Source organism: Arvicanthis niloticus, chromosome 3, assembly GCF_011762505.2.
Source record: "Arvicanthis niloticus isolate mArvNil1 chromosome 3, mArvNil1.pat.X, whole genome shotgun sequence".
NCBI classification, from domain to species: Eukaryota; Metazoa; Chordata; class Mammalia; order Rodentia; family Muridae; genus Arvicanthis; species Arvicanthis niloticus.
This window is the reverse complement of record NC_047660.1, coordinates 37,573,963-37,646,051: the sequence shown is the minus strand read 5'-3', so window position 1 is coordinate 37,646,051 and position 72,089 is coordinate 37,573,963. Positions and strand designations below refer to the sequence as shown.

At 35.4% G+C, this 72,089-nt stretch overlaps 2 pseudogenes; both read left to right on the top strand.

Annotated features, from left to right (window-relative positions):
* The first annotated feature begins 26,275 nt into the window (after positions 1-26,275).
* LOC117705186 (DNA polymerase lambda-like) lies at positions 26,276-28,352 on the top strand (annotated as a pseudogene).
* Positions 28,353-36,864: 8,512 nt separating this feature from the next.
* On the top strand, positions 36,865-68,340 carry LOC117705185 (TNF receptor-associated factor 4 pseudogene; annotated as a pseudogene).
* Positions 68,341-72,089: the final 3,749 nt, after the last annotated feature.

Here is a 72,089-nt window from a genome sequence, read left to right as displayed (position 1 = left end):
TTAACCTCTCTTTATAATCCAATATTCAGCTGAGTTGGTTGCTTGATTGTTTGTTCTTAATGAAGGAAAGGGTTTACTTGGCATAGATATCATGGGATTTTTTTTGTAAACTGTTTAATTTAAAATATTATCCAATGTACAAAAATAGTCTTTCTATATACTTGGAGAAAACATACTGGAAGAGTACAAGAAAACTCTACTATGCACAGTAGCCTCAAATACATAAAATATCTAGATGGAAGTGACTTCACCAACTATGTGAAGGAATTATAAGGAAGCTTTAAATATCTCATGCAAGATATTGAGAAAGAAACTATAAGATGAAAAGATCTACAAGGCTCATAGACTTTTAAAATTAATATTGTGAAAATGGCCATCGTATTACAGATTTTTAGAGAAAAAGCCACTGTTACCACTTTCTCAAACTATTATAATTCTTAACTGCATACCAAATTCTTACCCTTATATCTACAGATAAGTATAGTTTTCATTCATCATGAAAGAAGCTTCTCTTGTTTCAGATGGAAATAATCATAGAGATGTTTAACTCATCAAAATCTGGATAGGAAGTGATAGAGAGACACCCACATGCATTTTGGACATCCGCAGCTCAACAAGTATAGTAAAGGCTTAGGGAACATCACAAAAGAAATAAGACTGTAAATACCAGATGTCTAGAACTTGCTGCAAGATATATCTTTTAAATATTACAGAGAAGCTGAAACCAGGATATTGCAACTTTATGATCTCTAATATAAGACCTACACAATAAAAAAATTAGGTGCCAACATACATGGAAGGAATTTTATAAGGTCTCACTCATATCTACATGAAGAGCTGCAGCAATCAATGGATGTAAAAGAATCAGAATCACATATATACAACACTAATCTACATAGGATCTCTGTGTGTGTGTGTGTATGTGTGTGCGTGTTTGTGTGTGTATATATATATATATATATATATAATTTATATATATTACTAAATATGTGTGTAATAAAAAATATGTCATGAATATAAGAGAGTGTTCTACTGGGGAAAAGGCAAACAAACAAATGAAAAAAAACAACAAGAGTTTCAGGTGAAAAAGAGATAACTGAAATGATATATAAATACAGGACTTGGGTATGAAATTATAAAAAATTCAAATTTTAATTATAGAAATGTGTGGGACCATGAATGGGTAGCTTGATTTCTGGTGGAGCACTGGCTAGACATGACTGGAGATCCTGCAAGGGATGACATACATTTTGTCACACTCACAGACTCCAGGCTCCTGACAAGCAGCCAAAGATCTCCATTGATCAGCACCTTTCAGTCACTTAGAGCAGTGCCCCTTCTAGCCCCTCCACAGTTAGAGGGAATGACTACAAGCCTCAACCTCAAGAGATTTCAATCTTAATGAGATACCTAAAGGCCAAAGGGTGTAGCCAATTAAGCATTTCTTCCAAGACCTTCCTTTCTCCTCACTCCCTATTTAACTCAGGTTTGCCCTGAGGTGTGTGGGGTGGGCGGGGGGCGGGGGGCGGGGGACGGGGGGCGGGAGGCGGGAGGCGGGAGGCGGGAGGCGGGAGGCGGGAGGGAGTACAGCCACATCTACTTTTCCCCATGACAATAAACCTTTTAAAACCATGGACTTCCTCATGTATTTTGGGCCTTTGACTACCAAGCTACTGATTAATCTCCTGCTAGAAGACTTCTCTAAGTTCCAGCTTCGGAGGCCTGCCAACTCAAGCAAGCTAGCCAACCCAGCCAAGCGAGTGCAAGTAACCAAGTCTCTCACCCCTGTGGACTCTGCCAGAACTTCTCCCACTCATCTCTCTTGGCTGCAGGCCATTCCAGTCTATATGTCCACTCTGTCTTGGTTCTTCCCTGGCTCCTAGCTGCATCTGGGAGCCCAAGGACAGAGACCACCGGTCTCCTGGTCAGCCACCTCAGCACGGAGACCCCCACTCAGGAGCTCTGCCTACACAGGACTTCAGGCTGAGACTTCTCCATGTCCGGGTGGAACCCCACAGTTTCTCATAGCCCAGCATTCATCTGGTACCATGTGAAGGGAACTCAGTCAAATTCCCACACTTCTGCCTCCCTGAGCCATAGGAACCACAAAAAAGCCCAACAGGACCCACGCCCATGCGTGATCTACAGCCCCGTAGAAATAAAAGAATGTGTAACATTTCCAATACTATAGGAATTCACTGGGAACCAACTACAAAACAGAAAACTCCTTCCTCACTGTGGATATTAGCCTGTGGTTTGTATAAAGAGATTTTTAGCCTCGTTTGTATGTTAATTTCATTCAAATATTTTGTACTATTCATCCTTTCATTTTAAGAAAACTTCCATAATAGTAGGCTTCAGTTAGGTTTTTAAAATATTAAATTTAAATATTAAATATTTAAATTTTCAAAGGCTGAATATTACTCCAATTTATAAATATATGGCATTTTCAAATCCACTACCTAATGGGCCTCTAAGTTGTTTTGACTCCCTATTTATTATGACTAGAGCATCAATAGACATGGATGAATAGACACCTTTCCTGAGTCCTTGGATATGTACCCAAGAATGGTATATTTTGTAAGATTATTGCAATGCCCTATAATATTTTATAATATAATATATAATATATTATATATTAATGTATATAATATACTATATATTAATGTATATAATATATATATAATATAATTATTGCAATACCCTATTACTCAAAAGGAAAACCTTATCTCTGAAGACATTGTGTACTTTGGATCATGATGCAGAAAATTGCTGTGCATAATAGCAGAGAAGAAAAGACTCATCAGTCATAACAAACTGTGAATCCAGGGTGCAAGAATAATGACCAGTCTATTGAAGGCATGTCCAGTAATGTAATAATGGCTTGAATGTCACATAGAAATAATCAACAATTTTCTGGTTCAATTTAAACCTGACTCTTCAAGATGAGCCACTTATATGCAACCAGAAGCTGTGACTATGCATGTCACATATACTCAAGAACATCTTAGTATTATTTTGTTAAATGGACACAGTATTCAAATGATTGATAAGAATTTATGCTTAAACAAATAAATTAGTATTATCTTTTTGTAGAGGAATTTTAATCCAGTAACATGGCAACTCTGACTGGAATACAGACAAGCCCTTAATATCCAACTTTGATCCCAAACAATGAAGGTAAAGTTAGTTTGTAGACTGTAGCAGCCATATTTGTAAGTGATATCTAATTGAGGACAGACAAACTGACTAATCAGAGAAAGACTTGACAAAATGAGTCAGAGGTTGGATATGAGCAACTCTCATGAGAACAGCACAGGAAAGAGACTCTTCCTCAGAAAACAGACAAGAAAGAGGTCGTCCTAAGGAAGCAGTGCAGAGAGGGGAGAGGGGGAGAGAGGTAGCAATTATAATAGGAGAGAGAGAGAGAGAGAGAGAGAGAGAGAGAGAGAGAGAGAGAGAGAGAGAGAGAGAGAGGGAAGAGGAGGCAGAGGAGGAAGAGGGAGGGAGGGAGAGAAAGAGGGAGGGGAGGAGGGAGAGGCAGCAATTTTAATGGGACAGAAAGAGATAGAAAGAGAGTCAGTTTATTCCACAGTAAGTTCCAGAAGCTGAAATATTCAAAGATTATATTAGAAATTCGTGGTTAGAAGCCTTCAAGGTTTAGGTTTGCAGAAGATTAGATTGTACTAAGGCTAGAAGTTTACAGGCCTAGGCTTAGGGATAGTTAGTACAAAGAAGGAAGTATTCTGGGATCAAACACATATACACAGTTTACATACAGTTCTCATCCTACCACCTCATCTGAGGAAATAAAAACATTTATCTTTGCATCTTTTAATACTTATCACTTGATTTTCTTTATGAAGTAGACAACAATTACCATGGGGATCCACAATTGATTAATATCTAAAAAAATAAGAGACTGTGTGGGGAAGTAGAAATTTGCCAGATTCTCGATGGCCTGATTTTCAGATATATATATATATATATATATATATATATATATATATATATATATATATATATATATATTAAACAAATACCAGTAGAAGTTTTACTAGCAGAGCTGTCCAAAAGAAAGAAATCATGAAGAATTTGTGAAGCTGGTGCAAATTATACAGAAAGCTCCAAGGATATAGTATTCATCATTCCTCACCTGTGCTAGAGTTGAATTCTCAATGATGGAGCTATTTCTTACTAATCCTTGCACTCTAACTAGCCCAGATATAACCTCACTTATTCATCAGACTGGGCTTTGGCAGATTCTTTCCATTGTTCTGTCATAGGATCCCTTTGTGAGATGAGCAGGCCTGTGTTGTTACTATACAACCAAGGGCTCTCACACAACAGTTTCCATATAAAACTTAGAATGTATTTCTCTGGCTATCACAAATTCCATTGGTATTTTGAAATAAAACACTTTGGATTTGGGATTCACTAAAAAAAGGACATAGACATTTTAATACAATAGACCCAAGTTATGATCGTAGATGTCATTCCACTTTAAATGTTCTCTGCACTTTTTCAGTTCCTTTAGGAATGATGAGATAAGGAATATTCTCCACAAGTATTTCCCTGGATTCCTAGAAAATGATCAAACTCAGGTCCCCAGGTGTTTACCTTTTGAAGTTTGGAACAATCTCTCTGAACATCTTTATGTTTCTTCTGCTAATGACACAAGCAGTTTATATAAGATGTTTATGATACTATGACAATTCAGCATGTATTTCTATCCTCAACAGTTATTAAAAAAAAAAACTGATATTTTCTTTTTGTTCATCTTGTGTCTCTCAATTTGAAGACTCAAAAATTTATGAAACTAGTAAAATCATAAAAGGAACAAAACCAGAAAATGATTCAAAAACTAAAAATTGAAAAGGAGTTGCACTTTATTAAGCCAAAAGAAACTAAAGGAACCAAAAACAAATGAGTGTCTTTTAAATAAAAATCATCTGCACAGTAAATGGAAACCTCAAACATTAATAAACTATTGGCAAGATGAGAGAAATATTTGAAAATTACATTTAACCATAAGTGAATTTTCAGTACATGCAATGAATTTCTCACAAATTAACATTTCCAAACATAATCTAAATATAAAATAAGCATGAGATTAAATAAATATGCTTTAAAACAAACTGTTGATGACCTTTTAATGAAAAGATAAATCATTAATACAATGAGGGAAATGTTAATCAAACCTACTATTAGGCATATTGCTTTAGAGAGAATATTATATTAATCATCTCCAAGTTAAAGTTAGTAAATAGTGGCTAAACTTTGGAGTGTAAGAGCATTTATCATTTATGGTAGCATGTAAGACTATAGTACTCATAGAAAAGAGAATGGAACTTCAGAGTACATTTTCTAGAATGGTATTGTTAAAATTCATCTGCTGTTACATTATAGAGTGGTGGCACTCATGACACTCAAATAATTACCATGCTCCCTGACTGATAAATACATTTTAAATATAAACAAATAAATAAAATTATGTGGAGCAGAGACTGAAGGTAAGACTATCCAGAGACTATATCCCACAGGAATCATCTTATATACAGCCATCAAATGCAGACACTATTGCTGATGCCAAGAAGTACATGCTGACAGGAGCCTGATATAGCTGTCTTCAGAGAGGCTATTCTAGAGCCTGACAAATACAGAGGCAGATGCTCACAGCTAACCATTGCACTGAGCACAGTGTCCCCCAATTGAGGAGTTAGAGAAAGGACTGAAGGGGTTTGCAACCCCATAGGAAGTACAACATCAAGCAACCAGAACCCCCAGGGATCCCAGGGACTAAACCACCAACCAAAGAGTACACATGGAGGGACCCATGGCTCCAGCTGTATATGTAGCAGAGGATGGCCTTGTAGGGCATCAGTGAGAGGAGAGGCCCTTGTTCCTATGAAGGTTTGATACCCCAGTTTAGGGTAATTCCAGGGCAGAGAGGCAAGAGTCGGTGGGTTGGTGGGGAAACACCCTGATAGAAGCAAGGCGAATAGGGGGTTTGGGGGAGCAACTGGGAAAGGGGATAACATTTGAAATGTAAATAAAAATAATCCAATAAAAAGATTGTATGGGATGTGGAACAGTCAGGGGGTGGACCAGGAGGGGAATAAAATTTGGAGTTTAAAAAAAAATTAGAATCAAAACAAAAGAAAAACAGATTATGTTTATGTGGTATCTAAAAATGTTGATATCATAGAAATTAAGTGTAACATACAAACCTGAGTAACTCAATGAAACACAGAGATGAGCAAACATTGGTTACTGGGCACTAAGATACTACAGCAATAAAAGAGGTTTTGGTGTTCCATTAGTTAATGTGAAGGTACTGAATGTTTTAAAAGAATAAGACAACCTGATATCTATTATCATCATCAAAAAGAAGTGATGGATGTTTCATTAGATATCATGTACATTTCTTGGTTCTAATACTACATGACAGGAGGGTATACCTGTGTACATGTGTCTATCTAGAAATAGATGATAATGATAATTTCTTGTTACAAAACTACACTTCTAAGCTTCCTTGCAGCCATGCAAGACAACATCAGAAGGGAAAGACTACAGGAGGAATCATAAGCTACACTCTGCAGCTACTTCGGCCTTTTAAAGTTGTGCAGCCATCTTTTTCCACTGGCAGATGGCTCAACTTTCCACAGGTTAGATGCTTCAATAAACATAGGCCTGGACATCGAATGTAAGAATGTCAGACATTGTTCTTTGTCTGCTTTCTCTCTCTTTATGGTGCCTCAGACATCTAGAAGACAGATAAATCAATAGGTAGATGATTGATAAATAGTTGAAGATAAATAGGTGATAAGTAGATGATAGATGATAAATTAATAGATACACCTAGAATATGTAAATGAGGTGACAGTTGGATCAAAGTAATTCTATAAAACTTACAATTTGTTTATGTCAAATAAACAGAAAAATTCTGAGAGAATTTAAAAATCTTAAATGGAAATTATATGCAAGTCATTTTTTCACACAGATCTCAAAATAAAAATAGAAGTAGTATTGTTTTATAACGGAAAATATGCATACACTGTAAAATGTAAAACTATTTGTGGTATTGTCAATTAACAATAGAGTAACACATTATAAAAGTAACTAAACAAATAAAATATAATTGTTGACAGTAAAATCCTGAACTAGACGTCTGAGTTTGGGTTTCATTGCTATGATGAGACACCATGACTATGGCAATTGCAATCATATTACAGTTTCTGAGGTTTAGTCCATTATCATCATGGTCAAAAGCATGGAAGCACACATGATGCTAGAGACAGAGATAAGAGTTCTACATCTTGATCCACAGGTAGCAAAGAAAGAACACGTATCAAACTGACTATAGCTTGAGCATATATAAGACAGCAAAGCCTACTTCCACAGTGACATACTTCCTTGTGTAGTGTCTACTGCACTGTGGCTGGAGGCCACAGGAGATCAACTCCTCCTCCTGGGAAGGGAAACTCCTTGGCAGCTCTGGCCTGGCCAGAGCCTGCAGATCTCCACAGACAGTTTCCTGTACACACAGACTGGCATATATGTATTCATATTCATATATAAAGAGTCATATATGTATGTAGCAAAAATTAATGAAAAATAAGCCATTAGGTTTAAAAAAAAAAAACAGAAAGGGAATTTGGAAGCTGTTGGAGGAAAGAAGAGGAAGGTAAATTCCTGCTGAATTTAGGTTCTTTCCTCATCAGGGAAGTGCCCTCAGTGAATATTATATAGTGAATGACTAAAAAGTAGAGTAAGGAAGAGAAAGGAGAAAAGTAATGCTGGTGAAAGAAGCATGAAGGTTTGGGGTTGTCCTTGTAGCTCTGAGTGCCAGACCTGGGAGGAAGGCACCTTTTGACTGCACACCAAAGCAACCATTAAGGTTTTGTTACTGATCAAACCTGAATTGACTGCCAGGTGGAATCTCCAGTCTTATTATTTGGGATGTTCAAAGAGGAAAATTACAAGATTGAGGTCAGCCTAGACTTTATCAATCAGACTTTCAGAGTCACAATAATTAAATAGATAAATAGATAAATAAATGTGAAATAGACTTATAGTGACAAAATCATGTGTACAAACTTTTATGATTTTTAAATATTAAAAAATAAATTAATATTTTTCTTTTTCCAAATATATTTCAGAATCTATATATTCTTACATAATTTGTTCTGTACTATTTTTGGATAAAAGAAGACTAATATAGCCTGATTTTATCTCCATAAAAATAATGATGAACATATCATAAAATTTTGCTTATAAAGTTTGCAAACTTTCTAAATATATGAACAAAGAAATACTTATTTTATTCAGGTCAAAGATCATATAAAAAAAGTATCTATCAAACGTCAGTTTCCTTAATAAAATTAATGTTGGCCTTCCTGTTCTCACTTCCTGTCTGGTCTAGTTTATTCTAATTATAAAATCTGTCTTTTTAGAAATGCTTTGGAGTATGTAAGTGTCTATGTGCGTATGTGTGAATTTGTGTGTGTGTGTGTGTGTGTGTGTATGTGTGTGAATGGCAGTTGTGAAAACAGAAACTCATCCTTAGGAATAAGTTTGTCTAGAAGTCACAGTTATGTTTAGATAATAAGTTAGAATTTAATTTATTTATTTATTTATTTATTTATTTATTTATTTATTTATTTATTTGGTTTTTTGAGACAGGGTTTCTCTGTGTAGCCCTGGCTGTACTGGAACTCACTCTGTAGACCAGGCTGGCCTCAAACTCAGAAATCTGCCTGCCTCTGCCTCCCAAGTGCTGGGATTAAAACGTGGGCCACCACTGCCCAGGTAGAATTTTTTTAAATTAATGAATTATCTATTATTTTGTTCTTATCATGCTGAGTAAGATAAAGTATATTGCAACAAGCCCTTTCACTAAATATAAGAATGGATAAAGCTGATAAATAATATTTTTCCCTAAAAACCATATTACAATAGATTTCTTTTTTACCTTTTTGCTTATACAGAGTAATATTATTATTGCTTTTCTGAGCTAAATTCAAATGAAATTAAAAATTATTATAAGAAATCACAAAAAAAGGTACACTTTTGGGCTTAAGGATTGTGGGGGTTTGAATACGCTTGGCTCAAAGAGTGACACCATAGGAGGTGTGTCCTTTTTGGAGTAGGAATGGCCTTGTTTCAGGAAATGTGTCACTGTGGGGATGGGCTTGGAGACCCTCTTTCTAGCTGCCTGAGAGCAGTGTCATTCTCTTTGCATTTGAAACAAGATGGAGAACTCTCAGTTTCTACAGTGCTATGCCTGCCTAGATGCTGCCATGTTTTGTTTTGTTTTTTTTTCTTGATGATTATAGACTGAACCTATGAACTTGTAAGCCAGCCCGGAGTTATTGTCCTTTATAAGAGTTGCTTTGGTTATGGTGTCTCTTCACAGAAATTAGGACCCTAACTAATAAAGAAGTTGGTACCAGGGACTGTGGTATTGCTGTGCTAAGCCTGACCATGCATTTGTTTGGAGGAATCTGGGTTTGGAAAGCAGTGGAATGCTTTAAGTGGGGCTTAATGGGCCATCCTAGTAGGAATATGGAAGACATTTGTGCTGAGTGTGATTTGAACTGTACAGAACTGGCCAAAGAAATTTCACTGGAAAAGAAAATTTTAGTATGTGGCTTAAAGAGTATTTTTGTCGTATTTTGTTGAAGAGTGTGGCTGCATTTTGCCATTGTAAAAAGCATCTGCCTGAGGTTAAGGTGAAGAGATTTAGATTAATTGTTTTGACAAAGGAAGTCTCAAAAGAGCCTGGCATAAATTCTGTTGGGTGGTTTTATGAAGACCTTTTTAATGAAACTTAGCAAACTTTAAAAGGAAAAAAAAACATCAAAATGAATGGTTCAAAGAGTAAAAGGGCACTGAGAAGTGCAATGGTAAATCCTGTGTTCAAGGAGATAAACAGAATAAGTGAGTAGTGACTTTGGGGCAAGATCCACCGAGCTAAGTTTAGGTCAAGACATGTTGCAGGACAAGAGATAAAGGAAAGCAGATCTCTGAAATTAAAGGCCATCCTGTACAGAGCAAACTCCAGGTAATGAAAGCTTAAGTCTAGGCTTGGAGGTATACTCCTTTAATCCCAGCATTCAGGAGATGGAGTCATGCAGATCTCAAACTTCAAGGTCAGTTTAAAGAGCAAATTCCAGGATAGCCAAGCTTAGGCAGTAAAGGAAACAATTGAAAAACAGAAAATTAGTGGTAATTAGTGTAATATAACAAGGGGGAGGGCATTTTCCAGACCCACAAAGCAGCAGAACTTGGCAGCTTTGGCCATTTGCCTCTGGCTTAATAGTCAAGAGGAAAAGGAGACTACTGGGACAATTAATCATGGTTATCTGAACTAAGAAATTAATGGTAATTAAGAAGAGACCAGTATCACTGAGGTGAAATCATTTGGGAAGTATTTTATGACAGCATAAAGAAACTGCTTTCCAGAGATAGCCCAGATTGTACCTTGTTCTGCAGCTGTAATTGGTAAGGACTCACCCAGGTGGTACTGGTAGTGAAAGAATGAAGGGGTCATGAAGAGCAGCTGAGGTTTGGCTCTGTGAAAGGGCATCAAAGGCCATTTGGTTAAGGTACAGCCTAAATTGCAGTTGAAGGTCCAGAACTCAAGGGGTAATGAAAAGAAGTTGAGGCTTGGCACCATGAAGAGAGCCTGTGAGAGGCTATTCATGATACCTAGTAGTAGCAAAAGACACCAGTGTATCGAAGATGCCAATATCATGGGATGATCACCAAGAACAGTAACAGCAGTGGAATGGAGTCAACCAGAGCCTACAGTGCTACAGAAGGCAGAGCTGGAGAAGTGACCCAAACCCTTTTGAGAGGCTCAAAAGATTGCCTGTGAATCCCAAACACTGGAACAAAAGGCTATAATATTGAAGTTGCCTTGGAAAATCCAGGATGTTTAAGATGCCAGACCCGTTGTCCTTTATAACAGTGTCTTTGGCCATTGTGCCTGTTCACAGCAGTAAAACCCAAACTAAGACAGTATCCCATTTCAAAACAGACTCAACTTGACTGTTGTATTTATGAAACTTATTGAAAATGAAGTTGACTTTTTTCCAGTTTTCAGATGACTCTGAAATATTATCACTTTAAGGCAAAATAAATGTTGCTTAAAAATAATTATGCTCTATGACATGCTTTGACATGTAGGCACCTTCTGTTGACCAACAGTTAACTACAGGAAGAAACTTAGCAAATGAGGCATTTTGGATAAAAGAGTTTTTAATAAATTTTATATTTAGACTAAAATGAAGAATATTATCAGCTCTGCTCTGAGGAGTGAATATAATACTCTGGAAATGACTGAGATTATAAAATAATTTGCAATACAAGGCTCTTGGGATTGTAAAGATGCAGTTTTCTAAGTAATAGCAGATAAAATTTCAATCCATCTAGATCACTGTGGAAAGGAGAGGGGAAGAACAGAAAAGGCATATGCATCATAGACATGTTATGCTGATGTGATTTGGAAAGTAGGAGAAAAATCATGGTGCTGACTGGATAATAGTAGTAGATACCCAGGAGGCCTCGGCAATCAGTTTGATCAGTTCAATGCAGGGAAAATGTAAGTCAATTTACAGGCATTTACAGATTCACAGCATCATCAGTGTGATGGGCTGGCATGATGAACTTGGACTTTTTATTTTTTTTAGAGGTGCAAAGCTCAAAGATGGAGAATTAATGAGTGAATTGTGCTGAGTTCATGCAGAGATTGCTTTGGTATCACTTGGTTAAGAGTGCTAGAACCCGGTTCACATCATGGTACTTGTAGAAGGTATAGAGATGCAAATATGTGCTACTTGTATACAAACTATCACAGATACATAAGTTATTACATCCTTTTCATGGCCATAATGTTATGACAGGCAGCCCTTAAATTCTATTTTAAAGAAAAAAAGGTAGAGAGAATGTAGGAGAAGCTAAGGTGAGAGGAGTAAGGAGAGGAAGAGGAAGATCGAGGAGAGAAAAAGGAGGAGCTAGGGATGAGGGACAAGAGAGAGGGGAACATGGAAGCAGACGTGTTTATGTCTCTAGCAGTCAAAGGTAGTTGGTATATCTAGGTTGTGTATTGAGTTACACCTCTGATTGTATAGGCATCTTACTATTGAGCATTACCAAACATATAAAGCCCTTGATTAATATTTAAGCATTAGTGTCTCATTTTGCTACTGGGCCCGTGTGGATGGCAGGATGGTCTGGGCAATGCCCAGCCTTACAGAAACAGTGTGGAAGACTGGCAGAGCCATCTCCCATGCTGGTGTCTATTGGGTGGCAGGGCTGGTGTCTCTCACCACCTGAGCGGATGGCCAAGCTGAGCAGAGGTGGTACAGCTGCAGCCTCTTCTGGCCACAGGCCTACGCTAGTCGGGAACATGGCAGCTGATTAAGAAAAGCCAGATTGAATGCTGCCATTTTAAATATCTCTCGAAATAAGAAAAGACTGATGAAATAATGCAGATTCATTAATAATCACATTAAGGCATAAACTACGTGACAAGGAAAACTGCAGATTATATACTGTTAATCCCACTGGGCAAGAATACAACTACTACCACAATTAGAGCCAAATTTGAAGGAAACATGATTTTATTTTAGTGTACCCAAGAGCTTGCCAGAGATTGCATCCTAAATCAGGCTAAAGAAAGCAGCCTAGAATTCACATATTTAGTCCATATTAAGGTGTAAAACCAAGAGTAGTTGCAAAGCAAATTAATAGAATAGAGACAACAGAGAAATAAGAAAATACATAAAAATCTCAAAAAAATAAAAAAATAAAAACCATGTTTTCACCAGGTGATTAGGAATAATGATTAGAAACAGTAAAGGGGGTCAAGAAGGATAAGGATATTCTCAAGAACAAGTCAAGGTCATGGCTTTGGACAGACATAGGAAATAGACATAAAAACAGCAACTCAGCTTTTGAGGTAAATGGAAACTTAATTTTAACAATACAGCATAATGGCTCCTGCCTTCAAAATGGACTAGACAGGTTCTTCAGTACCTATCACTAGCTATTTACCATCATACAGAACAGGTGTGAAACCGTATTTGTATGCTTACAAGCTCAGATGCATAATAAAAGAGTGATTGTTTTAAAATTGTTCACTGTTGAGGTAGAGACAGCAAACAGGAGAAGGAAAAAAAAAAACAAAAAAACACCCAAAACAAACAAAAAACAAACAAAAAAACCTCCAAATGTAATCTGAATATGTTTGCTTAAACCCTCTAGCTTTCTTTATGAGAACAGCTGACTGTGAGGAGACTGGTAGGAAATGGTATAAGGATATCAAGCATATATAGCTAAGGATATCAAGGACACATGTCCAAAGCAGATGGAATGACAATCATACTTTGAATCATCTTCTGTCACTGTGCTGAAACATATGGATTTGTTTTTTTCTAAATTTATTTACATAATAAATAAATTAACATAGGTGAGCTAACTTTCGCTGTATAACTGAAAAAGGGGCTTTCCCGATGCCGTAGGTCCTTGGCTGTTATGAAGGAGAATTTCTGGAAACCAGAGACTGATTCACTGATTTGAACAGACATGCTGAAGAGAGATTGGAACAGGTCCAAAGTTTAATGACCTTATCTTAAGGAATGCTAGCCCTCCAAAATAGCAATTCCTTGAAAGCTCTGCTTCAGAACACCTTGTGACTCATAGATAAATCCTTTTGATATCTATTGACTTGGCGGACCAATATCTTCCTCCAAACCAAAGACTTCAAAAGTCATCAGATTGCACTCTAGAAAAAGTATTCCATGTCTTGCTGTAATGACCACTATAAAGTGCCTCTTCCTCAAAATTAATTTGTAATTTAAGCTTGCCAAAATTTATGATAGAAGCTTACAAAACAGTATATGTTACAAAATACTAACTAACTATTTTTGTTTCAATGAAACAAAATTTATAAAGCAACAAATAGTATGTGTTGTTAGTTTTATGTTATGAGAGATTTCAAGTTTCATCATATATGTACATACTAAATAGCTATAAGTAGAGCTTTATCATCTTCTTAACATATTCAGTACTTCTTATCCAACTCAGATGTTGCTTTTCTCTTTTCTCCTCTTCTTTTGTATTGCCATCCTCTGATGAATAATACTTTCTCTATGACAACATTTCTACATCTAAAGCCTAATAGACACTTCTTTTTTCTTTGTACTTATTGTTAAAAGCCTTTATAATGGAAAATACCTTTCTCTGCATCTTGCTTTTCCCTTATCTGAAGAGAGGGCTGCCTATAGGCAGTTCCTTTGAAATCTAGGAGGTTGCAGTAACCTTGTTTGTGCTTAGATTATCAGCGCTCTGCTGGTCTCATGCCCTGCATTTCTAAAATGCTAATGAAAGAAAAGAGAATCAAACAATGACTTTCCCTTCGGCTGGTAGAGTGGGTGGCAGTTGAATTATTGTTCATTGTTCAGAAAAAAAATTATCTCTCACTTTCATTTCATTTTGGAATGCCATATGTTTTTAGGTGTTCTTCCTACAAACTTTAAAATGAACAACAGAATAGTTTTTTTTTTTTTAAAAAGCTTGATTAAATCTAAAATTTTCCAAATTATTAAAGCTAATGGTTTCAACCAGGTTGACTTTTAGTTTGTTTTTACTCTCTAATGTTTGAGTCCTCTAGGATTAACCTTTTAAAATGTTTTCCTCTACTTAATCAGACATAAAGAATAACATTCAATAAAATACAGAAAGGATTTCATTGCAGAGCACCTGTGTACTAAAAATGACAAAACATAGGTCAGTGGCTTTAAAGCACTAACAAGCTAACACACAAGATATCAGTTCTTTTAGCTGACTCAATAACATTGGCATTTTTGGTATAAAAGTTTGGTGAACAAATGTTTCACTGACACCTGAAACACTTGGAATGTGATGTAGGAGGTTATGATATTACCCATAATCACTCACTGCAGAATAAAAGTAAATGAACAGTTTTTATATCAGATGATGACAATGACTTCAGGAGATAAGAATAAGCAAGAATTTTATGAAAAGCATATAACTTGAAAAGATGACATAAACCCCATTTGTTTCCACTTAAGGACCACGACTGATTCTGAAAAGTGGGTCATAAGGCCCCAGCTCCAGGAATAGACCATAAGTCCCAGGAACTAGGCCATAAGGCACTAGCTGTAGGAATGAGTTCATAAAACCTCCTCCCAAAGAACAGCCTACAGATAACCAAAAAATATGAACATATCTTATCTCAGGATGAGCCATCAGTACTGGCCATCCCATGGTTACATGCTTAATCCCATGGTTAAATTACACAGGAATGCAGATCACTCTCCACCTGGCACAGGCCAATCAGAAGCAGACCTCTGATATTGTCCCCCAGAACCTACCAGTGAAATTTTAGATTACCTTATTTTTCTAGAAAATTATTCTAATTTCCTTTAAGAAGGCTAGTGCACCTTTGTCTAAGGTCTCCATCTGTGAGAATGGTTGAGCACCCTATTCTGGCTGTTTCTGCAAAATAAATGCTCTTTGTCTTTGGATATTATCTGAATGTGGAGGTCTTTTTACAGTCAATTTCAGACCCTTGCAGAGCTAATGGGTGAATAAGATCTGCCTTTTCCAGCTCTGTGATACAAAACACATGTAATTTAATGTTTTTGTTGATATTTCTTTGTTTGCTTTTTGGAGCTATGCTTACTTTTTGATTAGCACCTCAGATTTTGATGGGCACCTCAGAAGAATATAGATGTGGAACCGATAAAGACAAATTTAAAGTGACGTAGTCGGAGCAGTGTGAAGTCCTCATACATTAGAGGCATGTAGTGCCAAGTCTAATGATGTATATCTCTGAAACCCACATGGTGGAAAGACAGACTTGCACTTATACGAGTTACAAGGTGAACAAAGCATTCAAATCAACCACAAATTTTATATTTCTGATAATTACATAGGTTATACATAAACATATAAGCATTGTAAAGATTCTATTCTCATTATTGATTATATACTTCTACTGCCATTCAGATATTTAAAAAGAAAAAATGGAAAATTGAAAGGAAAAAAGAAAGCAGCAAGTACAGAGAGGCAACCTACATGTAAGGAAAGCAGTGGCATCATTTAAAATACAAGGAGGAAGTTGCTTAATTGTTGCAGTTTTTAATATTCAATGTTTGATCCAAAATTTCAGGGAAGTCATTACCATCCATAAAGAACATAGAGAATGAAGTCAACCATTGTCATTAACAGTGCTTTAAAACTTTCTTCCTTTACTCCATGAGAGATGGTCACATTTTCAAAAAAAGAAAAACCCTGCAGCAATTCAAGATTATTATTTTGAGCCTGTCCTATATATATTCTAATCATGTCAGTATTATTTGGAATTGACTTGCTGTTCTAGAACTTTAAAATTGTTTATCTCAATATTGTTCATTTTGAATTACTTAAGACTTGTGATGATATTTATAAAGTTATTATAAAAGTAATTACATATAGGCAATGCCTTTGTAATGAGTTATATTGTTAGAGACAAGTAAATATCAGTGTTATGCTTACTGTCTCCAAAGATATGCAAAAAATTAAAAAGCAAAACTTGTTAGAATAATGTGGAGATTTGAAAAAGTGTAAAATAGCTTTCATGAACTATTTTCTACTGCAGACAACTTTCAAAGCTTCCCAGAATGACCAATGTATGAAGACAGAGGTAAAGAATTAGACTAAAAAGTTCTAAAACACCAACGAAATAAGGGAATAGGACCGGGAGTCAGGAAAATCCCTTGCTTTTCAGTGGTTAGTGACAGCTGAGGGGAAGGAATAGGTCAGCATGGATTTGGAAAGAATGTTTAATCTTTATCCCTAGAGTTGAGTGGGTAAATTTGGATGCTGTAATAGTGAATTGATATTCAACTAAATTTGCTATTACATGAGAAGAAAATCATTAAAAGTAAATGGTTATATATGTGTCTATGCATGTATATGGGTATATATATATATATATATATATATATATATATATATATATGTATGTTTATATGTGTGTATGTATATATGTATGTGTATGTATGTATATTATGGGTTTATTAAAAATATTATCAGATTTGTCTTAAAAGAAAGAATTTTCCTAGAGAAAGCAACACATTCTCAGTATGAAAACAAAGATTAAATTGGTAATCTAGAAGGGAGGAAGGGAGAGAGAAAAGGGGAGGATTTAGCAACTGTCCACAAGCAAAAGGTCATAGAGCTTTTCATTGCTGTAAAAATTCTAAAAAGATCAAGTGTAGAAGTTGCCTTACTATAATGCATAATCCATGACCCTTTGCAGTGGGCACTTAAATCTTTTCATTTACATTTTAGAAATAAGGTAAATACTAGAAACTGTGGGATACACTGTTACTAATTCTGTAACACATTGAGGAATTATTATAAAATAATTTTTCCTGCATAACAGTAGATTGACAGAGTCTTCATATGTTATCACCCTTTCTATCTTCTCTCTTTCCTTCTACCTTTTACACCTTTATTTATTTATCACTCCCTGTTTTGTTTTTAATATTTTGTGACTAGTAATGTTGTTCAGACTGTCTTGTTACTTGTCACAAACTGGCATTCCTGATCCTCCTGCCTCTATGTCCGAAAATCTGGATAAGTCAGTATATTCAACCACACCTTGTTTAAGGTCATCTAAAGACATTTAAAACCTAAATAGTTAGATCTAAATAATTATATATAGTAATATTGAATAGGTGGTCTAAGGATGGACAGGAGAGATCTCACACAGGCCCCGGAATAAATAAAGAGCTTCAGTTATTTACAGGTTGCTGAGAAAAATTAGTCTTCCCTCAAGATGAGCCCCTTAACTGGTTTTCTAGAATCAAGCGATCACTTCTAAACCAGTGTGTGTGTGTGTATGTGTGTGTGTGTGTGTATGTGTGTGAATGTGTATGTGTTTGTAACAGCACTGAATAAAGAATAAAAAGGCAATAAATTTTAGAAACCAGGATCCAACATTGAAGCAGTTGATGAGAATCAAGAAAGCGAGAATTTATGTAATGAAGTACACACATAAAATGAAAAGTAACTCTACTTTAAACATGTGGTCTAAGATAGTTTCCATGAGAGTGAGGTGTGTGCTTTGTTTCATAAGCTAAATAACTGGAGAAGAGTAGTTAAGCTAACCAGTCATTTTGTAATTTGTGTAATAAAAATATAATTTTGACAGCTTTGGTTTCACATGTTTTACAAACAATAATTGAAGTTAGTATGTAAGAAGAATTTATTTTTATTCTCAAAGTATTTCAGTATTATAAATGTGAGAACATATATTTTTTTTGTGTGTTTTCTAAACAGAAACAAATAATGAAGTTTGGTGGCTGGGGTAATGTGAAGGGTCTGGGAGGAACTGGGAGAGAAAAAAATACTAATGAAGAGTTATTACACAGCAGAATGCCAGAAAAAATTCATTAGTTTTGTAATCATAAAATAATTACATTTTAGTACTAAATAAAAACTTGTCTTTTGGGGGTTTAATATTTTAAGTATAGGTAGTTTGAATAAGAATGACAACCAAATGCTTGTGTGTTTAAATGCTCAGTCATTAGGATATTGTACTACATGGGAGGGATTAGAAGGTGTGGCTTTTTTGGAGTAGGTGTGCCTTGATAGAGAATTTGTCACTTCAGGTGGTCTTGACTGTTTTTCTCTTACCCCTGCTTCTAGATCCTGATATAGAACCCTCAGCTACTTTATTTGTACCACTATTTCTGACTGCTTGTCACCATGTTCCTGTCACAATGAAAATGATCTAAACCTCTGAAAGTTTAAACAATATCAAATTAAGTGCTCTGTTTTAATAAGACATGGTCATGTTGTCACTTCACAGCAATAGAACACTGACTATGACAATATGTTCTCATAAATACTTTCATTAAGAAGCTAAAATTGGTTTAAATATTAGAAATGTTTTATTACCTTAAAACAAAAATAAATTTCTACAACACAACAAATAATTAAAATGACTGCCCAGCAAGATCACTTAGGTCACAATGTTACTTCTTCCCCACCATGCCCAACCTTGCCTAAAGGCTTGAGCTTATTTACTAGATCTCTCATGCTAGAAGAAGAGAACCAATTGAGTTCTTACATTGTCCCCAGATTTCCACATTGGCCATAGTATGAATGTATATACTCTCAAAAATTAATTTTCCTATTTATGTCTTAGGAATCAACATTTTGGGCTGTACAAAACTGTATTAGAGTATCTGCTGAAATCAGAAAAGGGCATTGGATCTCCTTGTACTGGAGTTACAAATGGTTTGTGAGCTACACTGTAGATACTGGGAATGCAATTGAATTCTCCCGGACAGTTACTAGTTCTTTTAACCATTGAGCAATTTCTCTAAACCAAAATGATTGTTTTTGTACAAGTAAGAATTTATAGACAAATCATATGTACTTCCCCATGCTTGATGATTGGTACCTTTGCTTGCTGAGCCATCTGAGTAGCCCATAGTTTTAGATATTTACTCTTAGATGTTTGATTTTTCCCTTTAACAAAAAAAATAATGTGGTTATACAATATACCTTTGAAATATGTAGTTTTAATCCACTTGGGCTTGAGCTTTGTAAAGGAAGATAAGAATGAATGAATTTGTAATTTTCTACAGGTAGACTGGCAGTTGAACCAGCACTATTTGTTGAAAATGCTGGGTTTTTTCCCCACTGGATGGTTTTATTACCTTTGTCAAAGATCAAGTGACCAGAGGTGTGTGGGTTACATTTTTTTGTCTTCAATTCTATTCTATTGATATATCTGCCTGTCTCTGTACTAATACCATGCAATATTTCTCACTATTGCTATGCAGTACAGCTTGAGGAGTGGGATAGTGATTCCCCCAGAAATTCCTTAATTGTTGAGAATAGTTTTCAATCTCCTGATTTTTTGTTTTGTTTTTTGTTATCCCAAATGAATATGAGAATTCCTGTTTCTAACTCTATAAAGAATTGAGTTGGAATTTTGATGGAGATTGCATTGAACTTGTAGGTTGCTTTGGGGAAAATATCCACAAGAATCTCCACATAAAACCAGATACGCTGAATCTAATAGAAGAGAAAGTGGGGAAAAGCCTTGAACACATGGGCAGAGGGGGAAAGTTCCTGGACAGAACACCAATGGCTTATGCTATAAGATCAAGAATCAACAAATATGACCTCATAAAATTGCAATGCTTCTGTAAAGCAAAGGATACTGTCAATAAGACAAAATGGCAACCAAATGATTGGGGAAAAAAATCTTTACCAATCCTATGAATATATACAAAGAACTCAAGAACTTAGAATCCAGAGAACCAAATAACCCTATTAAAAATGGGGAACAGAGCTAAACAGAGAATTCTCAACTGATGAAACTGGAAAGAAAAGATGGCTGAGAAGCACCTAAAGAAATGTTCAACATCCATAGTCATCAGAAAAATGCAAATCAAAACAACCTCACACCAGTCAGAATGGCTAAGATCAAAACCTCAGGTAATAGCAGATGCTGGTGAGGATGTGGAGATAGAGGAACACTCCTCAATTGTCAGTGGGAGGAGTGGCCCTTGGGCCTGAGGGTATTCAACGCCCCAGTGTAGGAGAATGTCAGGATGGGAGTGGATGAGTGGTTGGGTGAGTACCCTCATGAAGGTAGTAGAAGTGGGAATGGGATAGGATGTTTCTGATGGGAGGACCTAGAAAGGTGAAAACAATTGAAATGAAAATAAAGAAAATATCCAATAAAAATAACCAAAAAAAAAAAATAAAGAAAAAAAAACTTGTAAGGTTTTTTTTAAGAAAAAATGCCAAGTATTATGAGACAAACACCTTCAAAAAAAAAAAAGAAAAAAGAAAAAAAGAAAGAAAAAAAGAGGGAAAAAAGAAAAATGAAATGTATTTAATTTACAAAGAAAATACTAGAAATGAATAATGCCATGGGTAGTTTTTATCTGTATTATCTACTGCATTAATGCTCAGCAGAACAGCATTCTTGAAATTCATAAGCTCCCAAGGTATCCATGTTAGAATTATGCCAAATACACTGCAAATGTCATTAAACTTCATCCTAATTATAATAACTACCACTGTAAATTGTAGAACTAACATGAATCCAATGGTATTTGCCATGACACTCAAGATTGCTCCTTACCATTAAATTCTGAAACTCCTTCCAGTAATGTAAATAGAATAAGAGCATAAATCCATTCTTTCAATTGGCTATCTAAATCCATGAGTGTATTCAACACATTAATAACATATTTTGCTAAATACTTAACAAAAGTAGCTGTCTTAACTTCTTGTGTCACAACAATTGCAGAAGCAGTGGTGTTAGCAATTAATGTAATTAAAGTTGTTATACCAGAAATAATCAAGCCCACTACCCTCTTGCTTTTACTTAAAGCCTGACTCATTTCTTTCAGTACTTGCAAGCTCTTTTTAGATTACCAAGGTTCTGTGATACTCAGGGAACAAAAACAAAAGCTGGTTGATAGACCTCCATAACTGACATGACAGATTTCAAAACACAAACACAATTAGAAGGTATACAATCAATAAAACTTACACTGAATATTGTAGAAGAAACTAAAGTATTTTTAACTTGACAATTAAAAGAGCCTTAACACATGTGCTAACACCTGTTTGAAATCCAGATCCTGCCCCAAATTTATTTTTTGGTAACATAACATCATAGAGAACTGCAGCTAGTTTCCATATATGTCTCTGAAAATGTCCAGAACCAGCATTCCAAATGAAGACTGTTATTTCCAATATTGGATTGATTTCTAGAGCAGTTGATGATTGAGCCTGACTAACTGGTCACATTTAGTAACAATACAAGAGGCATTATAACTTCTCTTTTTGATTTTTTGTTTCACAAAGTCTAAGAACTTGAGGTAAGGCAGCTTGTCCCATCAGGGGTATAGATAAGCAATGGTGGGTCAGAACTTATGTCCCAATCACCAATATCAGGGCACTCAGCAAGCTCACAGGTCAGCATCATTCTTTGTCCTGGCATCAAGCATGTCTCACCCATCGTTCTGGCAGACACCATGTTTCTTCAGCATCCTGTAGAGAAAACACAAACATGCCCTTTTCCCCATGTCCTGAAGTCAGTATTTTTATTTTGGTCAAGCTTCAAAAATGATGTATATAGCTTGGTCATGCTAGCTTTTTTTGTCCTGAGAATACTGTTATTCCTGCTCATTGTGTTAAAGCTTTTCTTTAACAACATCAACATGTTGGCAGCCAAAGTACATGGCATGAACCTAAAAATGGACCTCCAGACAGTGTTATTAAATTAACAGGCTGGCAAGCCAAGGACGGTTAAGATTCTATGCAGCCTTACTAACTTATGACAGAAGAGCATTGCTTTGGATAATGCATGTTCCATTATGGGTAAGGAAGGCATTCTTGTCAGAATGACCTAAGACAGGCTCAGTCTTGTCAATGAAATGAAAAAGAACAAGGAGAGGCAAAGAGCCTTTGGGGATGCTTGGCAAGAATCTGACATTTGCCAAGGACAAGGAAATGGGCTTCTTGGCAGGAATATGACATTGGGAAAGGACAGAGAAGTAAGCTTCAGGTAGAAATCGAACATTAGGCTAGAAGAAAGAAGTAATTTCAGACAGGAATCTAAATCTTAGGCTAGAAAAAACAAGTAATTTCAGACAGGAATCTAAATCTTAGGCTAGAACATGGAAGTAGGATTCAGACTTGAAAATGACCTTGGGTAGAACAGGGAAGTAGGCTCACATACTTTGGTGATACTGATAAGCCCTTAGAAACAGTGATTGATCAATCATGGGAGTGTTCATCTAATGGGTTTAGTGACTTGCTTTTTCTTTGACTATTTGTGTTTATTTTCTCGCTTTTTCCTTGACTATTTGCATTAATTGTATTTCTAGACCCCTAAACTAATACGTGCATGTAAGTAAAATGGTATAAAAGCATAAAGGAAGATGGGGATGTAATAGGGGATTCTAGGGAGTGGAAATGGGGAAACAGGATGACATCTGTATTGTAAATAAATAAAATATCCAATAAAAAATGAATAATGCCAACATCAAATAACATAAGAAGGGTTAAAAAGAGAAATATTTATTTTTTATTTTAAACAAAAATTAAAGGATCTTAGTTTTATTTTAAAATCTAAGTTAGCTTCTTCTGAAATAAACTATACATTTCAATGTAAATAAATGAAAAACTGTAATTTTAGTGAGTTGATCACATATTGCATATACTTACACCATAAACTTGATTTAGAATTCTAGATTATATTTGTATACTTTTTGCTGATTTGTGTTGTTGCTAATGGAAAGGATGATTTAAACCTATTTATCTAATTTATTGATAATCTGTTAGAATGACAATATTATATTTGTTTCCTAATGTTTTTTTCATAGCAACTTTTATAACCATTTACTTAAGTTCTTAATTATATTAACATGCATGTTCAAATATTATTAGACTGCATTTTTATTCTTTAAAAATATTGATCTTACTTTACCCATGTTTTGTAGGTGTTTTCTATAGTGTCTAGACATTGTTACTCTAGTTGTGGTTGTTTAATCCTACTTCAATTAGACAGATATTCTCCTTATATTTCTATATTTAAAAAAATCTGACTACTTGTTCTATGTGAGGAAGTTTTCTTAACTTTTAGGTTTACCTAAGTGTATGGCAAGACACAAACTCACAGGTGTAGTAGTGGCATAGAAAATTTAGTCTCCATCTAAAAGGCTGAGAGAAAAAGGTCTCTGTTTAACCTAGAATAAGCTCAGATCATTTGTTTCCTTAAAATTTCTCTTTTCTTTTTCTTTAGTCACAGTTACTAAAAGCAAATTAACACAGTTTTAGCCAAGAATTATTTCTGTGTTACTACTGAAAGTGCATGGCTATGTAAAAGATAAAAATTATAGGAAATGTGTGGTTTAAAAAAAATCTCCATTTTAGCCGGTCTGTGGTGGTGCACGCCTTTAATCCCAGCACTTGGGAGGCAGAGGCAGGCGGATTTCTGAGTTCGAGGCCAGCCTGGTCTACAGAGTGAGCTCCAGGACAGCCAGGGCTACACAGAGAAACCCTATCTCGAAATACCAAAAAAAAAATAAAAAAAATTAAAAAAAAAAAAAACAACTCCATTTTAAAGATTTTATATAGTTCTGATTATAGAAACAGGAAAAAAAACTAATTACATTGAAAACCTGCAATATTTGGCATTATATTGTATTAGGTATAAAAATAGGTTTTGAAATATCTGTAGGTTGTTGAGGTATATATAAATAAATAGGTTTAAAGTTAGGTGTAAGTAGAGGAAAGAAATTTGAAGAATGACAGAAATCATATAGATAATTCTATGTTTGAGGAATGAAGGAAGTTAAAAGGTGAGGATAACACATTTGTTTCACAAATAGTTTCTCAGTTACCTTCTCTTAGGGAATGGTAGGGTATCAAATGAAATTCCGCCAATTAGTACCAAAAATCACACAGGTTATGTCTAAGGCCTATGAATAAGTATGTCTTTATATCTCTATATAGTTCTCATGCTTTTTCTTTGGCTCTTTCATTCTTTTGTCATATCTCTTTCATTTGCTTTTATTTTAAATCATTATTTTATTATTATCCTTGAGATTTCAGTTTGTTCTCTAAGGTGAGACAGAAAATGTATGGATTCATATGGGAGGAAATGTGGGAGGATCTTAGAGAAGTTAGGGAGAGGAAATAGTGAGAGAAAATTGTATTTAGAATATACTGTTGCTCTCTATAAGCCCATGAAATTCTGTGTCTCTCATAAGGCATGGTTTTCCTTTTTTTTTTTTTTTTTTTTTTTTTTGGCTTAAGTACAATTAGAGACCTGTTGTTAATGAATTAAACTTGCAAAAAGCATTAACTTTTCTACACACCACTAACAATATACAGAGAAGGAGATACTGAACACACTTGATTTTAGGGTTTCTATTAGTGTTATAAAACACCATGACCCAATAGCAACTTGAGGAGAAAAAGTTTTGGTTTATATTTCTATATTGCTCTTCATCATTGAAGAAAGTCAATTTAAGATTTTTAAAAATTAAAAAAAAGGGCAGGGTCCTGGAGGCAGGAGCTGATGCAGTTGCCATGGGGAAATGTTGCTTACTGGCTTGCTTTCCTTGGCCTGTACACTCTGCTTTTTTATAGAACCCACCACTATCAGCTCAGAGATAGCCCTCACAATTGCCTCAAAATAAAATATCTAGGAATAAATCTAATCAAGGCGGGAAAATACTTCTACAATAAAAAACATTAAATCTCAGAAAAAGGAGATCAAGATAACAGAAAATGGAAAGACATTTCATGCCCCCGTATTGGTTGAATTAATATTGTAAAATGGAAGTACTATCAAAATCCATTTACCACTTCAATATAATCACAATTAAAGTCCATATATCATTCTTTACAGAAATAGAAAAAAAAATCTATGGGACCAAAACATTCCTGGAGTAACCAAAACAACAACAACAATAGCAGCAACAACAACAAAAAGCCTAGGGATTACTGTTGTTGATCTAAAAATATATTATAAACACTAAGTAACAAAAATAATATGGTATTAACACCAAAAGGATGTATACAGCAATGAAGCAAAATCAACAACTGAAACATGAAGGCATGTAACTATAGATATCTAATATTTGAAAAAAGAAAGATGGCAATGATGTACACCAGAGAAAAGGTAGCATCCATAATGAATGATGCTGGAAAGATACTACTTGTTCTTAAATGAAAACAAAATTATAAAAGTTTCAGGTGAATGGATAGGACTAGTAAATGTCACATTAGGTGAAATAACCAAAACTCAAAATACAAATATTACAAATTCTCTTTAATCTGTACTTCCTAGTTTCATTTTTTTTTTCTTTGCATGCCTGTAGTTTCAGCTACAGGTTGAGACAGGAGGATCGCTTGAGTCCAGGAGTTCTGGGCTGTAGTGCGCCATGCTACACACTAAATTCACTAATTTCACTAAATTCAGCATTAATATGGTGACCTCACAGGAGCAGGGAACCATTAGGTTGCCTAAGGAGAAGTGAACCGGCCCAGGTCATAAACAGAGCAGTTCAAAACTCCCTTGCTGATCAGTTTCAAATCTTCAGATTTAAATATATAACTTTGGAGAAACCTGGAATGTTAAAGACAACCATTCTGTGGAGAAGACACAGAAATAGCACTACTAAAGTGATTTGAAAGGGAAAATGTTATGAGCCTAAAACGTCAGGATCCAGTGCATTTCAGTGGACCCCAGGGAATCTTGAAGACATTTCCCAAGGAAAAGAAAATTCATGCAGATCCGTCATTAAAAGCACTTGCAAAGATTCCCAAAAGGGAGGCACGTGAAGCTAGAGACTGGCTGAGCTCCCTGAGGGCCCACATTATGCCCACTGGCATTGGACTAGGCCAGGCTGAACTCTTTTGAGAAGCAGATAATCCAGCCTGGTGGCCAGGTGTGCCCTGCCCAGGCCCCAGGAGTCATTCACATTGTGGTAGATGAAGGCATGGACGATAAGCGGGCTCTCCAGTTCCTTTGGCTGCCCCAGCTATCCCCTGGTGCTCAGCTAGTAAAGTCAGCATGGCTGAGGTTGTGCCTTCAGGAGGGAAGGCCGAGAGACACTGAAAGATTCAGCTTTTCCATTCCCAAGAAGGCTTTGGACGAACCACAGCCCAGCAAGTCAGGCCAAGATACTTCTGTTCCTGGGACCAACAGGGTTTTATTCAAGACAACCATCTCTTTTCCCTCCTTACACCAGAGCTGTATCAATTCCCCCAAAGGCATTAAAGCCACAAAGGACCCAAGCTCAGAGGATGAAGCCAGCGATGGGAGAGTCTCAGGTCAGCTCAGCAGATCTGCAAGCCTTGATCAGTGGGCACTACCTCAATCCACTTGGGGAATATGGTGGGCCTGACCCAGCCCCAGAAGCTCTAGATAAGTGGATCTGTGCACATCCCTCGAGTCAGAAGGCAACCAACAACAACCTGCACTCCACAGAAAAGCTCAAAGTGCTGGCAAAAGCCTATAATATCCAGGGAGACAAGTGGAGGACCCTGCGCTATACCAAGGCCATCAATGCCCTCAAGAGCTTCCACAAGCTTGTTGGCGCCTACCAACTACATGGGGGTTGGGGAAAAGGTTTCTTCTTTACTCAGTAGTACTTAATGGCAGCACTAGTCATTAACTAGTGGTTAACTGTAGTCAACAATGGGCATCAAATTTAGTGGTTAAGATTTTATAATGGCTGAGATTTACACACAAAGACAAACTGATAGAACAAAAAGAGAGAGAGAGAGGAAAACAGATCAGCAAAACTGACTGTTAGGACTAGAAAATGAGCGCTTATGAGTTTACTACACTGTTTCCTCTGTGTCTGAGTATTTTTATATGATAAGTTTAAAGCCAGCCCTGGTGGTACATGTGTTAGACTCTGGAGCTCATTGATTGTGGACTCTAGACAATCTACTCTGTCAGTTTTCCAGTCACTTGAAAGGAATGAAAAACTGTAGGCCATTCACAGTGGTTTTGTAAGGTTAGAAGATGGTCCCAGTAGCACGGAATGACATACAGTAAACCCCCAGGCAGTGTGGTACAGTGAGCCCCCAGGCAGTGTGGTGCAGTGAGCCCCCAGGCAGTGTGATGCAATGGGCCCCCAGTCAGGCAGTGTGGTACAATGGGCCCCTAGGCAGGCAGTGTAGTGCAGTGAACCCTGCCTCCCTCAGTAAAGTACAGTGAACCCACAGGAAATGTGCATGCATACTTGTGATGTGCTAGTGTCTGTGTTGAGGATGAGCAGTGTCATTTTCTCTACCTCTTTTTGTGGTTATGCTGCTTTATTTTTTTTTATTTTTTTATTTTATTTTTTGGAGACAGAGACTCTCTCTCTACATAGCCCTGATTAGTTTGAAACTCACAGATTGTCGCCTGTGCTTCTACCTCTGCCTCTGCCTCCAGGAGTTCTGGGATTTAAGGCATGCCTGGCCATTTTTCTCTCCTTTTTATTCCTCATATCTGAGAACTAAAGGACAAGTTCCATATGGTTGCTGGACTGGCTTTTAAGCAGATATTCTGCTGAAGGAGCCAGATTCCCCTCTTCTGGCTTTCCCTTCCTAGCCTCTTCCTCATCCTCCTCTGTGCCACTTCCTCCCTAGGAATTGGCAAGCAGATGGCAGAGAAGATCATGGAGATCCTGGAAAGTGAGCATCGGTGGAAGCGGGACCACACCATGTCTGCCCTGGATCTCTTCTACAACATCTGGGTAGCTGGGACAAAGACCGCTCAGATGTAGTACCATCAGGTCATACCCAGCCTGTCTGCCACTTCAGTATTGCTGTTACAGAGTCTCTGCCCACATCACTTCCTGTTTCCCTCAGGAACCTGAGTCCCTCTGTTTTTCCACTCTGGGTCCTCATGGAAATGAAATCCAACTACAAGGACACCAGAGTTCATATTGGTCCCTCTCCTGTCCCCAGAACAGCCAAATGGCTTAGTGTCCTTGACCTGTGGACAATAAGTACACTACTCTGTTCCACATACCAAAAAAAGGGGGGGGGGGATGTAAAAAGGTAGGATCATTAGTTAAAAGGTTGGAGGGAGATAAATACAGAAGAAGAATGCAGGAATTACAATAAAAATAATAGTGTCAGAAAATGTTATAAGGAATATTTTCTCCCAACCTAAAATTACATGTAATACATATAAGACTGTGTATTCATACATGGATAGATTAAACAAAATTTACCCTTCTTGGTTGAATATATTCCTGCCAAGAGCTATATAGATTCTAAGAAAAACTTCAACAGCAGGCATGAGAAACCTTTTGAGTAGTTTGTCAGAGTTGTCGAAGAGACTCCCCAGACATTATAAGCTATTGCTCTTTGTACTGGCTATTTCACAGAGTAAGAAGGTTTGTCACTCTTGCAAAAACAGCATTTACTTCAGATACAGGAACCAGATGACCTGAGCCTGATCATCATGACTTCATTGCCTTTCCCCCAAAGGCTACCACTTTTATTGTACCAGAAGTCTCCATGTGTAACTCCAAAAGAGGAAAGCAACCATTGTCCTACCTAGAATGATATCTATAAACCACAATACGAACCAGCTATTAATCTAACTATTAATCTAACCATGAAATATGGCATATTAAGTTTGACATATTTTCAAATTATTTTACTGTCTTTATTTCTTTATAGAAAATTATTTTACTGTCTTTATTTCTTTATAGAAAAAAATGACAGAACATTAAATGTGTTTGCAGCATGAAAATATTGCAACACCTTAATCAGAATTCAGTGTCAGACTAAAGTCTTGATTTTACCAAATTGTAATTTGTGGTTCAAGTGAGTAATAACATTTTTAATGAAGCCTAGCATTATTATTTTCTAGAGCTCAGCATTAAGACATCCTAAAGGAAGAGATGATGTAATTTTATTTAAATTAAAAAACATAATGTAAAAATATTCTACTTTCAATATATTACTTTAGCATACCATAGAAACCACACAATTAAAATTATCCATAAGATAAAACGTGTCATCTATTCATTTTCTAGTTTTAAGTAAAAGTAGAGCAAACAAAATTAAACTGAAAATATATACTCTTCAGATACTTACTTTGGTATTCAATTGAAACTGCAAAGATTATATTGACTGACTATAAATGGTTTAAGTCAGTTTGGAACCATTGCAAGATGCTTAAAATGATGTGTCTTCGCCATTGTCTATTTACCATATGGGAGCTTCAGATTTCACATTCTGTACAGTTGATTCCTGTCAACACATTAGCATTATTTTCCTAAATATATTTTAAATCTAGAGTGGCCATCTAAAGCATTTTTAAAAAAAATTCTTAGCTTATATTTTAAAGAGAAAAAGTAGGTAACAGCAAATGCTAAAGCATTGACAAAAATCAGAAACAAAGACATCATTGTTAAATTCTATTGGCTCGCTGCACTAATAAGTTTCATCTGAAGAGTTTGAGAACATGTACACGTTGCCATTTCAGAATCAATGTCATATGGTGTTGCTTGGGCTAATCAAATAACATTTTTCAATTTCTATCCTCCTACTGTTTATTCCATCTGTTTGCTTGAATCTTGCCATATATTTTAGCATACGAAAGCCACTTTTTCACTTCTCAAGTTTTAACATTTATTTTTATGTATATCTTTGCAATGGTAAACTTGAAGGAAGGTCACTGCAAACATAAAACTGTTGGCTTCAATGCATGTATTTTACACAGCAACATTTTATACTATACATCTGAGAACTCACATTTGGGTGATACTGAACTCTGACTGTCCTGGTGACAATCTATTTTCTACTAGAGACTATACTCACTTTGGGGGCACCTGACTAGACAGGAGTTGTACAGCACGTAAATTTGTAATCTACTCAGCTTGAAAGACATTCATGTGGAAGAAGAGAGATGATGATTATACTGGTTTTTAAATTCTATGAAAACCTTTTAAATTTGTGACTATTTTTCTCACTAAACCTCCATTATTACCTATCTTGGGAGGATTATAGAAATATCATACCTGCTGAGCACCCAATATTGAGTTTGTCCTCTCATGAAAAATATAATAGAGCAGTTTTTGCAAGGACTATCTTCTACCAGGAAGCTTTATTGAAGCACAATCTAATTTCAGTATGCTTTTTTTTTATATTTATAGTTTATATATAATGGCTGATGCTATTTCTACATTTAGTCATTTCATATGTGACTATATTCTCCTCTAGCAATTTATCACTTTCCAGGCTTATGACTTATACACTTAATTATATGGGAAATTCATTAACAGCAAAGTTAATTTAGGTAATCAATTTCTGTGTTTTTTGACACTTGCTCCATAGTCTGTGGTTATTTTTCCCCTGAAGCTTAAAAATAACAATATTATATTTTAAGTAATTTATTCACAATTCCACTTGATGAAAGCAAGTATATTAATAGAGGTTCTATTACCATATGATGAATTGGAATAATAATAGACATCATGAATTGCTTTCATGGAAGTTTGGTTTTTTAAGGTTAAATTTGTATATATTTATACATACAGCGGCTTTCCATGTAACTTTTTAAAGAACTTTAAAAAGAACATTTTTTATAAAAATAAGTTAAAATCTCTAGTTGATCTAACACTAGACTAATAGCCACAGTATACACAGGAAAGTAATCAATAAACTAGATAAATAGATAGATGTCTATCTATTTATTCAACTCCCTAACTAATATTTATTTTATTCTTTATAGATAATTCATACAGTCTACCTGAAAAAAAGAATATTGTTTATTTACCATTTGCCTGTGACATATTTACTGATGCATTTTGCTTACAGAATGAAATTTTAGGTATGACTCTTGACATTTATCTTGTGAGGGTCACAGGTTTTGCATGGGCTCACTTCAAAATGTTAAATTATAAGATCTCTCAATTTTAATTATTGAGAAGCTGTGGTTAAGTGGTATTTATGATATTTTTTTATTTTTCAAGGATCTAGATGCTTGGAAAGCTCAGATTAAAATGTTTCATATTCTAACTTTTTCACTTACCCTCTCACAGCTCTTGAACTGTTAGATACTTCTAGCTTCACCTCCATTATCTACAAAATGAGTGAAATGATACATACAGAGGTGCTCATGAGCTATAGCATAGAACCTATCACATGCTGGGTAGGAGAAAGTGATAAGCACATCAGATATTAATCTGTAATTATTTTCTCTTAAGTTTTATAGAATCCAATTGGTCATATTGTGTATAAAATAAAATAAAAATATATAAGCAAGAATATGTTTTATTTGTGGATTATCAGAGTGAAACTTGGGGTCAGTTATGATGATGAACATCTAAAATATGTACATGATAGGAAAAGAATACTGAACTTATTTTCAGTTATTTAAGATCTTTATTATATGCATATAATTATATATATATATATATATATATATATATATATATATATACATATATGTGTGTGTGTGTGTGTGTATACATATATTGCAACTAATGCATCGCTTATTTGTGTTGCTTCTTGGCCTTTTGGATAAGATCAAGTGTATAAATAGTAATTGCATATGCCCTGCTAAAGCTTAACATTGTCTCAGAAAGAAGACAGTAAATGTGAGTGAGGTATTTATGAAGCTAGGGTCTATACCAAATTAAAGTCTTTGAAGTGATAATGTTGATTGTATGAATAGTGTACTAGTCAGGGTTCTATAATGTAACAGGACACATAAAAATGGCATATATTACAAAGGGGATTTATTGGATTGGCTTACATATAATGGGCTTCGGAGTCCCATAATTGCCATCTGCGCACCACAGAAGCTGAGAGAAATCAGTTGCTGCTAAGTCTACAAAGATCTTAGTTTGTTATTTCTCATCTAAAATGTTATGCAATCTGAACCAGTGAAACATGTCGAATGATGATGATTTCTTTCCTGTATTGACTTGTCATAGTTGTTGAAAATGATCACCATACCTGTGTGGTTACAAGAGATCATAGTTCTAATTCACTAAATCCATGTCTTTCTTCACATACAGAATCACTGTTTTAATCGTTGAAATTCTACAGTTTATTTTGAAAGTGAGAAATCAGGCTTCAGTTTTGTATTTGCATATGTTTGTGTATTTGACTTCTGTATCTCTTAAATTTTTCCATATCAAGCTTAGCATGTTCATTTCTGAAACAAATAAATTGGGCATAGAATAAATATTGAATTTGAAAATGAATCTAGGTAGAATTTGTGATTATAAAAACATTAATTCATTTAATTCAATATACATAAAATATATTTCATTTCCTTAGATATTTTTCAGTTCCTTTAATTATTATTTTGTAACTCAGTTAAAAATATTATAGATGAATTTACTTTAATGGGTTTGTGTTGTGATTTACATAAACAAAAATGTATACTTTAAATTATTTTTGAATTTTCATTGGTAGTGAATAAATATTATGAATGTCCATCATGCCAGCATTAGAGAAAACTATGTTAGGAAAATTTTAATCTAATCTAATCTAATCTAATCATATATATTGGCTTTATTCAGGAAGCACAAGGAATAAATAGTCCCAGAGGAATTAATCAATGTATATATGGTGGGGGAGGCAAACTATCAAAACAAATAACAAGAGTAAATATTGACTAAAAGTAATGGTCTCAATTACACAATAAAAAGACACATACTAACTTATTGGGTTCGAAAAAAGACTTGTATACAAGAAACACATTTCTTCATCAAGGACAGTTTTAACCTTAGTGTCAAAGCATAGTAAAGATATTCTAATCAATGGAGCCACCTGCAAAAAGCAGGTGTAGCTATTTTAATATTAGACAAAATAAATTTCAAACAGAAATGAAACATCAGCACAGGTACTATGAATTCATTAAAGGGAAAATTCAGTAGCAGAATGTTCTAGTTGTAAAAATTTGTGCACAAAATTCAGGTGACAAGACAAAAAAATAATAAATTGAACACCATGAAGCTAATAAACTTCATATAATAAATATCACAATTATTTCAGCAAACAGGTAACCTACAAAACAGGAAATAAATGCCTTTACTAATAAGACATCTGACATAGGTTAAGAATGAAAATATACAAGAATATGCAACAACAATTTCGACAAACACCTAACAATCAAAAAAGCAAATAATCCAATTAAAATGAGAAGTAGAACTAAACTGAGTTCATACATGATGAAACAAAAATGTTTGAGAAACACTTAATAATTTTGTAGTTGCATATTTAATATAATTTGAAATGTGCTTACTTGCAGTAAGTAGTAAATGATATTTAAATCTATTCTATTATCCTCAGTCTCCTATACTCCTTGTTGCCAAACAGCAGCCCCCGACTAGACATAGACTACCTGCTCTACCAGATATCAACCTGGGTCAGAGACTTTCCACTCTACTGGAGACTTTGCAGACTGGGAAAAATCAAACCAGACTGTCTGCCTGTTTTCAAAACTTCCACAATCTCTCACTATCTCATCATCCCCCTGCAGTCCCAGAGTATCCAAATTGCTGTTTCTAATCCTTTAAAAGGTATAGAGACTTTCTCATCTACCAGAGACCAGGCAGACTGGAAGAAGTCCAGGAAGGCTAAGAGTCTGCCAAATTCCTCCACTATGTAGGCTTCTGGCTACCTTATACCAAGTCCTCCACTGTTCTAATGGCTACATCCAGTTCCCAACTGTCGTGATGACTTTCTACTCTACAAGAAATCAGCCTGTCGACCACAAGCACAGAACTCAACTGGGGCAAAAGCTCCCTGCTTTACCAGAGACCACACAGACCTGGAAAGTCCATGTAGGCTACCTGCCTGACAAATTTCCCCACTCTCTCACTAGCTCGGCATCCCTATCTGTATCACCAGTTCTGTGCCCTCCAAGATAACTTGAGTCAGCTGTCAACTGGGACAGAAAATCCCTGTTTCAGCAAAGACCACACTGACTAATAAAAGCCCAGGCCACACAGACCATAGAGGAAACAAAAACCAAAGTATGTGTGTGGGGGGGTACAAAAACAAACAAACAAAATAACACTGATTGAACAAAGACAAATTCAAAATTAGTACTTAGACCTTTAAGTAACCCCCAAACCTAGCATAAGAACACTGGAAACAACAACCAACACATTACAGTTACCACAGCACCTTCCTATTCTAGTATAGCAATCATAGCAATCGCTAAATATTTCAGCATAAGAGACACACAAGAAAATGACCTTTAAACATACATAATAAAGATTATAGAGCTCCCTAGGGAGAAAATAAATAAGTCCATTAAGGAAATTCAGGAAACATAAACAGATAATTGGAGGAAATTAATAAATCTCTTTTTTTATTTTTATTGGACATTTTATTTATTTACAATACAGATAATATTCCCTTTCCCCATTTCCCCTCCCTAGAAGCCCCTATTGCATCCCCTTCCTCCTTTACGATTTTATACCATTTTTATTACATGCGTGTTTTAAGGTCAGTTCTAGGTTGAGGGTCTAGCAATACAATAGATGCAAATAGTCAAGAAACATGCAATACAATAAACATAAATAGTCAAAGAAAAGGCAAGGCATTAAACCCAATTACATGAACACTCTTGTGATCACTTTTTAAAAGGGCTTATCAGGATAACCAAAGTATCTGAGCCTACTTCTCTGTCCGAATAAAGACTGTTATTTCCAATATTGGTTTGATTTCTAGACCAGTCCATGATTGAGTCTAACTAACTGGTCACATTTAGTAACAATGCAAGAGGCATTATAACTTCTCTTTTTGAGTCTCTGTTTCAGAAGGACTAAGAACTTGAGGCAAGGCAGCTTGTCCCATCAGGGGTATAGCTAAGCAATGGTGGATTGGGAACTTATGTCCAATACAGCTTCCCAGTCGCCATTGTCAGGGAATTCATCAAGCTTACAGGTAAGCATCATTTTTTTGTACTGGCATCAGCCTGTCTCTGGTGGCCACCATGTTCCTTCAGCATCCTGCAGAAAAAAAACCACAAACATGCCCTCTTCCCCATATTTAATACCTGATCAGGGAGTAAATCTCTTTTTTAAAGCTAAGAAAAACCAAGCAGTTGAAAAAAAAAAAAAAAAAAGAAAAGTGCTCAAGAAATGAATATGGAAATAGAAGAAATAAAGTACAAACTGATGGAATTTCAGGGATAAAAAACCTTGGTACATGAATAGGATCCACAAGCACAGGCACTGATAATAGAAGATACAGTCACCAGATGCAGATACTATTGTAGATGCCAAGAAGTCTATGCTGACAGGAGCCTAATATAGCTGTCAACTGAGAAGCTCTGCCAGAGCCTGACAAATACAGAGGTGAATTCTCACACTCAATCATTGGACTGAGCATGGGGTTCCCAGTGGAGGAGTTAGAGATAGGACTGAAGATGCTGAAGGAGTATGCAATCCCATAGGAAGAGCAACAATATCAAGAATTGACAAATGGAATCTCATAAAATTGCAAAGCTTCTGTTAAGCAACGGACACTGTCAATGGAACAAAAAGGCAATCTAGAGACTGGGAAAAGATCTTTACCAATCTTATATCCAATAGAGGGTTAATATCCAATATAAACAGAGAACTCAAGAAAATAGACTCCAGACAAGCAAATAACCCTATTAATATGGGGTACAGAGCTAAACAAAAAATTCTCAAGGGAGCAAACTTGAATGGCCCAGAACCACCTAAAGAAATGTTCAACATCCTTAGTCATCAGGGAAATGCAAATCAAAACAACCCGGAGATATCACCTCACACTAGTCAGAATGGCTAAGATCAAAAATTCAGGTGACAGCAGATGATGGTGAGGATGTGGAGAAAGAGGAACAGTCCTCCATTGTTGGTTGCATGTTGGGATTGCAAGCTAATACAACCACTCTGGAAATCAGTCTGGTGGTTCCTCTGAAAACTGGACATGGCATTACCTGAAGACTCAGCTATACCACTCCTGGGCATATACCCAGAAGATGCCCCAACATATAGTAAGGACATACGTTGGGCCTTGGAAGGGTCCTAGCTCTTGGGTTGTGGGTTTGGCCACACCCCCAGAAACCAGGCTCCTGACACGAGGTCTGATCTCCATTCAACCTCTCCCTTCAGTCATGTAGAGGGCATGATTAACCGGTATCCTCCTCTAGAGATTAAAATATTAATGAGTTATCTAAAGGCCGGAGGCCATAGCTAATTAAGTTATTCCCTCCCCTTTTCCACCTCCCTGGCTACCCTGGCTTTTGAGGGGGAGCGCGAACCATCTACACCTATTCACCACACCATGAACAATAAAAGCTTTGAAAAACTGGACTCTACCTTCCTGAGGCAGCTGCCAGACCGCCCACAGTGGCTGTGTGAAGGTGGGACCCTCCGCCAGTGGTGTGGAAAGCCCGCCTGGACCTCAACACCAGCCCTAGTGATTTTTGTCCCTGCCGCTGGACTCCCCCGTGAGGTTTGTTCCCACAGGCATATGCTCTTCTATTTTCATAGCAGCCTCATTTATAATGGCCAGAAGCTAAAAAGAACCCATATGTCCTTCAAGAGAGGAATGGATACAGAAAATGTGGTTCGTTTACACATTGGAGTACTACCCAGCTATTAAAAACAATGAATTCATGAAATTCTTGGACAAATGGATGGAACTAGAAAACATCATCCTGAGTGAGGTAACCCAATTATTAAAAAACCGCACATGGTATGCACTCACTGATACGTGGATATTAGCCCAAATCCTCACGATACCCAAGATACAACTCACAGACCACATGAAGCTCATGAAGAAGGAAGACCAAAGTGTGGGTGCTTTGGTCCTTCTTAAAAGGAGTAACAAAATACTCTTGGGACCAAATATGGAGACAAAGTGTAGGACATAAAGTGAACGAGGAACCGTCCAGAGACTGCCCCACCTAGGTATCCATCCCAGGTGTAGTCACCAAAGGCAGACAATGATGTGGATTCCAGAAAGTGAATGCTGACAGGAGCCTGATCTAGCTGTCTCATTAGCGGTTTGACAGAGCCTGACATATACAGAGTTGGATGCTCACAGCTAACTGTTGAACAGATCATGGGTGTCCTCATAGAGAAGTTAGACTGAAGGAGCTGAAGGGGTTTGTGACCATATGGGGAGAGCAACAATACTAACCAACCAGGGCTCCCATGGTCTAAACCACTAGCCTGGGAGAACATAGGGAGGGACCATGGCTCCAGCTGTATAGGTAGTGCAGGATGGCCTTTTGGGGCATAGGTGGTCCAGTGAAGGCTGTATGTTCCAGTGTGGGGGAAACTGAGGAGGGGGGAAATAGGAGTGGATAGATGGGTGGTGGAATATCCTCTTAGAAACAGATATTCTGAGTGAACTAAGGGCTTGTGGGATTGGGAACAGTGATAAGGTTGGAGAGGATGGAGGAAGAAAGTACTGGGAGAGACAACTAGAATCAGAAGGGCTGCAGTTCAGGGGCAAGGTAAAAAGCGAATGCAATAAAAACTCACTGCAATCTATTTTGGTGACCGTGTCTGGGATGCCACTTAACCAGAAAAGGATTCCATTGGAGCGATGGGGATTCCAACACAACTACAAAACCTTATACCTATAATTTGTTCTGACTGTAAGATGTGTTTGGGTAAATGTGACACAGAAGTTGTGGGAACAGCAGTCATTGGGTAGCCATTCCCATGCCACAAGAAGGACCCCAGACTTTTGTTTGGATTATCAGAACTGCATACATATTCCTAATGATAAGAGATAGGAACCTGGCATCCTGGCATAATCAGCATCAGAGTGAGAAAGAGGGAGTTCACCCAGCAACTGATGGAAACAGATACAGAGAACAACACCCAATCATTAGTTGGAATTTGTAGAATCCTGAGAAAGAGGACAAGAAGAATCATAGGAGCCAAAAAGTCAAGGACAGCACCAGAAAACTCAAAGAATGAACAAATCTGGACTCATAGGTCATCAGTGAGACTGAACCAACAGCCAGAGAGTCTACATGATTATAATCTAGGCCCTCTGCATATATGTTATAGCTGTGTAGCTTGATCTTTTGTGGGACACCTAGCAGAGTGAGTGGTTTCTTATATTCTTTCCTGTTTTGGAGACAACTTTTCTACTAATGTGTTTTCCAGCTTTACTATGCGGTGAGGTGTCTAGTCTTAGTGCAATTCATAGTTGATAGCCCTGGGAGGCTGTACTTTTCTGACAGGAAATGCAGAAGGAGTAGCTTCCCATGGGAGAGGTGGGAGGGAGGGACTGGGAAAAGAACAGTGGAGGAAACTTAGTCAGGATATAATATGTGATATAATGAATAAAAATAGAAGAAAAAATTTAATGTATTTATATTATAAAACAAATTTCTTTATTGATAGTCATTTTCCCATAAATATGGATTATTACAGATATCGGTACCTACATATTAACTGTAGCTTACACCCGAAAATAATTACATTTTTATGACACTCTCTCCAAATTGTTGGAATAAGTTTTTCAGCGTTCTGTTAAAAATATTAATCTGTGTCTCTGTGTCTTCATGTCTCTATCTTTATGTCTCTGTCTGTCTTTATTTCTTTCTGTCTCTTCCTCTGTCTCTCTTCTCCCTGTCTCTTTGTCTCTCTGTCTCTGTTTCTCTCTACACACACACACAAAACACACATATATACACACACATATATACTATAAAGAATGTAATGTTGTCATCTAGGTTAGTTTTAAGAGAAAAATAATTTACTTCAATTTGTTCTTGAAATTGTTCATAGATTTCAATGTTAAAAAATCTTTGAATATCAATATATAGAATGTTATGAAAGTAATATAGATTCTACTTTATTACTACTTAAAATTAAATAAAGCATAAAATGAAAGTAATTTTGTGTAATTCATACATATGGAGACATTAAAATGGCGTTTTTAAATAGCCAATGCTTCAAAAAACTCACAAAGTGTATTACAAGGTATTTTAACATGAAGAAAAAAAAAATGAAAGCTACCACAAGTTATGGTATTTAACAGCCAGAATAAGCACTTAGGGATTTGCCTTTGAAAATTTCTTCTCTGAAAAGGAGGAAATATATGAAATCAGTCAGAAGTGAGATAGCGGTATACTGCCTTTTCAGTATTTCCCTGGGATCTTCCTGGGCATGTAGAAAACTTTGAATGTGATCCAGGGATATATCAAAACTTCCTAAAGTTCCTCATTGTTTTTCTTGCTGAAATCACAGCCTCAGGCAGCAGAGTCTGCTGCTGCTGGGGTCAGGGTAGGGTTAAGAATAAGACTCTTCTACCAAACCCATCCTTGTTATTTATACTAGGTCAGATCAAAACAGGTACCTTACTTAGAGGGTTGAGATTTTGTACATCTAAAAAATTAAAGAAAAATAGTTAATGTATTCTGCATATATTTTCTTTCATAGATATAAACCTTATTTACAAATTTAATACAACAATTACATGCCAAAATTACCAGTTTATACATTTCATTTAACCCTTAAATATTTACAACAGTCAATGGAACTTCACATTAATTTTTATTTTTGCAATATCAAATATATTTTAACAACTCTTGAACCACTCAAACCAAAAGTTCTAACACAGAATTAGAACTATAATAAATAATTAGCTTTATAGTCTCCTTCATATTTTGTGTCTATTATCTGAATTAGTCCTTGCTTATCTCCTGATATTTATCCTTTCTTCTTCTTTTTCCTTCACATTACAATGTACGCACACGCACATTTTTCACATATATACTTGTATTATAGGCTAGATTCAATATATAAAATATGTGTTTATTTTTATTCTGAGACTATAACTTTACTTATTATTAGTATGTATTATAAGTCTATTTGTTTCTTGCAAATGTTTAGATTTCATTCAGAATTGAGTAGTATTCAATTCTTTGGTTGATCTTGGGGTTCATGAGGTATATGCTCTGGAGCTAAAGAGTTGAATTATATAACTTTATTTTTATTATTTTGAGAATTCTAAAATATAATTTCCACAGTAGCAGTATTAATTTTCATTCTCCTCAAGAAAAGATACAAGATTCTGCTTTCTTCACATCTTTCCATGCATTTCTTGTCAGATTTTTGGACAATATCCATTCTGACGAGGGTGACATAGTAACTTAATATTTTTAATTTTAATTTCTTTGATTTCTAGAGATATTGAACACTGTTCAAACTAGTTATTGCTCATATGTATTTTTAAATATTGTCTATGCAGTTAGTTTATTCCTTGCTGTAGTCTAGCCAAGCATCCAGTTTCTGAAGGAAAACAGCAAAAGCAGAGTATTGAGTCAGTAATTTTGGCCAGAAGCTGCTGACATTTGGCAATTTAACTCTTTCATGCTATCTCAGGGCCAGAAGCTGGTGGCTTTTGGCAATTTAATTCCTGTTGATCGCAGCAAGTGCTTATAAAAAACAGCTTAGTTACTTGGGATCATTTTTCTTTGCCTCAAAGGCCCCTAACTGACCAATGGTGAGGCTCAAAACTTGTTAACTCTTCATGAGGCAGAGAAAAAAGAAAATAAAGAAAGCAAGGAATGAAGGTAAACACACACACACACACACACACACATGCACACACACACTCTAGTGGGGACTGAACACCTGTTTCATAACTGTCACAATTGAACAAACATTTTATAATGTATATGTATGTATATATACAGCCTAATGTATATGTATGTATATATACATTATATATGCATATACGTTATATTATATGTATGCATTATATACATTATATAAATTGTGTATACATATATGTATACCTTCTTAGTATATGTATGTGTGTGTATATATATATATGTAAATATGTGTATATATGTATTTAGATACATATAGAGACATAGACATATACAATATACATGTGATTGAAAGGGCAGATTCCAACAGCCATACTTTATATTTTCTCTGAGCCATTTTATACCTTCTTAGAAAAACATTCCTTAAAAATTACCTCCTAGCTAAACTGTTACACTAAAGTGGAGTGGCACTAAAGAAAGTGTGATAACATACTATTGGCTATTTTGTGAAAAAAAAAAAAAGGAATGGTTCAATATAAACCACTTTCCGTCAAATAATTTGTGTGTCAGCTCTCGTTTATCAGGTATTCAGGTTCTTCCTTTCCACTGGAAAAACTGAAAATAGAGGCAGCTGATGATTAGATACCCTCTAGTATAGTGAATCCAGATGTGTGCTTTTCTGCACACTTTCCTAGATTACCTTTCCTCTAAACATTGTCTAGGAACTGAATGTGATTAACATCACTATTATGCTTGACCTATTTTTATAGTACATTCTCATTAGAGGATATTCACCTAGGTAAAAATATTTTTACATATCAAACCTACTTTGAGTAACTTCACCACACTCCCTCATTCATTATTTTCTCTTATAAACAACTACGAATATCTTTTATATTGGCCCTTTAATCTTATTTGCTGTAAGCTGCTCTTTCATTGAACCTATCAGTCAACTGTTATTCATTATATATGACCATATTTATAGTCCAGAAAATAATTAGTAATAAAGCACTATTCTAAAATTTATAAGCTTTTTATATACAGATCATCTTTGAATTACATTGAACCTAACTGATTACTTCTGTTCAATTGTCTTCAAAATGTCATGACCAACAATGTGGGAACTGGGTTCTAACACTAAATTTTGAAATTATAATTGGGGATAAATAATTTTAGAAACAAGTTATGAAACCACATTTAGAAGAGTAAGAATGTGGCGGCTGTGACATTATTAATATTAGTTGTCTGTCAGATTGCAAGCTGAATCATTTAACGTTTAGGAGTTACATCATGTACTAACCACAGGTCAGACATCAGGGATAGGAGTGTTCAATGGTTAGTCACAGAGTGAATTCAGTTGATTTCATATTAGGGTTTTTGGTAAATACAGTTTTGGTTTTGTGTATTGGAACAGTGTCTCAATGTGGCACAGAGCAGCCTTGGACTTGTGATCTTTCTTTATCAGCCTCTTAAAGCTGGAGTTTAAAGTGGCAATACCACACCTGATGCAATAGCTTATTTTTTAAAGAAAAGGTTCTTTTCTAAATATCTTGGTTCCACAACACTGTGAATTCCACTGCACTTCTGTTAGGGAGGATTTATAAAACTGCTTTCCAACATCCCCATCCATCACAGATATTTTGATAATCTGAACTATAAATTCTGTTTGGTAATGCTGCTTACTCTGCAGCCCAAAACAGCCAGAAAAGCCTGTCTTGCCTTAAAAATTACTCAAAGTTGCCAACATTTTGGTCACTTAGAGGATAAATGTGAACACTATAAATGCTTTGCTTTGCTTTCAAAAATTCCAGCAAAGTCATTTTCTACATTTCATCGTTTTAGTGGTATATTGTCTATTGGATAAAAGTTTTGTTCATTCTGGAAGAAATAGATAACGTATCATAAGGGGAAAAAATCAGAAAATGCTTCTACTTGGCAAGGCCCCACCTTTTTATTTGAAGAAATCTAGCATTTTTATATTTTGTTACAACAATTACAAACAAATAAACATATCCAAGGCACATCATTTACTTATATAATTGGAGTAATATCTTGTATAATGTCTGTAGAGCATGAAGGGACTTTGAGTTCAGGTAGTAAAGTGCTGTGCATTGCTCATGAAGCCTGCAAATTGAGATGTTTCCAGTTCCTTGTACTAAAGGTTAGGGGTTTTTTTTTTTTCTATCTCAATACTTGGAAACTTATTCCCCAAAGAGTTTCATATTCTCAAGTAATGAAATAACCTTACAAATAACTAAGCTGGTCAATGATTAATTTAAATTAACACACTACCATTTGGAAATACAACTCACCCTACAAGCTGGAGCATTGAAATGTATACTGTATTTAAAACCAATATTCTTGGACACTATAGTTCTTCAATGTGGAATTAATTAGCATATTTCTTTAAGTTATGTGTTTGGGGATAATAATTATTATTTTAATAGGTAATGAGGAGTCCAAATTCTTCCGTGTGGATTTTTTTAAACCAGCATTGCCTACACTGTAGTTGCAATATACTGATGTATCAGTGTTTTTAAAATTGTCTAATTATATTTATTATAATAAAGCAGAAGCTAAGAGAAAACAAATATGACATTAAAAATTGGCACAAATAAACATAATATGGTAAACTAAATCCCAAATACTGATTATTATATGATTTCGTAGGCTTATTTGGGCCCAGGGATGAGGGGAACATTTGAAATATACACATTAATACTATTTTAGATAAAGTAAGTCTCCATTAATACCTCAAATATCTGAGTGTAATTGCAGGTACATAATATAAGTGGTTGTTCTGAAGGAGCTCTAAGTGGCCAGAAAATTTTAATTTGTCCTCATTTTCTGCATGTTTTTTAAGAAATATTTCATCTACAGAAAATATTTTCATATTTTTGGTGAGAATATAATTAAGTGTTCATAATACCATCTTAAAGTGTTCTTGTCTAATAAACAAATATACATGTCTACTTGAAATAAAGAGTGTTTAAGTTTATAATCTATCTATAACACTTGGTTTTCAGCAATTTCATAAACCATTGTCAGTCATTGCTACCAAAACCACATTAAAATATACAAGTTTAGACCATAGAGGAGGCTCAGAAGGTAAATGCTCTTGCTGTGCAAGCTTCATGACATAAGTTTAGGACCTAGAAGGAAGGAATTAACTTACAATGGTTTTTCTGACTTCTATAACACCGGCATATCTTTATACACATACCCTTGTGTGCACACAACAGCCCTACACACATAACCAAGATAGAAGTCATCAGACCGAAATAAATACTATCCTTCTAAATGGAAAATTTGACAAATAAAACATCTTCATTTTATTCAATTAGGTCTGCTGGTCTTCTTTAATATCCACAGAATTCAAAAGCCATCTTATTATTTCAGAAGACATTGAAACTCATGACAATTATCAGGAGTTTGTACAAATGTAATTTGTTTCACATAATACATTTTTTACATTTGTATACATTGGCCCATTTGAAACATTAGTGTAAATAGCTAGCGTAATTACAATTAGTGCTCTATAGGGCTTAATTTCACAACAAAAATTCATGTACTATTAAAAGGCTGTTTTGATAAATAAAATATCTAAATTAATTGCAAATTTATTACCTAAATTGTTTTGCTTATATTTCCTATATACTGACCATAATTTCAAGATGAGTGAAAATATTATATATGTGTATATAACATATAATATATATTAGTCTAAAGGCCAAACTAAGACTTATAAATTCATACATTTAAATTGAAATTACATTGAGTAAAATTTAATTTATATTAAAATATTAAAAGTACATATTTCAATTAATCATGCTTGTCTTTTTTATAATCTGATGTATCACTTTAAAAGTTCAATCATCAAAGCCACAGTTCTGTTATAAAACATCAAATGAAATTTTACATCAGAAATGTATAGTCAGTGGTTGGTTTAAGGAAAGAGTTATTAATTTGCAGAAGAAAACAGGGGATTAAGAATCCCACAATTTCTCAGGTTATTAAATAAAAATGATAATTAACATGAAAAAACAGCTGAGAAAGACTTCTTGGCCTGCATTATTTAATTAACAAATATTTAATGTGTTTCTACTTTCCTGTCTGGTTGGCGCTGGAAATACACACTGAATAAAAGAGATAACCATCCTACTGTGGAGTTTACTACAAAGCTATTTCTTTGACTTTTCTAATTAAACTCTGTTTATTCCTTAATTGCTTTTTTCTATTGCGTTGTCCTCCACAATACACTTTAAATATTGACCTTACTGTGCTTTCTAATTTTACTTGCTAAAATGTGATATATATATATATATATATATATAGAGAGAGAGAGAGAGAGAGAGAGAGAGAGAGAGAGAGAGTAAATATATATATACACTCAATATTTGATGACTGAAGTTGACATTGTGAAAAATCTTGTTTTCTGAAATAGTTTTAGTCGTTATATTTTTAAATACAGTTGTAGCATAGAATTCTATCTTTGTAGCCAGTTGTCTCTCTCTCTCTCTTTTTGCTAGCACTGTCGACTTTATTCTGTAAAATAATTTAGCAAAGACCAAAGATAGTTAAGAGACCTTTTACAAGAAATGATATATAGCAACCACTGTTTGCAGGAATTCACAGATTATAAACTTCACTACTTCAACATTTAGAAGAATCACATAGACCAATGAAAATTTAATGTTTAAGAAGCTTCACAAGATATTTTCTATAAAGCAAAGCAAGTCAGTAGGAAGTCAGTTTTTTTTTTTTTTTTTTTTTTTTTTTTTTTTTTTTTTTTTTTTTTTTTTTTTGAGTAGACCAGTTTCTTGTGCAGAAGTTTTTTCTTCAGTGAACAAAGACTGACTGAGGCTGGTGAATGCCAAGTAAGAGTCCTACCCAAACTTTACACCACTCTCAAGTGTGAATCTGGCCATCCACAACACTATAAAGGGAAAAATGCTGTTTTTATTCTCAAGATGACAAAAGCAAGCACTTTAATCTCATCATGGGTTCCCAATGGAGGAGTTAGAGAGAGTGAAGGAGCTGAATGGGTTTGCCGCCCCATGGGAAGAACAATAACAAACAACCAGAGCTCCCAGGGTCTAAACCACCAGTCTGGAAGCATATCTAGCTGAATATGTAGGGGAGGAGGGCCTGGTTGGACACAGGTGAGAAAGGAGATCCTTAGTTCCATGAATGCTGGATGCCCCAGTGTGGGGAAATTCGAGGACAGGGAGGTGGGAGTGGGTGGGTGCATGGGTTGGGGCACACCCTCATAGAAGCAAGATGAGGGGAGATAAGATGGGGGTTCCTGAGTGGGTGGGGAATGGGGAAAGTGGGTAGCATCTGAAATGTAAACAAAATATCCATATATATATATATATATGTGTGTGTGTGTGTGTGTGTGTGTGTGTGTGTGTGTGTAGAAAAAAAGAAGCTCCATGTGTAGCAGCATATTTCCCCCCACAAGATGAAAGGAGACAGAGGACAAGAGAGAAGGGAACATGGAAGCAGATATGTGCCTGTCTCTAGCAGTAAAAGATAGTTGATATATCTAGGTTGGGTATTGGATTATACCTCTGATTTTGTGGGAATCTTGTTATTGAGCATTACGAAAAATATAAAGCCTTTGGATAATCTAAAACTTAGAGTCTCATTTCTACAGGGCCTATGTGGGTGGCGGGATGGCCTGTGCTAAGCCCAGCCTTGTGGAGACAGCATGGAAGATTGGCAGAGTCATCTCCCATGCTGGAGATTCATGGGTGGCAAGGCCGGTGCTTTTGGCCACCTGAGCTGGTAGCTTAAGATGGTGGCCTGAGCTGTGGCAGTAGTCAGAACATGCCACTGCTCCTGACCTCAGGTTTAGCCTACTTGGGAATATGGCAGCTCTGTAACTATAAGTCAGATTGGATGCCATGGATTTAAAATAATTACTTCAACATCCATATAGTAGCTGGATGCTGAGAAAGCCTTCTGCACAGAGAACAAAAAACAAAGAGCATTGTTACCAACATTGCATGTCCAGGAGAAACACAGATTGCACAAATAAAAACTAGACCTCCCAAATCATGACTTGATGATTTGGGCTATCACATTTCTAGTGGCTAGTCAGTAATCTTTTTTGAAAATGTAAAATTATATCACAGTTAATTAACTGCCAGAAAGATTAACTTCACACTCTAGGAGAATGTATAAGTTATATTGAAGTGGGACAAGCAGCTTCCCAGTGACCCCTTATGTTACTCATTAAATGCATTAGTTCAGTACAAGAACCCAGTTGTCTCTTATATGATTATGCTGTTATTTCAATATTTGTATAAAGTTTCCAGTAGTTTTTGAGTGCATACAAATTCTCCTGTCATAAAACCTGTAAATGGAGAAAATAATTAAAGAAAACAGGAGAAGCATAGAAAAAAAGACAATTTTGTTGTTTAAAGACAGCCTTGATATACATTTAGAATGAGAAAAAGACAATTTCTTTTGATCATGAGATTAAATATAGTGTTTTGGTGTATATAGGCTGGGAACTGCAAAAAAATTATGTGAAGAAATATTCTATGTGCTTTTGAACCTAGAGAAAAAATATATTTTGAAGGAAAAGCAGGCATTGAAGCAGGCAAAAGTGATATACAGTATTGGCTGAGGTAGTTACAAAGTTATAAAAGATAGCTTAATCTCTAAAGACAGATATTTAAATATGTAAACTGTTAAAGTTAAGGAGACATTTTATTGACTATTTGCAATATAAGAAAATAACTTTATGGATTTAATTTTTATCTAGGTCTATCTCTTTTAGTGAGTCTTTGAATATACATGTACATAATATCTTTTTATTAAATGTGTACAATTAGATAGTATTATGTGTCAATTTTCAAAGCTAGTAAATTGATGTCTTCCTACATTTCCTACTCTGGTGATCTACACAACACAGAAAAAAAATCATGCCAATTTAGGCTTAGGATCACTGCTTATGTCAAAGTTCATATTCACATCTACACCATTGTTTATTATTAATTCTTATAATTATACATTCTTTTTTCTGTTAGAACATTTTGGTCCATAGTCAATTGTCAATGAAGCTATGAGAGTTTCCATCTGTAAAGGTGTATTGAATAATGCCACCATTTCTTGATTCCCATTATACTTATGATAAAAGAAAACTTAAAAAGTAGAGAAATTACATCTCTGTTTGCACAAGCCTTGTTCCTGTAACATTAGTCTCTGCTCTTCATTTATAAATATGCAGTACTGACTGGTGTGAGGTAGAATCTCAGGGTTGCTTTGACCTGCATTTCTATGATGACTAAGGATATTAAACATTTCTTTAGGTGCCATTCTGTATTCCTCCCTTGAGAATTCTTTGCTTAGCACTGTACCTAAATTGTTAATAGGGTTATTTGGTTCTCTGGAGTCTAATTTCTTGAGTTCTTTGTATATATTAGATATTAGCCCTTTATCAAATATACGATTGGTAAAGGTCTTTTCAAAACCTGTTGGTTGTCATTTTGTCCTATTGACAGTGTTCTTTCCTTTACAGAAGCTTTGCTATTTTATGAGGTCTTATCTGTTGATACTTGATCTTAGAGCATAACCCATTGGTGTTCTGTTCAGGAAATTTTACCCTATACCTGTGTGTTTGAGACTCTTCCTTACTTTCTCATCAATTAGTATCACAGTATCTGGTTTATGTGGAGATCCCTGATACACTTTGGCTTGACCTTTGTACAAAGAGATAAGGATGGGATTATTTCTATTTTTCAACATGCTGATCTCAGGTTGAACCAGCACCATCTGTTGAAAGTGCTATATTTTTTCCACTGGATGTTTTTAAATCCTTGTCAAAGATCAAGAGACCATAGGTGTGTGAGTTCATTTCTGGGACTTCAATGCTATTCCATTGATCTACCCGTCTGTTTCTGTACTAATACCATGCAGTTTTATTGCTATTGCTCTGTAATATAGCTTCAGGTCAGGGATGGTGATTCTCCCAGAAGTTCATTTATTGTTAAGAATAGTTTTTGCTATTCTGGGTTTTTGTTATTCCAAATGAATTTGAGAATTGTTCTTGCCAACTCCATGAAGGATTGAATTGGAGTATTGAATGGGATTGCATTCAATCTGTAAATTGCTTTTGGCTAGATAGTCATTTTTATTATTAATCCTGAAAATCCATGAGTGTGGGAGATCTTTCTACCTTCTGAGATCTTCAATTTTCTCTTCAGAGACTTAAAGTTCTTCTCATGCAGATCTTTCACATGCTTGGTTAGAGTCACGCCAAAGTATTTTATGTTATTTGTGACTATTGTGAAGAGTGTCATTTTCCTAATTTCTTTCTTAGCCTGTTTATCTTTTAAGTAGAGGAAGGCTACTGATTTGTTGGTGTTAATTTTAAATCCAGCCACTTTGCTGAAGTTTTTCATCAGATTTAAGAGGTCTTTGATGGAATTTTTGGTTCACTTAAGTATATTAACATATCATTGGCAAATAGTGATATTTTGACTTCTTCCTTTTTCAATTTGTATCCCTTTAGCTTCTTTTTGTTTACTAGTTGCTCTAGCTAGAATTTCAGTCAGAATGGCTGAGTTCAAAAACACAGGTGACAGCAGATGTTGGCGAGGATCTGGAGAAAGAGGAAAACTTCCATTGCTGGTGGGAGTCCAAGCTGGTGTAACCACTCTGGAAATCAGTCTGGCAGTTCCTCAGAAAATTGGACATAGTATTACCTGAGAATTCAGTTATACCACTCCTGGGAATATACTCAAAAGATTCTCCAACATATAACAAGAACACATCCTCCACTATGTCTATAGCAGCCTTACATATAATAATCAGAAGATGGAAAGAACCCAGATGTCCTTCAAGAGGGGAATGGATACAGAAAATGTGGTACACTTACACAATGGTGTACTACTCAGCTATTAAGAACAATGAATTCAGGAAATTCTTAGGCAAATGGATGGAGCTAGAAAACATCATCCTGAATGAGGTATTCCAATCACAAAAGAACACACATGGTATTCACTCACTGATAAGTGAATATTAGCCCAAATTCTCGGAATATTCAAGATACAATTCACAGACCACATGAAGCTCAAGAAGACAATCCAAAGTGTGGGTGATTTGGTCCCTCTTAGAATGGGGACCAACATACTCATGAGATCAAATACATAGATAAAGTATAGAGCAGAGACTAAAGGAAAGGTATCCAAAGACTGCCCCACTTGGGGATCCATCCCATATACAGTCACCAAACCCAGATACTGTTTTGGATGCCAAGAAGTTCATGCTGACAGAAGCCTGATATAGCTGTCATCTGAGAAGCTTTGCCAGAGCCTGACAAATTCAGAGGTGATGCTTGCAGTCAACCACTGGACTGAGCACAAGGTCCCCAATGGAGGAGGTAGAGAAAGTAATGAAGGAGCTGAAGGGGTTTGCAACTCAATAGGAAAAACAATAGGACCCCTGAAGGCTCCCAGGGACTAAACTATTAACCAAGGAGTACATGTGTAGGGACCCATGGCTCCAGCCACATATGTAGCAGAGGATGGCCTTGTTGGGCATCAATGGGAGGAAAGACCCTTGGTCCTGTGAAAGCTAGATGTCCCAGTACAGGTGTATTTGAGGGAAGGGAGGAGGGTGTAGGTGAGTAGGTGGGGCAATGCTATCATAGAAGCAAGGTAGGGTGGATGGGATTGGGATTTCTGGGAGGGATCCAGGAAAGAGGATAACATTTGACATATAAATAAAGAAAATATACAATAAAGTAAAAAAATGAAAAGTAATAGATATGAATTACTGTTGCATAGGCCTTGTTCATTTTCTATCATTTCAGTTTTCTCCTTTGCTTACACAATTGATCTGAGTGTTGGCTCTTTAAGACAATCATTGTTAACTTAGTAATGTCTTTCAATTTTGCTGAAGTTTTATCTAATCACCAATACATCACTTATTTTTTAAATTGACAAATTAGTTTTAAGTTTAACGTTCTCAGCATATTACATATTTTTATAGAGAGTATACACTTTTCAATAAATTTCATTTAAAAGTTTTTTGTTACTCCACATAAACCTTGAGCCCAAGTATATTGGCATGCTCCTTCCACTTTAACTCCTTGAAATACAGACTAATTATTATTTAGTAACCGAATGACAAATTTGATAAATAAAATTGACAAAATTTAACAAATTCAACAGGATAAAATAATATCAGGATAGCTATTATGTTTCTGAAAATATTTCTTATTATTACCATGGTTTCAAGTCTTTGGTGGGTCTTTAGTAAATTGCCTTGATTTAAAAAGTTATATCTATAATAAGTTTACTTTGTAAATACAGTGAACTATATGGATTTGTATGTTTGCACAACAAGTACTTTCAGCATCTATTTTAGCATTGATATTACTTGAGATCATATAAAATGATTTACATGTTGTATAAATATTACCATTTATAGTTAGAGACTTTAAGCAGTTATATATTTTGTGTTTGGGTTATATGTATACACACATACACATGCACTCACACACACACAGCCATACACACCCTATTTTGGTTTTGTATATTGTATCACATTTAAATTATCTGAAACAGAAAATATTGTTGTATCTTTGTTTGATGGTAATCAACTTGTGACTGGACTTGAAGCCTATTCCAATCAAGAAAAATTATCACTGGTACTGATAACCTAGTATTGACGTCCTTTTTTAGTGGGCATGTTGTCAAACTACCCTCTAAATATTTATGCTTATACTGAATAACAATTTGTTTAGATATTTTTATCTAAAGATTAGTACTGCTTTCAGCCCTGTTAAGTAAAGGATTTTCTGCAGTATATTTTGGTGAAGGTAGAAATTAATAATGAAACAAAGTCATCAGAATATATGACAATTGAGTGCATAGCCTTAATTTGGACATTGATATCAGTCATGCAGGACTCAGAGAACATCATGGTAGAAGTAGCAGAAAGAATGTAAGAACTGGAGTTTAGAGAGGTATTCTAGAAAGCATTGCTTTTTGGAGATGTCATGGCTGACATGTAGACAAACTCCCAGGAGCAGTGGTTGTGTGAAAAAGAACTGGCCATGACTGGGCCTATCAAAATTCCATCATGCATAGCTTAGAAGAAATTCCTGTGGCTCATACTTTCTGAACAGTTGGTAAGCAGTTACAGGTGCTGAAACATAGTCATATTTCTCACTGATGCAGTCCCTGGTAATATATTCTTGTATGTGTAAATAACCAATCCATGTTCTTGCAAGCATTCCTGATTAAATATTATGGGTTTCAAAAACAAGGAAACAAACAAACAAACAGAAAAAGAAAGTAGTGGGGAACTTTTGATAGGAGAATTGTGAAGAGGAACTGAGATGGATATAACAGTGGGCAATGGGGACATTATTAATCACAGCTTATTAGATTATCTAGAAACAGACAATTCTCCATAACTGGTTTGTTTTCTCACAAATAAAATCTTCTGAAGATTGAATTTAGTGCCATTCAAATTTTACTTGTGTAAACACAATCACAATGAAACCACATAAATTGAAATTGTGATTTATTGTAAATTACTATTGAAAACAATACAAGCCAATATTATAAAAATGAATACTTTTATGAATGTCTGTTCACACAGAACCTAAAATATCTGAATTAATAATCATACTCTAATTAAACTATGTAATAAAAGATGGGAATGCAATTTAATTAGCAAGATTCTTCAGTTCTGAAAATTTTATCTTTTGCTGTTTCTCTTCTATTTGATGTTGCATTCTGCTTCATGAATGATGTAATAGGTAATTAAAATCTGTCTGCATAGTAAACACAAACACATGTTGACGATTATACATCTAAATAAAATGAGACAGTAAACAGACCATTTAAAAATTTATTATACAATTTTATCTTAATAAATGAACACTATATCTAAAAAAGTAACAATTAAATTTTATATACCAATATTTGAAGTGATTTCTTACGTACATCTATACTTTCTATTATAATTACCTAATACTTAATGATTGTATTTATTCTATGCACAACAAACATATAAAAATAAATCATTTAGTGAGGTAATAAGAGGAAGTTACCTATCACGGAGAAGCTGATAATTGCAGGAGATGAAGGCAAATATAAAGTGAGTGGTGGGATATAGAATGGGGTAATGAAAGGTATTAAATAGGATAAGGTTTAAGCTATAAAATAAGTAAGATTTGATTAAATATATTGTGTTTTCTGTATATTCAACATAGATCCATCCAATGACATGAAATCTTTCATCTTTATTATTGGACCTGAATTATAACAATAAAGATGATACCTGCTGAAACATTCAAATTGATGAGATTTCATCAAAACATGCAAAACATAGTGGCACTGCATGTGTAAGTATAAAGAAACCTGAGCAATTACGTCATGGGCATGTGTGCCCCAGTTTACTAGTGCTCACCCACTATTTTGGGGGAGACTTAAATACAAAGCACTGAAATACAAATACCCATAGTTTACCTGTGTTCTTATTTATAGAGTTGGGATTGAAAGAACTGGGTACTTTTAAATTCTAAAGTCACAGGTATTGTTGTTCCCTGGGGGAGTCCAGGGGGAACAAACGTTTGCTCTGCAGAGAATGGAGCATGAATAAAAGTGGAGAAGGGAGGGAAAATGAGACAGGCTGGATCGACAAACAAGATACATATGTAAATATTTATTTTGAAGGAGTAAAGTGCATTTCAGGATTTTAATTTCATTATATTTATTGATTTTAAGGTCTCTGAAGAATTCCATGCAAAAGGATGTATGCAAGAATATGTATGAAGTACATTTGAAAGTCATTTAATGAGAACAAATCTATAGAGAATAGAATACACACATGTATGTTTTTTGTAATATTTTCTGAGGTAGTTATTTACTACTACTATAACTACTGTGACTACTAGTATATTACTAAGTATAGCCAACAATACTAGTTATCACTGAACTTATGTGGCATGTAGACTTAAACAGCATCACCATACTAAGTATAAGAATCCAGAAATTGATTAACTTTATAGGTGTTTGTGATTTTTTTCTGTACAGTTTACAAACCATCTCAAATACTATAATTTTTCTATTTTTGTAAGTTTCCAAATATATGTAATGTATTTTTAAAAAAACATTTTTATGTGAGACACAGCCTTCTTATACAATAAAGTAAGCTTATAATTTTAACGTTATTGAGCTATATAAAAACAGAAAATATATTATCAGAGAACCATTCTTTTTTACACTAAATATTGATTGGACTTCTTGTTTTTGTGTTTTGAATTATAAACATTATCCACATGATAGTTATTACTGTGACTAATACTCAGCATTACAATGAATGGAGGACAATGGTGTTTTTAATATGGGTCATTTGGTGTTTCTGTGTTAGAGTTAGGCAAGAAATTATTTTCAGAATATAGATAGTGAAGTTACTTAATGCTTCCATCATTTGCTAAACATTTTGATAATACTACTTTCAAATCACTGAAAAGAACTTTAAATTATCTTTGATAATTAAATTATAGGAGAAATTGTTCATATGAATAATTGACTTCTTTGCTTTAGTCATTTCAAAATATACCTCAATAGTTCCACAAGTACTCAAACATTCGTAAGTGACTTTGCAGTTTTTAGCAGTCTTGTTTCTTTCCATGTATCACTAAAGGTATCTTTTCTTAACTATATAGACCATAAACAAATGATACCTGTCAATCTTTTTTTATTTATAACAATGAGTAAAAATTTATAATTTATATGCATTCAGTTTGAAATATACCAATAATATTCTTAAACACATATTTTCACTGTATGGGACTTACTTAGGTACTGCCAGATTTGTCGAGGAAAATTTGAAGACTCATGAGTAAGAATTCTGAGGCAGGGGTAGGGCTAGTTAGCATGTAGAATTCATTTAGGAAAACCTCAATTTTGCTCCTAAGGTGATTGAATTACAGTGATGAGGCCCTGCCTAAACTATTAAAGATTATCTTCTTCACTTAACATCAGCCAATGTTAATGACAGCTTTAAAATATAACACCTGCAATATGCTTTCTCAGTCATATCTACAACAGAGCTTAATTCATCACTGTATACTATTGGCTAGGCAAGATGACACATGAAATGGAGCATCAAAATACATACAAACAGACAGGCAAACACACAAACACACAAAATATACTTTTAATTCACATATGTGAAATAGAAAACTTAGCTACACATTCAGCTTTTAATGAAAGAAACACAAGTAAAATAACTTTTTTGGCTTTAAAAATATCAACCTAATTAGCTTAATTTGTATAATCATGATTTTATATTTATCAATAGAAATGAGCTTTTTGGGAGCTGAGTTAAGACAAAGCATTATAACCATTTCCAACATTCTTCAAACATTCTTCAAAACAAGACATTAAGCATCATTACACTTATACTTGTGTGTAAATACAAAAAAAATGTGTATAAGTCATAATATTGTAAGTTTGTACTGAGATAAAGAAGATGAAACATCTTGCATCTTTATGTGATGATGTGAGTGAGAACACTGATATCTAGAGGTGCATGAGTACTGATAAAAACCACAGAATATTCAGAATAATACAGGTCTCCAGTTGATAGCAGTAACATGGTAATTCTTATTTTTATTGTAGTCATGCTATTTAAAATATTAAAAAATGAATAATGAAATATTTAAAATTATTTTTAATACAGTGTCAATTGTAAGCATATCCTTTCGTCTACAATCATTTCTGCCTGTAAAATATTCTGGGCCATTGGTTGGGCATAAGTTGTGAGAATGGTGACACAAGTCTGGTTTAATTTAAGGCCCATGTCATATAATAGATCCAATTATTTTTGGTGAGTTTGTTGAGGTCCTACCAGTGGAAGCTGTTTTGTCTCTGATTATGTTGCCAACACTGCCTGGATCAGCAGGAATCTGAGACTGTATAATCCAGAGATTTAAAAAAGAACCAAACACCACTGGACAAGAAAACCTTCGAAATGTTTCTTAATGATATTCTGCTATACTCATAGATAGTTGCCTTTTCCAGTTTTCATTAGAGATGCTTCCTCAGCAGGTGCAGAGATCCACAGCCAGACTTTATGTGGAGAAAAAGTTTAAATTGGAGGTCTGCATTAGATCCCTCCCCAAAATGCCATGGAAGATGGGGCAGAAAGATTGTTGGAATCTGAGGTGACAGATAACATCAGGAGAATTTGGTCCAGCAAATCGCCTAAGCAGGGGTCATATGAGTTCACAGAGACTAAAACAGCCAACACAGGGCCTGCATAGGTCTGCTTCAGGTACTCAGCAAACGTGACTCTTAGGTTGGTAAGTTTGTTGACGTCCTACCAGTGGAAGCTGGCTTGTCTCTGATTATATTGTCAACTCTGAAGAAAAATTTTTCTCCTATTGGGTTGCCTTGTCCAGCCTTAATATTAGGGCTTTTGCCTTGTCTCATTTTACTATAATTATTATTATTTCACATTTGATTGTTGTTCTTAGAAGTCTGCTCTTTTTTCTTTTTTTTCTAATTTTTATTAATTTTCATTCCAAATGTTGCCCTCATTCCTTGTACCCCCTCCAAATGTTCTTCACACCATTCCCTCTCCCTTTGACTCTGAGAGGATGCTGGCCCACACCTATCTCTCTATCCCCCTTCCCTGGGGCATGAAGTCTCTATAGGATTAGGTGCATTCTGTCCTAGACAAGGCAGTTCTTTTCTACATGTGTGCCACGGACCTCCCCATGTATACTTTTTGTTTGCTGACTTAGACTCTGGGAGTCCACAGGAGCCCAGGTTAGTTGATATTGTTGGTCTTCCTATGCAGTTGCCATCCCCTTCAGCTCCTTCAATCCTTCCCCTTACTCTTCCAAAGGGTCTCAGATCTCAGGCCAATGTTTGGCTGGAAGTATTTAAATCTGTCTCAGTCAGCTGCTGATAGAACCTCTCAGATGCCAGCCATCTGAGGCTCCTGTCTGCAAACACAACATAGCATCAGGAATATTGTCAGGATTTGGTGCTTGCCCATGAGATAGATCGAAGTTGGACCCAACAATGGATGGTCTTTCATTCGATATCTGTTCCATTTTTGTTCCTGTATTCTTTTAAGCACAATTCTGGAAGAAACATTTTGAAGGTAGGTTGGTAACTCCATTCTGCCTCTAGGGGCCCTGACTATCTACTTGTCAGTTCAGGTTCTATCTCCTCACTGTTGGGCATTTTGACTAAGGTCTTCCACACTGAGTCCTGGGAGCCTCTCATATCCTACGGCTTTGGTACTTTCTTGATACTCCCCTGTCTCCCACATCCGCATCTATGTTTTGTCATCCATTCTCCTGGCCCTCTGGGCTTCTCTCCAGTCTCCTGTCTCTTCCTGATCCTGCTTCCCTTTTTAGAAAAAGTAGAGGAAGTAGACCCAGGCAAAAGGGGAGGTAGGATTGGTGGAAGGAGAAGAAACTTTGGTCTAGTTTTATTGTTTGAGAGAAAAATCTATTTTCACTTAAAAAATGAAAAAGCTTACCTTATAAACAAAGAAAAATTTTTATAAACCATGTTATTTTTTTAGTTTTAGCACACCAATTATTGACTTAAAAGTTAAATATTTGCTTTATGAGTTAAAGTTCAAAATAATTTATTGAAAAAATATATAATTCTTGAACACCTGTCAAATAAGTAATTAAAAATTAAATAAACTTTGTAAATTATTAAAGGCAAATGACTAACTATTGGTCTATGTTGCTATGACAAACAAAAGTTCTTTACACAACAATATGAAAGCAGCTGCAGTTTAGTTATGGTTGATTTTGTATTTATCAATAAAAAGAAACAATACTTTAATCTCATATTTTTACATAGGATTTAAGATGTTTTTTGTAAACCTTGAATTGTCACTGCCTGTTACTAAGATGAAATGAATGGAGTATTGTGGTATGTACATTTAAACTGAGTGGGTAATAGTCACAGCCCAGGGAAGTCATGTTTTCTTTTGATTACTTTATTCCTCGACCCCGTTTATCTTCTGTATGTAAACAGGTCTTTCTTTTTGTATCTAGAGTGACTAAAAGGTGTAATATATGTTAGCAAATTCATTCAACAGTGAAATAAAATATTAATAAATTCAGATAATATTCATGCCTCAGTACAACAATGCCATTTGTACAGTTTTGATAACTGTACTTATATTCCCAAGTTAGTTTTATTCTTTGAAGATATAAGCCTAAACTTCAAAAACCTGAAATTGTCAAACACTAGAGAGTAACTGGGAATCAGGAGACTCTTCTGAGAATCAGGAAATGTGTTTATATTTTCCATTTATGGCTCTGTGAGCATAAGTACATAAGCCTTTTGATGATATCACTCAGAAGTATAGACAGTATTAAAGCTTGAAAACAACTGTTTATTTTAATAGCCTATACCATCATGGCATATTTTGTGTTTATTTGTAAGATAACACAGATTCAGTTCACTATTCAACTTACAACAACAGTACACTAATATGCTTTGTACAATTCCCTTCTATACTTCTGTTTGTTGATTTAATTAATGCATAAAACAGTTTTGTTTTTTCACTTCATACGGGAAAAAGCCAACAACAAACCCTGCAATTTCCTAATTCACTTCAAGGAATAAAAATATGGAACAAATCTGATATTTATAGAAAGTGACTAGGATGGAATTTTAGGAAGTAAAATATGTATACATTCTTACTTAGCTACCATTCCTTCCACCAATGACAACTACAAAATGTAACTGTAAATTATCATCCATTCACTACTCCATCGCATACATGAGATGATGTGAGCCTGTTCACTCATTTGGGAAATCAAGTTGACTTCATAATACCACAGTGATATAGTTGGAAATGCTAGACACTTGGTGTTTTGAAAATATATTTAAATTTATGTATGCATTTCTAGAAGTATTCATTTCTTCCCTACATATATAATAAAAGCAATTTATTCCAATATAAATCATTTTCCTGTCATTCTGATATGCTCAAAAAATACTCAAAATTTCTTGATGTTCTATTATAGAAAACCAATGCATCCTAAAACCACGGTATAAGCTCAGTTTTGCCTGTGACACTCACTCTGCTAGTTTGTTTTCCTTCACAAGAAAATAAGTGCTTTTTGAAAACTCATACAGCCCTGCTAAATTCCATTTTCCTGAGGTTTATGCAAAATTTGCATTTGTGCTTTTAAGTGTTAGATGTGTAAAACCTAGTTTAAGCAGTTGTGGTAGACATGCTGCAAACTAATGTCAAATCACATCCATTCAACCTTTTCCATGTCAACAAACAGAAGATCAATCTTGCTGATTTGATAGAAAACAAAATAGATTGATGCAAATTTTACTGTCCTTCTCAGAGCCAATATATAAACAGTAACTCATGTTGATTTTTTTTAATATGTACCAAGGACTCAAATATTTTTCATAAGTTCATGACATATACATATACAACTTCATAAACCACCTATGGAAAACAGAGGCAAGCAAATGTTGCAGTCAAAAAATAATGAAGCTGGAAGTGCGAGGTTTCGTTTTAGATCAGGTTAGGAATAGAAATTCTAAATTATAAGACTAGACAATAAAGTGATGACTTAGTCCAAAAATTATTTTTTACTTAATACCCTAAGTAAAATAATAATTCAAACACATAAAAATATTTTCTACTCACCTATGTAAGCAGTTAATACATGACTGGCTTGCATTCGATTTTGCTCTATGCATGTTATAAGTATTGTTGTATTATTTGAAAAACATTTACAGAATCTAAATATACAATATTGTTGGCACAAGGACACTTTTGTATAACTACTCTAATTTTCAAAAAAAAGCCTGCAAGTGTCCAGTGTAAATATGTCATATATATATATATATATATATATATGTATATATATATAGTATATAACATTTATGAAAAATTTTATTGAAAATTTTTTTATAAAATATATTCTGATTGTGTTTCCCCAATAACTTTTCCCAGATTCTCCCTACATTACAATTCACATAATTCTATGACCTTTCTTTTTCTCCAGAAAAGAAACAGGCAAGCAAAACTAACATATTAAAATAAGAAGAGAGATTTTAAAGAAGTCAAACCACAACCCCTTTACACACACACACAAAACATAAAAATACAAAACTTTGAACCATATTATAGAAGCAAACACACACACACACACACACACACACACACACACACCTCTAACCAAACAAAACTATGTGAGTAAAGGTATATAGTATATAAAGACACTTATACTTTGGTTATGTGTTGTACACCTATGGCTGGACATTGAGATTACCCCTATCTATAGTTAAGACATCCAAGGAGACTCTAAAAGGAAGAACTAATTCTTCCTTTTCAAAATTTCAATTGTAGATAGAGCTTTGGTTAGAGGTGGGAGCTTGTATTTACTTTCTCCTCTTAACACCGGGTCCTATGTAACTTGAACATTGTATATTACCACAATACACTATATATAATATATATATTCAAAGTGTATATATATATACATATTGAATATATATATTTATATTCAAATATATATATTTCCACAATTTTGTGAATTCATATCTGTGGTTTGTCAGCAACTTCTTGTCTGAAAGACAGTTTTTGTTTGATATGCCCTATCTCCTCTGTCTGATTGAAATTTTCTGCTTCTTCTTCAACACAGATTTTATACTAGCCAAATTATCTACATAAAGGACATATTTTATATTACAATGTTTTTCTCACTTTAAGAATGTATAAACAATACCTAAACTTATTATTATATGTTTGTATTCCTTGAATGAAATGTTCATTTTTTGATTTAAATAATATTTTTTTCATATCAATATAATACATTTGTTTTTCAATTTCTCAGATGATAAAGAGTTGTATTGGTTTATAATCTTTCTGTTTTATTTATCTTTCTATTTTAGTACCAATATCTGTAAAAACAGGTCTATTTTCAGTTCTGTCTAATACATACTATATAGTAACATTAATACCTCATATTTATCTCATTTTGGAATAATCACCAATATTTTTTTCATATTGGTCACACCATTTTACACCAAACTGCAATTATAATAATTCCTTCTTTTTCTATGTTTTAACCAATACCTGTTACTTTCAGTTCTTGAATTGCTAATGGATGTGAAGTTATCTTTTAAGGGGTTGATTTATAATTCATTTCCAGTAATATCAAGCATTTTTATGATAATAAGTTGCATGAGAATCAAGGTAGAACAAATATCTTTTCAAAATCTTTCCTAATTTTTATAATTAGATTATTGGTTTATTACAGATTTATATAAATTCTTTATATGTTATATATACACAAGATCTTCATTATACATGATTAGCCATATATATTTTTAAGCCTGTTCTTCAATATGTGTGTGTGTGTGTGTGTGTGTTTGTGTGTGTGTGTGTGTGTGTTGTAGGATCAGGTTAAGTCCATGGATAGCTTCAAATATACTATATTTTATTTTATTTTATTTTATGGTAGAACCATTATTAATCTTTTCTGCTAGGGTTTATTTGAGATGCAAAGTTTTCTATCTTCTTCTGTAAGATATAATTTAATCTTTCCATGTGATTTATTTTCTACAAATAGGGAATACTAGTAAATATGGTCATCTTTTGCCTCTTTTAGGTATCTTTTAAAGAAAGTTTATAGTGCCACATCTTTCTTTGTATCATGCCACAAGAAGAAAATATTTCACCCTCACCATCCACAGGCATGTTAGAAATGTCCTTAATTTCACTTTTACTGTTTAATACAATTTAAAGTGGAGAATTTTGTCCTATTGAGAGTGTCCTTTGACTTACAGAAGCTTTTCAATTTTTTTATGAGCTAATGAATTATTTATTATATTTCCTTGTAATTATTTATACTTAATAATAATATTAATTTGATATTGTTTTTTTTTGTTTTGTTTTTTGTTTTTATTAGATATTTTATTTACACTTCAGATGGCATCCCCTTTCCCCATTCCCCCTCACCCCCCTTAGGAAACCCCTATGCCATGCCCCCTTTTCCTTTTTGCAGTTATACATTTTTTAAAAATAATGTTAATCATAGGCTTTATAAGTTTGGAATTGTTCAATCAGAGGTATAACCCACTGACCAACCTAGGTATAACAACTATCTTTGACTGGTGGAGATACTTGAACCTCTGCCTCCCTGTCTCCCCCCTCTTTCTCTCTTTCTTCATCTAGCTTCTCCTCTCTTTCTTCTTCTCCTCTTCTTACTCCTTTTCTTCCTCTCAGTACTCCTCCTACCTTAGAGAAATCCGCCTGCTTCTGCCTCTCAAGTGCTGGGATTACAGGCGTGCGCCACCACTGCCCGGCGAAGCTTTTCAATTTTATGAGATCTCATTTGTCAATAGTTGATCTTAGAGCCTGAGTCATTGGTGTTCTGTTCAGAAAGTATTCCCTGGAACACTTTCAAAAGGTCTTTCCCAGTATATGTTCTAAAAGATTCAGTATATCTGGTTTCATGTGGAGGTCTTTGATCCAATTGAACTTGAGCTTTGTATAAGGTGATAAAAATGGGTCAATTTACATTCTTCTACATGTCTCAGAGTAGGGTAATGCTATGGTGGTGAAGCAGGAGAGGGTGGGTGGGTGGAGAGCATCCTCACAAAAGCAGTGGGAGAGGGGATGGGATAAGAGGTTTTCAGAGGAGAAACAGGAAGGAGGATAATATATGAAATGTAAATGAATAAAATAAGACAAAATATTAAAAAAATAAAAGAACACATTTTAGTCATATAAGTAATATTTGACAATTCTGTTGAGGTACTATGAAGCTATTAAATAATCTCTTGTTTTTTCTGAGCCCCCTTTCTCCTTTAAATAATATACCTCTTAACTTCATAGTTTTCCAACTATTTTCTAAACTTTTTCTTTACATTTAATCACACATGTAAGTTAAACACAGAGGATCATTCTCTTCGTGAATGTGGCTTATGTTTTTAAACATATTGCTATGCTGTTCCGTTCATTGTCCTGAAAATTGATGTAAGTGTATTCTCTTAATGCTTAACAATATTCCACTGGGTGTTCATTACACATCATTCTTAAGCGGTTCAACTGTTAGTAGGTAACATTTTATAGCATGAACAGTGTGAGTACTACCACAGTAAAAATAGACATTCAGGTATATTTTTGAATGTTGACTTTTATTTCTTTACATCTATTTCTGTATATGTTTTTACCAGGATAATATAGTACATCTATAATTATACTATATAGAATGTTTCATCCTGGTGTTCACAGCAGCTCTACCACTTTTCTTTACCACCAGTAAGATATAAGAGAGGCAAACTTACACATCTCATCAGTTCTTGTTATTCTTTGTTTTTATGATGATAGTCATTTTACTGTAGTGAAAATGTATACTGTAATTTTGGCTTTTGATGTTTTATCACTTTATTTTGTTTTTTGTTTTATTCCTATGACAATAAAAGTTATTAAATATTTTATGCGTTTATTGGGTACAGATAGAAAATGATAACAAATATTATACTTTATTTGTTAATCTTTTTCACAACAATGTAGCTATTTAGTTTACTTACCTGTATGTTGATAGAGCTATTTAATCTTTTGCTACCAAATTTGCTTATTTGTATATATCATGTGCTAATCCACTATATAATATTGTTTAACAAAGACCTTCTCTCATTCTATAAGCTGACACTTAACTCTCTCATGTATTTCCTTTACAATGCAGACATTTTTCAACTCTGGGAATTCTCATCTGTCAATTTATTTTATTAATTATAAAGCAATTAGATTTCTACACAGACTATCACTACGTAGGCCTGCATTTTGAAGCTGTTTTTCTGTTTTTCTTCATTACTTGCAAATACCCAGGTATCATATTAAGGCTATTGAACTAAACTGAATTAATTGTTTTTTTCTTGTACAACATGAGAGATGAAGCTCAATTCTGTTATTCTACATGGAGAAATCCATCTTTCCCTTGACACTTTTAAAGAGGATTTTTTTACAGTGTGAGCTTTTAATATTAGATTTTTAATGCTTTAGCTGTGTAGGTTGATTTTTGAACCTTTTTTCTTATTCCATTGGATTGTCTTTTTGTATTAGTCATACAGTGCTTTGATTATCATATCCTTCAGTAATGCCAGTCTTATGTTGTGAAGTTTATGGCATGCATTTTTTTCTGTGTGTTTCTTTGGTACTGCCTGAGTTGCCCACAGCGAATATTGTCATATGTTTTACTCCAAGGACTTCTCTTTTTGTAATTCTTCTGGTTGAAATCTATGGTAAAATTCTTTGTAATAAAGTCCAACTCAGTTAAGAAAAAGAAAACATTTCATAAAGACTTTATTACAGGAGTGCTTCCCCCTATGAATTTTAGTGGGTTTTAACATATATTTCTATGAAGGATGACACTGACTTTTGAGGACTATTGCATTAAATCATTAACTGACTCCAATAATGAGTATTTTCATGTTGTTAATGCTAACATGAATATGGGGCATATTTCCATCTTTTTCAGTGTTTTATAATTTTACAGAGGTCAGTCATACTTCTGTTTAGGTTTATTTTTAGGTTTGGGGAATTGGGAGGCTGCTGATTGTGGCTATTTACAAGATTTCATTTTCATTGAACCTGTTGTTGGTATAATAGGAAGGCTATTATTTGTTTTTCAGATTGTTCTGTAGCTGGATGAAAATATTTGTCATTGTTTGTGGAAGTACAAAGAAGCACATGTAGAGAAAGCAGAGAAAAAACTTCTGCTGTGTTATACTTGGAAACCAGTCTCAGGTCATGCGGCTTCACAGCAAGTGTGTTTACCTGCTGAGCCATCTAGACTCTCATGGTCCTGCTAAAGCAGTCCTGGTCCTACGTTATACTTCAATGACATGCTGGAGAACTGTCTTCTAGATAATTTTTATTCCTCTGTACATCTGAAAAAGCCCTGAATCTAAAAGTGAGAGAGGCTTTCTTTTTTCGCAAATGCATACGTTTTGCCATTCTTCTAATGAATAAATCAATGACCATCAAAGTCAGCCCTAGGCTTTTAGTTTCCTTGCTTCATAGTCTTGAGAAATAAAATTCACAAATAACTAGAGGATGAACTTATTGAAGAATATTATCATTAAATTATAAGCTGAGTTTAATAGAAATAAAGAAAAACAAACTTTGGATTCATGTTAGTTCTACAATTTACAGTGGTAGTAATTATAATTAGGAAGAAGTTTAATGACATGTGCATGGTATTTGGCATAATTTTAACACCTCTCAGGATTTTTTAACAATACATAGGGAGCTTATGAATTTCAAGAATGCTGCTCTGCTGAGTGTTGATATGCTAGATACTGCAGATAAAATTACGCATGGCCTGAGGTTCATATTTCTATTTTGGTCAAGCTTCAAATTTGGCATATATAGCTTGATTGTGCTAGCCATTTTTGTCCTGGGGATACTTTTATTCCTACCCATGTGTTAAAGCTTTTCTTTAACAACATCAACATGTTGGCATCCAAGTACATAGCTTGAACCTGAAAATGGACCCCCAGACAGGGTTATTAAATTAACAGGCTGGCAAGGCAAGGATGGGTAAGATTTTGCGCAGAGCCTTACCAACCTAAGATAGAAGTACATTGCTTTTGGTAATGCATATTCCATGATGGGTAAGGAAGGCATTCTTGTCAGAACAACCTAAGACAGGCCCAGTCTTGTTAATGAAATAAAAAAGGGGGAGAAGCAGAGAATGTTTGGAGCTGCTTGGCAAGAATCTGACATGGGCCAAGAACAAGGAAATGGGCTGCTTGGCAGGAATATGACATTAACTAATGACAAAGCAGTAGGCTTCAAGCAGGAATCAGACAATAGGCTAGAACAAAGAAGTAATTTCAGGTAGGAATCTAAATCTTAGGCTAGAACAAAGAAGTAATTTCAGACAGGAATCTAAATTTTAGGCTAGAACAAGGAAATAGGCTTCAGACATGAAAATAAACTTAGACTAAGGCAAGGAAGTAGGCTCAGATAGTCACCCTGATAAGCCCTTGGAAACAGTGATCACTGGAGTGTTCATGTAATTGGGTTTAATACCTTGCTTTTTCTTTGACTATTTGTGTTTATTGTCTTGCTTTTTCCTTGACTATTTGCACCTATTGTATTACTAGACCCTCAACCTAGAACTAACCTTAATACATGCTTATAATCCAAATGGTTTAAAAGCATAAAGGAGGATTGGGGATGGGATAGAGAGTTCTAGGGAGGAGAAAGGAGGAAAGGGGATGACATTTTTATTTTAAATAAATAAAATATCCAATAAAAATAAAAAAGAAAAGAGTATAATGTATCTAAGAGGTAGCATCCATATATAAATTGAGACGAAATTGAGTTTCTGCAATGCAAGTTGATGAAGAGTTACAATTGTGTGTGTTGGGCAGGTCAGGATTTTAGGAAAATTCTTCCTAGACTTTACAGTGTTATACATAAAAGACATAGAAAAGGAAATTTGTGACCTTTGAGTAAGAAAGATCTCTTTTTGACCAGGCCAGTAATGTAACTCAAACTCATAAACTTTGCAGGCTATTGCCAATGCTATTGATTACTACCCAGAACTTGACACTTAATATCTTATTCCTGAATTTGGCGCCTCCTGCAGCCAGGAAACGTAGCCAGAATGGGTGCGGGCTGTGTTACTGCCGCGTGCCTGGCCCAGCTAGCCTAAGCCCACCACCAGCCTACCACACCAGGTGTTGACTACAAGCTCCTGGAGAAGCCCTAGCAGGGTCTGCTGTGCCCACTGCTGGAAACCCATGCGTGAACCTGTGAAGGTGTCTGCATGTGGCCACAGCTTCTGAGACACCTTGCCTGCAGGAGTTCCTCAGTAAAGCAGTCTTCAAATGCCCTGAGGACCAGCTTCCTCTGGACTATGCCAAGATCTACCTGGTCCTCGAACTGGAGGTCCAGGTTTTAGGCTTGGCTATATGCTGCATCCATAGTGAGGAGGGCTGTGTCTGGAGCAGGACACTTTGTCATCTACAGGGCTACTTGAACACTTGCAGTTTCAATATAGTCTCCAGCCAGAATTGCTGCCTGGCCATGCTGAGCCAGCATGACCTGCCTTCCCACCTGCACCACAACTGCCCTAAGCGCCACCTCAAGTATGGATTTTGTGGCTGGAAATTCAGTGGGGAAGCCTATGAGAGAGTCACGAGGGCATGTGCCCCAATAGAGTGTGCACTGTGAGAACAAGTGTGGGGCCCGCATGATGAGGTGACTGTTGGCCCAGCATGACACTTCTGAATGTCTTATGTGCACACAGCCCTGTGCCTACTATACCAAGGAGTTTATTTATGATGCCATCCAGAGCCACCAGTACCAGTGCCTGCCTGTTCCCTGCCCCAACCAATGTGGAATGGGCACTGTAGCTCCAGAGGACCTGCCCACCCATCTGAAGAATAGCTGGGTCACTACATTCATGCTCTGCCTTTTCAAAGTGTCTGACTGCAAGCACAGATGACCTAAGCTGGCAATGGGACATCACGTGGAAGAGAGTATGAAGCCACAACTGGCTGTGATGAGTGCCCTGTTGAGCCAGCAGCAGCAAGAGCTTCAGGAGCAATGGGGAGAGCTGGAAGAGCTATCTATAGATAGTGATAGAGTGCTCATCTGGAATATTGACTACTATGGGCGTCATCTGTAAGAGGCCAAGACCAAGCCTAACCTGGAATGATTCAGCCCAGTCTTCTATGGTTACAAGCTGCAGGTGTCTGCATTCCTTAACTGCAATGGCAGCGGTGAGGGCATACATCTCTCGATCTACATGTGTGTGTTGCCAGGCACCTTTGACAATCTCCTTGAGTAGCCCTTTGCCCGCCGGGTCACCTTTTCCCTGTTGGATCAGAGTGACCCAGGTTTGGCTAAGACACAGCATGTCGCCGAGACCTTCCACCCTGACCCAAACTGGAAGAACTTCCAGAAGCTTGGCACTTGGCAAGGCTCCTTGTGTGAGAGTTGGCTTTGGTTACCCCAAATTCATTTAACACCAGGACATCCTAAAGCGAATTTACATGTGGGACGATGCAGTTTTCATCCGTGCTTCTGGCGAACTGTCCCAGAGATCCATAGCTGAGAGTAGAGCCTTTTGCCTTCAAATGGGAAGAGAGGTGGGACAGGATCTCAAGCACTGGCTGAAACTGGATTGGTGGACCTCATTTCAGTGTCTTTGCCTAGGTTGTTAGCCCACTCTCCCTACCACCATCACCACCACCACCACCACCACCACCACCACCACCACCACCACCACCACAACCACCACCATCCCTACACCTCAGGTGCCTCCAATTGTTGCTTCAGTCCTGGCCCCTGGGAGGAGCAGGTCTCCAGGGTTATCAAGGCCTGGAAACGTGATCCCAGTGCCTGTCTCCCCTCTTGGGCAGGGCAGACATGCCTTGGTGCCAGCCACATTCTACCTGGACAGAGGTGCCTGCTCACGTGTTATGTCCCAAGAGCCATAGTGGGTGTGGGAGGTATTGGCAAAGGGAGGGGTAGTCCATTCACCCAGTGGAGCCCTCTCTGGTTATTTATTTCTCTAGTGCTAGGAGGGCCAACAGAGGAACTCTAATTTTTAATAAATTGTATTTATTAAAACAATCTTAATCCTGAAGATACTACAACACTTGACTCAGAATATGAACAATTCAAACTTATAATCATATGCAGGCTTGATTCCTACTGATAGGTTTCATAGTACTGGTAAATGATATTCATGCTATATGGGATGAAAGAATAATTAATATGCTGAAGCTGTGAACACTGAGATCTGGTCTGGTAACACAGAACCATCCCTTGCTCTGGAGCTATAAGAAATTGATGGTCACTCACAAATGGAAGAGATTATTTTCTTCCACAAGCTAACCCCTGGTACTTCAACCATACTACCACGAAATGTCATAATTCCAATACTATATGGGTAACTCAAATTGGGCTTAAAGTTTTTAATAGACAAGATGCAAAGAGTTGTATGGGGAAGGGATTGGGTGGGAGATCTGGCAAAAATTGTGGGAAGAAAGTGAAAATGATTAAAACATTGTATACAAAATAAACAAAACATTAATGAAAACATGCATGACAGATTTGCACACCCTTTTTCAGTATCTCTCCTGATCAGTATGTATTGTTAACTTGGTTTCTTACTAGTTGCTATGCTGACTGGGATGAGATGGAATCTCAATGTAATTTGAATTTTAATATTTTGTTCTGGCTAAAATTTTTAGCATTATACTGAATAAAAGCAATACTAGAGAAAAGTGCTGCCTTATTCCCAATTAAAAAAAAATTCTACACTTTTCCCAGTTTAATGTAAGGTATCATTGAATATAGGACTATCACATGTAGCCTTTATTTTCTTAAAGACTATTTGCTATGAAAAATATAGAATTTTGTAAAAATGTATATTTTAGCATATTAAGATTATTATAGGATTTTGTTTTTAATTTTTTTATTTTAAATTTAATTTATGGGTTTGTGATATATATACCCTGATTTTTTTTCTATCTTAGATGTTCACAATTCTTGTTCCTTTATATTTAGTATACATGGATATCTGCTAAAGCTATTAACACTCTTTCATTCTCTGTATACTGTTGTGGGTCCCTGTTCCAGAGGGTGTCCCATGACAATCTCCAGTCTGGCTGGGTGCAGGGGTCTGGGCCAAGGGGACAGAGTGCAAGACATCAGCTAGCTAAGGAGGGGGGAGGGTCCTGAAGGCACTTTGGAAGAGCAGATTTCTTCCCAAGTGTTACAGCTCTTGTGACAGAAACTCTCTCAGATAACGGGTTGATTCTTGGACACCTTTACTTCTCCTGAATAGAGCCCTTATATACAGTTTTGGGGTAGGTCAGAGTCTGGTAGCAGATAATACCTATTGGCTTGGTCTGTTCCTCGAGACTGATGGTCATAGACCTCTCTGTGGGAGGGGCTATGGAGGAATGAAGCTAAATCAAAGTAACCAGGGCTCAGGAGCAGAGCCAAACACCTGCCATCCAATTAGGGTCCCGGGTTGGAGTCCTAGGCTCGACTAGGCGCCCAGCTGCCTCTCACAACCCATCACCCCACATACTGCCTCTTTATTTTCTAAATTATTCTCCTTATATAAGCATGACCAGTGATGGCATAAAGGAAGCTTAAAAAAAAAGGGGGGGGTTGGTAGACTGATTTGATCAAAACACCTTATATACTTGTATATAATTCTCAAAAAAAAAAAAAAAAAACTGAAGAGAGAGAAACAGAAAGACAGACAGACAAACAGAACAGAAAATGTGACCCTTTGGCTTGCCTTGTACAACTTCAATTTGAAAGGTTTGTTTTTATCTTATTATATTTTATTTTTATATCATTTGTTTTAATCTCAGAATCCTGCTGTTTTTCTAATGAGAGATAGACACACATCTAGACCTTCATGAAAAAGGCTTGAAATTGAAGGAAAAAAATGGTTGCCGAAAAACTCAAAATTTGATATTCACTCAGATATTGCAATAATGTCTCATGTAGTGTATTCTTATATAACAAAAGCTCTGTCAGGGTTTAATATATTTGCTTTCACTGTGGACACATCACATAAGGAATCCTGAAGTAAGTTCCTCAATAAACTATATTTTCTAATTTACAAAATATTAGAAATAACTGCTTTTGTACATGCAACAACGACACATCCTAATAACTTCACAGAATGAAATCATCATACTCCTGTGAATCAGGCTGCAAGGGAAAGTGTCAACACCATGAATCGTCTCACCAACTTTCAAAATGCATTACCTGAAGCTTGCCTTACAGTCCAGAAGAATATTGGAAATATGTTGCTTTCATTTGTCCTGGATCCTGTGGGTTTTATTGTTTGGCAAATACTTGGACTAGAGGCTGGGCTTTTAGATATATTGACGAGTGAATACAAACTATCTTGCCTGTAGATTCTCACTTTTACTCTAAATGTAGCTCAGAGATGTTTAACATCATGTCTTTTATTATGATGTATCCCAGGGGTGTAAGGATTTAAATACATTTCTGAGTACCTTGTTCAAGATTTATATTCCTTTTTCTCATCTGATATGAACTGATTTGAGCCTTACAACATTTGATTTTGAATGGAGCAACTTTTAAGAATTGTTATATTATGACATATAATCAAAAAGAATAATGCAGCTTTTTCTTTTCTTTTTTGATGAAAAATTTTATGTGGCTTAAAGTTGACATGTTACATGATTGCCTGTCTGAATTCTGTATCTGTTTAGATTATACTCTGAATATTATTCTGTATTATAAATGCTAAATCAAAAGGGATATAATAAAGTGAATTTTATTTTTTACTTGCTTTTTTCTCTTGCTTTTGGAGAGGAAGTTTTGTCTCAATAATTTCACATTCTGAACTACAAAGGAATGTTCAGTATGTACTACTCTGACTCTTTTGTTTTAAAATAAAGTTGCTTACATTTTCATATGAGGCTTGCTATCTTTATAGTTATTCAGGGATCTGAACTATGATTTCATGAGGAAAGATGGATATTTCCCCTTCCTAAAATGCACTAGAGGCAGTCAACACTGCTTCTCCTACAAAACGGAAGTGCATGCACAAATAATTGGACTTCTCTAGAGAGTGTTCACTGAACAGCCACTGAGGAGTAAGTCTTTTAACTTGATTAAAATTGACTAATTATATTGAATTAAAAGTTTTAGAGATTTGTTTACTTTACTCTGCTTTGTGTGTATGAGTGTTTTTTCAGAATGTATACATGTACAGAATGTGCATCCCTAAATTCTGACATGGTTAGATGGGTTAGACTGTTGGAGAGGTGAAATGGCCTCTGAGAATAAAACAGACCAGTACACAAAGAAGGAGGTTATCTCTGAAGCTCTTTATATTGCATCTTAAAGTCTTTTCAAGGAATTAATTTAGCTAAGAAACACAACAGCCAGTTCTTCTTAGGTAGTGAAG